Genomic DNA, 72,089 nt, shown 5'->3' with positions numbered 1-72,089 from the left:
CTAGAAATCTTGTTTAAAAGTTATTCGCTACCTTTCATCCTGACCCCGTAGGGGAAGACATCCTCAACGTGACGGTTTCGTTCGCCACGTTACCTCCTCCGTACATAGCCCTTACAGGCTTTACTAGAGGTCATCTTAAATACCTCGGAATTGACATCTTTCAGTCTAGTTTCAGCCAGGATTCAACCGATGCGAACGGCATAATTGACATTCCCGTCGGTGTACTACTAACTATCATGAATTCATAAACAAAACACATCATGCCAAGTGTTAAATAACACTGAATGGAGTACAGGGTAACGAAGTAACTGAACTATCTACCCGAAGTAGGCAAAAGTGAGTTCAGCACACAACATAAAACATAGAACAAGAAGAAATAAGAACACAAAACAAAAACAACAGCGAAACATAAATAATATAACACAACAACAACAAAACTTAAGGCAGGAAAACCCAAGCAGAACTCTAAACCCCCTCAGCATTCCTTACCTTTGCAAGATAAGTTATAAAATTTTCCACAATCGCTCATTCGACCTGGTTTATCCAATTAGCACGGAGATCTAACGCCGACCCGATAAATAGTCTCCGTGCGTATCAACTCGTATTTCGCCTATCGAATACATAGTAAGCGTCATCTAGTTGTCCACATTTCGGACACGTTCCAGAACCTACATGACCGAACTTCTGCAGCCTGTCCCGAAAACCGCCGTGGCTAGAAAGAAATTGCGTCGTTACTTGTTAGGGTATACCCAAGAGGCTTCCCGCAAACCATCAACATTTGGGAAGAGATCATGCGTATAACGCCAACCCTCTTCTTCATCCTATCTTTTCTTTCTTTCGTTTTCCTGTTTAGCCTCCGGTAACTACCGTTTAGATAATTCTTCAGAGGATGAATGAGGATGATATGTACGAGTGTAAAGGAAGTGTAAGTCTTGTACATTCTCAGTTCGACTATTCCTGAGATGTGTGGTTAATTTTGAAACCCGACCGCCAAAGAACACCGGTATCCACGATCTAGTATTCAAATCCGTGTAAAAATAACTGGCTTTACTAGGAATTGAACGCTGTAACTCTCGACTTTCAAATCAGCTGATTTGGGAAGACGCGTTAACCACTAGACCAACCCGGTGGGTATTTCTTCATCCTATCTGACCTGCCACAAAGCATCGCCAAGTTGTCCGATCTCTCGAATTTTCTCTGAAGTCTGCTCATCGGAATTCTTTGTAACATAATGTTGTTGCTTCTCTGTAAAAATATAATATTCTGTTTCTTTTTTTTTGGGCACTTAATTGTTTAATTTTTATTCTTAATACCCAGGAAGGTCAAGAGATTCTTGGCTAAATCTTTTTACATAACTCTTTACTCGGATACTAACTTTTCGTTGCTAAATTTCCTATTTAATATTGGTCTGTTGAGGTCTTTGCACTCGGTAACCTGAGTTGCATAGCTTACCCGGCGAAGCAGGCCGTTTGTGTGTACAAAAAAATAAAAATATATAAAATTTATTAAAATGAAAACGCGTTTAATTTTCTTATTTTTTTGAATTTAATATTTCAAGTAATTAATAGAAAAGATTATTAAGATTAAACATTTATAAATTTTTATGTCTAATTAAAAATAAATATAAATCCGGTTTAATCAGCCTAACAGATTATGTTAAAATTGTTCATGTTTTTTCGCATTCAATCCTGAATAAACAGCTATATGATTCAAGATAATAAACACTAATCGAAATGAAAAAGTATATGATGATCGTAGTAAAAATTATTTTTACTTAAATCTGTATAATGATCCACACAGTTCATGAGAAGGTTATAAAAAAGAAACGATTATTATTTTTAAATTGTACAGAGATTTATAGGTTGCATCATGTACTATTCCATATTAATAAGTTTTTGACAAAATATGGTTCAGTTGTTTTTCCTAAACTCTCCATTTCTCCAAAATTTATTTCTTTAATCTTTTTCCTTTTTAAAAAACTAAAATCACCTTTGAAATACTGTTATTTTAAAACGGGTAAAGAAGTCAAAAACGTTTGGTATAGGACATATATGCAACAAATAAAATTCTACAAAGTATAGTAGTAGTGAAAAATTGCTGGGAATTGGCCATTAAAATTGAAGGAAAGAACTTTTAAGAAGATGAAATCCAAAAAAAAAAATTTAAAAAAAATTGGTTCATTTATAAGGTAACCCTTATAGAGGACAATAACATAAGCCAAATCAAATATAAAATATTCTTAACATAGATAACTGAGGATTTTTATTTGGTGCAAATATTGAAATTAAACAATTTATTCAGACAGAGAGAATAGGGAATATAGCATTAAACCATGTAAAATAATAGACAACCTAAAAGGTATTACATACACCTTACACTATTAGTTCTCAAACTTTTTCGAGTCGTGGCGCCCTTTTTCAATTAAAAATTGCATAGTTCGTTACTCTAACTAAACGTATGACTACTCGTAACTAAGAGATAGAAATAAATAAAACGCTGTTTATTAACATTAAATTAATAATTATAAATGTCTTGGTTCAATTAATTATGAAGCTTTTACAATATTTCGAGCAACAGTAATAATTGAACGACATAAGAAAGAAGCCGTAATAAGAAAGGTAGTCCGACAAGGATGTTCCCTATCCCCGTTACTTTTTAATCTTTACATACAACTAGCAGTTAATGATGTTGAAGAACAATTTAGATCCGGAGTAACAGTACAAGGTGAAAAGATAAAGATGATACGATTTGCTGATGATATACTAATTCCAGCTGAGAGTAAAAAGGGATTTAGAAGAAACAATGAATGGCATAGAAGAAGTCCTACGCAAGAACTACCGCATGAAAATAAAAAAGAACAAAACGAAAGTAATGAAATGTAATATAAATAACAAAGATGGACCACTGAATGTGAAAATAGGAGGAGAAAAGATTATGGAGGTACAAGAATTTTGTTATTTGGGAAGTAGAATTACTAAAGATGGACGAAGCAGGAGCAATATAAAATGCCGAATAGCACAGGCGAAACGAGCCTTCACTCAGAAATATAATTTGTTTACATCAAAAATTAACATAAATGCGAGAAAAAGATTGTTGAAAGTATATGTTTGGAGCGTTGCTTTATATAGAAGTGAAACTTGGACGATCGGAGTACCTCAGAAGAAAATATTAGAAAGTTTTGAAATGCGGGGCTATAGGAGAATGTTAAAAATCAGATGGGTGGATAAAGTGACAAATGAAGAGGTGTTGCGGCAAATAGATGAAGAAAGAAGCATTTGGAAAAATATAGCTAAAAGAAGGGACAGATTTATAGGCCACATATTAAGGCATCCTGGAATAGTCGCTTTAATATTGGAGGGACAGGTAGAAGGGAAAAATTGTGTAGGCAGGCCACATTTGGAATATGTAAAACAAATTGTTAGGGATGTAGGATGTAGGGAGTATACCGAAATGAAACGACTCGCACTAAATAGGAAATCTTGGAGAACTGCATCAAACCAGTCAAATGGCTGAAGACAAAAAAAAACAATATTTCGCGATGCCCCTATGAAGAGGCTGCGGCTCTCCGGGGCGCCGTGTTGCACAGTTTCGGAATCACTGCCTTACACAGATTTTTCATTATTTATTTTTGGTTTCGCGATGAATAAGCTTACAGTTAAAAAATATTTCTGTATTTTGGTTCCGGATCTTTAATTTTTTAAAAATTGTAGATATTTCTTGATAGCTCTATATATTTATTTATATATATATATGAAGAATAAACTTTCAAAATTTTCCTCAAAATTATTTAAACCGAAGGAAGATAAAACGAAAGGAAAAAAACAACTTCACACTCTGCGCTAGTAGCAGCAGCTGGACCGGCGACTAACACAACTTCACACCAACCGACACAAAACTAAACGAAAAAGCCAACTCCCTGTTAACAATATGGCTAGCGTTAGCGGATGATATTCAATTTTAAATTTAAATTATACGATTGCGTTATATTTCTTTACTTTTAAGTAAGTTATTCGATTAAAAAAATTATTAATATAACATTCAAATCACCTATTTTAAAACGATTTATTAATTATTAATTTTTAAATTTTATATTAGGCATAGCTGCTTTTTGTATTTAAAGTTAATCTTTCTTCCTTTCTATTAAACTCTATATCTACTCACTCCTTAAGCCTATTTTAAATATAAAAACATCAAAATGTTCACAAAAATCTCTACGCGTTTATATTTATTTTCTTAAAATATTTTTGTAAAATACTTAATATTCTCAGAAACATAAAGATACGAACGCATCGAGATCCAGGGGAGAGCCTCCTGCCCAGACAAAATAAATGCTTCTTTAGCTTCACGGCTAAAGAAATTGTCTACACCGCTATTTCTTTATAGATCTAATATGAACTGATTTAAACGTTACGATTTTTGTTTTTCTCTATTTGTTACGGTATTAATGTATTTAATGCTAAAAGATATATGATGGGAGTATTATCGTTAATTAATTTTTCGTTAAACAAATATTACGGGAAACCTTTTTTTTCAGGAAAGGAATACGACTTAAAATCTATAATGAATATTCATTTTCACGTTTGATATTAATTAATTCTTATACATTGTGTATAAATAAAAGTAAAAACATACAATATACTCTGTATCATAATTAAGTTCTTGTCACGTACTGTAACAATACTGCTTACTGTTTTATAATTATTAAGTATTTTTCCATTGAAAATTTGTTCATATTTTTTTCTTTGTTTTGTTATTACTTTTTCTAATGATTTCTGTAAGAAATTTTATAATTTAATAATATAAAAATCTATTTAGAAGAGTAGTCTTCCGTTTGTTAGGTCTAAATACATAACCAGTCAGCTTTCAAGCTTTTATAATAGTGTTCTCTTTCTTATTTTCATATCGTCAATTAGTTGAAACTCTTTCTTTAGTTTACCTTCGTTTATACAGTTGATTAGTTCGCATTTTCTTTTAAGCCAATTTCTTTTTATTTTTTGTTATAATTAGCTTTCTTTTTTTACTTTATCTATTCTATCCGTTTTATTTTCTCCATTAGTTTTCATTTCCATACTTCTAATGTATTTCCCCCCCCCCCCCTAGAATGTATGTTCCTACATCATTTAATAAATACAATGTAGACCAGACAAATTAAAAGAAATTTTGTCACTAATATTAAAAATCGGATGGGGCAGTGTCTACGCTATACTGTCATTAAGGGTTGAGATACCAATTTTTTTTGTCGCACTTTCGTATTAATGGACATACGCTTCGTCCGACATCTATAAATTTTTAATGTAATCTGAGTAATTTTTTGCCTTTTCTATAAGTTTTTAACCGCTGAACCTATCAGACCGGATGATTCGTTGGTTCGGATGGAATTGTAACATCCGGTATAATATTCTTGGAACGGTTATTTAGCTGAGACGCAAAGCCGATATCACAGCTATTGAAAACTTTCAATATTCACTCGGGTTCGTCGAATACGTATGGAGTTTCTAACGATTTCTTTTTTAAAACTGAACCGGTCTTCCTCAAGATTCACAACCCGTGTTTTGACCGCTTGGCAAGATAGAAAACTATCTTTACATCCGGATCGGAACGCAAGGATATAGGGAGATGTTTTACCGCACTTCCTATTTACTGCTGAAAGTGGACATCGATCCGTTGCTGCTGGGTCTTTCTATTTATCTGTCGGGTAATACGTTTTAATATTTAAATATTTGTCTTGTACTTTGGCTTTAAGATAAGCCGGATTTAGAATTGCCGTTCCGATCCGTTGTAGATCGTGCGTGTGAAAAGTATTTACGTACAGGTTATTCCTCGGGAGTTCAGCAAGATATTTACATCCTTCTCCTGAAACGATTCCCCTTTAGTCCGACCGCTGAAGGCGTTTCGGTCTAGCAGGAATGCGACTGATGGAGCTCTAGTTTTTTGGAGAGTCCTATGCACTCTCTTCGGGGAAAGTTATCTGAAGGCGATTGTCTGACTGGTAATTTTAAGAACGCGGTAGGGAATCTACGCGGTGGAGATTCTTTTTATTCTTCTTCCGGCAATCTGGGCCGGGTTGAATATTGTGGGACGACCTCCTTTTTTCTTCTTGTTCTTCTCTAGTTTGTTAGATATCATGACCTCCTAATTTGGACGTATAATAACCGTCCGATAACAATCGTTTATTTTTTTTTTTAAATAAACCGAAATGTATTTTTTTTTGTGTAAATTATCCATAAAATTCTAAAACTAAATGAAGGTTTTGGATTTTATTCGAAGATCGTTCGATAATTAAAAATAGAAATGGAAATAGTGGAAAAATATTTAGTAGAATAAATAAGCCGACTTCCGTGGTGAGAGTGGTAGAGTCTCGGCCTTAATTACGTCTCCATTTCCATATCCCGCGCATAAGCTTCAAGCTTATGTGGCGATATCATCAAGCAAAATCGATTGAGACTGTATGACGTTGAAGTTGGCACCCTTGACGGTAAATATCAGCCGTTCGAAAAGAATTTCTTTTATTATAATCTCTTTTATTTAGTTCAAAATGTCGAGTCCTCTTGAAATACGTACCGAAGAAGAACAGCGTGCTGCGGTTAAGATTTTAATTCTTCTGTAAAACCGGACGAAATTCAACGGCGGATGTTAAACGGTATAAATTTTTATCGGTGGGTCGAACATTTTAAATCGAGAAGAATAATCATCGGCAATTTTTATCGTATCGAAAGACCGGTTGAAATTTGACTGACGACTAATGATTTTATTTGCGAGGATAGAATCGTAAAAATTTGGGAATTTATGAAATTTGTAGTTCGAATATAGGTGCCGCTTATTCCATTTTCTATGTTATCCTGAACTTACCTCAAATCACGATCGAGATGGGTACCGAGATAATCGTCTAAAACTCCCAAAGACGCCAAAATTCACATTTTTACAGAATTTAATCGAAAACTTTTAACAAAAAAATCGCATTATGAATCTGAGATGAAACTCAGATTCATTAGTTTGTGTTGAAATCAAAACATAATGTCTGGAATGGAAACACGCGAGTTCGCTTGCCTGGAAACAATTCATAACCTTAGCATCAGCCGGTAAAGTAATCCTATTAAGAGGCTTTTGGGACTATAAAAGTTGAATTTATTACGAATGTTTGAAAGAATAATGTACAGTCAACAGTGAATACTATCGTGTTATAAAACGTAGTGAAACCCGCTGAAAGGAAGAAAAGTCCTGGTTTCCTTTCAAAAGGCTTTATGATGCTTCTGCACGATAATGCTCGCCGTTCAAAAGACACGGGATGCTTTTCAAAACTCTGGTCAGAGGAATAAACCGTCACATAATCCCAAACCCGATCTCGCACCATCAATTTTTTTTTCTACGATCTTTCCGAAGAGTTTTTAATCTTTTCTTCTCAGATACTCCGATTGTCCAAGTTTCACTTCCATATAAAGGGACACTCCAAACATACACTTTCAAAAATCTTTTCCTGACATTTCAATTAATTTTTGATGTAAACAATTTATATTTCTTACTGAAGGCTCGTTTAGCTTGTGCTATTCGGCATTTTATATCGCTCCTGCTTCGTCCATCTTTAGTAATTTTACTTCCCAAATAACAAAATTTTTCTACCTCCATAATCTTTTCTCCTCCTATTTTCACATTCAGCGGTCCATCTTTGTTATTTCTACGACATTTCATTACTTTTGTTTTGTTCTTGTTTATTTCCATGCGATAGTTCTTGCGTAGGACTTCATCTATGCCGTTCATTGTTTCTTCTAAATCCTTTTTACTCTCGGCTAGAATTACTATATCATCGGCAAATCGTAGCATCTTTATCTTTTCACCTTGTACTGTTACTCCGAATCTAAATTGTTCTTTAACATCATTAACTGCTAGTTCCATGTAAAGATTAAAAAGTAACGGAGATAGGGAACATCCTTGTCGGACTCCCTTTCTTATGACGGCTTCTTTCTTACGTTCTTCAATTGTTGCTGTTGCTGTTTGGTTCTTGTACATGTTAGCAATTGTTCTTCTATCTCTGTATTTGAACCCTAATTTTTTTAAAATGCTGAACATTTTATTCCAGTCTACTTTATCGAATGCCTTTTCTAGGTCTATAAACGCCAAGTATGTCGGTTTGTTTTTCTTTAATCTTCCTTCTACTATTAATCTGAGGCCTAACATTGCTTCCCTTGTCCCTATACTTTTCCTGAAACCAAATCGGTCTTCTCCTAACACTTCCTCCAGTCTCCTCTCATTCTTCTGTATAGAATTCTAGTTAAGATTTTTGATGCACGACTAGTCAAACTAATTGATCTGTATTCTTCACATTTATCTGCCCCTGCTTTCTTTGGTATCATTACTATAACATTTTTTTTGAAGTCTAACGCAAATTCCCCTTTTTCATAAATATTACACACCAGCTTGTATAATCTATCAATCGCTTCCTCACCTGCACTGCGCAGTAATTCTACAGGTATTCCGTCTATTCCAGAAGCCTATCTGCCATTTAAATCTTTTAATGCTCTCTAAAATTCAGATCTCAGTATTGTTTCTCCCATTTCATCCTCCTCAACTTCCTCTTCTTTTAATATAACTCTTTAAATATATTTACCGGGAAAATAAAAATCAATGATATTCGAACCTGGTGTCTTGTAGGTTAAGGAATTAAAAAACAGAAACATTAACCACTCTGTTATAGAGATCGATAAAATATTAACAATATTTGTTTATTTTATGTTATGGAATGAAAATTATCTTTAATAAAATAAAGAAATGATAAAATCAATAAATATAAAGGGAATAATAGGAAGGTTTATAAAAAATAAATATAAGATTATGAAAGTGAGAATAAAATAAAAAGCAAGTGTTGTGGAAAACATTTAAAATAGAAAGAAAGGTAAAACAGTGTTGAGAGAAGTATTTAATAAATAAAAATAAAAAAATTACCTAGAAAGAGATAGAAATGAAACTGAAAAAGTTTTTTGCGTAACTCTTTATATATATGGAACGTGAAATGTAAAAAAAAGAAAGAAAAAGTAGAATAAAAGACATAAAAAATTAGATAATATTAAATGTGCAAAAAAATTGAATAATCATGTAATGAGGAGAGTTAAAGAGAGAAGTTAAATAAAAAAATAAAATCTGATGTGGACACCATATGACTTCGTTTACGCCGATTAAATTACATATACAAATTTTTTTTAAAAATGAAAAGTACATAAAATTTTATTTCATTAATAGCTTATGATTTTTATTCATATTTCTTTTTTTTTATTTTTGAATTATTTATTATTTATCGTAATAATTTTCTTTTATAATCACAAGTAAATAATTATTAATAAATCAATATATTTAAATTAAAAAAAAAAAAGGAAATGAAGTCGGATTCGAAACGATGTGCCTTCCCCTTGTAAGATCCAAATATTTCATTAATTAAAATTACATTGGGCTATAACTACGGAACCGATGAAAATAAGTACCGCTTATGATATATCGTTGAAAAGCTCTCGATGATGGTGATGATATTACTTTAGTTAGGAAACAGTCCAAAATCCAAAATTTTTGGATATCGGGCTTTTTTGGACGCTTCTGGTTCAGTCGATCGCAATCAAAAGTGAAGATGCACAATTAGTTGTTACAACAGTCCTAAATTCAATATTTCAACATAATACGAGTAATCATTTTTGAATTATGCAAGATATAAAAGCAGTACGTAAAAACGTACAATGCATTTTTTTTAACCTCTGGGACTATGATTACGTACTGCTTCAGAGGATGATACGAATTAAATTTTTGTCGCGTTTGAAAACGCCATGCCTGACCGGGATTCGAACCCGGGACCTCCGGATGAAAAGCCGAGACGCTACCACTCGCGCCACTGAGACCGGCTGACGTACAAACGTCACGCCGAAACTAGTCGAAATGGATTTACGGACGGTCAAAATGTATATTTTCGTCGAAATCTGGAAACCGAAATGTTTTGCGATCACAGTACTTCCTTGTACGAAGTAAAAAAAATTAAAAAATAGATTTGGAAAGCTAATCGTTTCAAACCGATATAAAAAATGGATTTGGAAAGCTAATCGTTTCAAACCGTTACCAAATTACAATTATTTTATTTTTTAATGCGGGAAATAGATATATAAAAAGATTCTTAAAATAACTGGAATATTAAGTCAGTAGTACCCGGAAGAGAGGTAAAAGCATACCAGTTTGTCTGTGTACTAACCACCGGGTCGGTGTAGAAATGAGCGCTCTTTGCAAATCAGCTGATTTCGATTTAGAGAGTTCTAAGGTTGAAATCCTAGTAAAGGCGGTTACTTTTATACGGATTTGAATACTAGATCGTGGATACCGGTATTCTTTAGCGGTCGGATTACAATTAACCGCACATTTCAGAAACGGTCGACCTCACATTGTACAAAACTACACTTCATTTACACGCATACTCTGAAGTAATCCTGACGATGTTACCGTAGACTAAACTGAAAAAAAATTTGTCTGTGTAATCGTAAATATTTTATCTTATATAATTTATAATTTCCTTTTAACTAAATTAAAAACAAAATTTGTTGCGGGTAATTTATTAAAAGAAATTAAGCCTTTTTTGTTTAATTTTTACTTTTTATCTAATTTTCAAAGAAATTTACGGTATTGCTTTCGGTTACACGGTAGGACTGGGAAAAGAAAATTAATTTTCTTTATATGTTGAGGTATGAAGAATACGAATGTATCGTTCATTTAAATTGTAGTTTCCTTTAATGTTTATTTATTTATAGGCGTATGTATACAACTTTGTGGCTCAAAAATCTCCAAAACTACTTGATCGATTTCACTGAAATTTAAATATTTTGTATTGTAGTAATATATTTAAAGTCGGGCATATGAAAATTTTATGAAGATTGCTTGAGTCGTTCTTAAATTACCCTCAATTTAAGGTTAATTACCAGCTTTTCGAAAAAAATACGACATTACTTTCCGTCGCAAGGTGGAATTACGGGTGAAAATTAATTTGCTTTACGTTTTAAGGTACGAGGAGTACAAAAATACGTTTCCTTATAGGCTTATGAATAAATTTTGTGGCTCGAAAAACTCCAAAACTACTAAATCAATTTCATTGAAATTTATACATACTATAGTAGTAAAAATTTAATGATGATTGGTTGAGTTACTCTCAATTAAGGTCGAAAATATTTGAGCAAGGCAAAGAAAATAAAATAACGAAAGGTCGGTCATCTTGCGTAGATCTACGCAAGAATTCTTTTTATTTATACGTTTTTTTAATTTTTTGTATAAAGCTATACGGTATACAATATTTAAAAAAATATGCTAAACCGTTGAAATTTTGCATGCGGTACTTTTTTTTCGGATCTGTATTTTGTATGATTCACGTTAACCAAAAAATTGAATTTTAGTATTGGAAAATTCCAGAAGGATTTTTTAGTTAGCACAAGCGGTCCGTTTTGCGAGTCAGATTAATGCTGTTTCGTTTTGTTTGTCTTGTTCTGTTTGGTTTAGTCGGGTTTTGAATTATTTTACGTTCGTTTTGTTGAAATTTAATTTACCGTTATTTTTTCCGCTTTTGGTAGTTTTTCCCTGCGTTCGCTTCTGTTTTGTGATATTATTTTCTGTTTTGTTGTTATTTATCGTTTTGTGTTAATTACGAGTTTTAAGTTCGATTTTGTTGAATTCAGCCTACGGTTGTTAAGACTTGTTTATTTACGGCCACAGCTGTTTCATTTAATTAAATTGTTGTTTACTTCGACATACGGAGACTTCTAAGTCGAATTTGTAATTAATTTGAATTAGTAATTAATTGTGATTTAATTTACATTAAATTTAACCGACTCGGTGTGGATTTAATTGATTAATCGATTTATTAATTCATTATCTATCCGCATAATTTAATTTACTGTTTTTTATTGTTAATTTTCTGCTGTTTGTAATCTAGACCGATTCTGGTCGGCCCGGGGATACGATGAAGCCTCTTGAAAGGGGTTTGACACTAAATGAGAGGCTACGGTCCGGCGGGTCGCGGGGTTTCTTGGAACAAGGTCTTAGAAGTCTAAGACCTTGCATGTGGAGCTAAGCGATTGGAGTCGATACGGTTGGGTTCGCCGACGATCTGGCGGTACAGGTGAGGGTTGTCGACGAGGACCGGATGGAGAGGAGAGGCGACGTGGCGTTTCGGATTTTTTACGAATAGTTGACTTTTCGGGGACTCGAAATCGTCCAGGAAAAGTCAGAGGTCCTAGTCGTTTCCGGTAGGAGGCTTCTACGGGACATTTGCCTTGTTATAAATGGTTCTGACCGATGAAGAAGAGGAGAGTTATCGGTGCGATAGTTACTTGAGTGAAGCTGCACGCGACTCCGGCATGGAGCGGAGTCATGAGGGTACAAAAATACCGCACCGTGATGCAGTCGATTCATAGCAGCTGGTCATACGGATTACGTGCGCGTACAGAACGGTATCCTTCGATGCGGTTTGTTTGGTTGCGGGTATCCCGTCGATAGACCTGCTGGTGGAGAAGAGGGCTGTTCGCTTCGATCGGATGCCGAAACCTGAGGCGAGAGAAACGATCACGGTCAGCCGGCAGAGGAGATGGGAGGCCGGTGAGAAGGGTCGTTGGACCGGACGTCTTATTGCCGTGGTGAAGGACTAGGTGAGGCGGTGACACAGGGAGGTCGACTTCCGTCTCACCCGGTTTATCACTGGCCATGGCGACTTTGGTTGTTACTTGATGAGAAGGAGGAAATATTCGGCGTGTCGGTACTGCGGACTAGATGATATTTTCCAGCGCCTGGTTCGATTATGATAGCTGAACAAACGTCAGATTAAGGCTGTCGGTAGCGATTACACCTGATATGGTTTTTGACCGTATGCTTCGTCATCAGGGGGGTTGGAATGAATCGGCCAACTCGGTCGATCCCATCTTAACTGTCAAGGGCGAGGAGGAACCTCCGGAAAAATAAGAAAAAAAGGGTGTTTTAAAGCGTGACACTTATAATGACGGGAGGTAGCCCTCTTGCCTAGAACGCCCCGGACTCGCCTGCAAGCAAGAGTGGGGGAATCGGGGCGTATCCGATGATGGCATGGGAAATCCTCGAGGGTGTACGAAGGGCGCGAGTCAAAGGGTATGCGCAAAGCATGCCTGGAGCCAGATAGGTTAAGACCGGGAAAGACAGCGCCCCCGCCGAGGAGTTCGTTGCCGTCCTGAACAGGTAGTCGAATTGCTCCTATATCGCGGGGGAGACCTCGATGGGTTAAGTCCAACGGGACAATTCATAGGGGGTCATTCAACTGCCACGGCACCTTGGGACGACTGATGTAATGTTTAACGGCGGTTCCAGTTGCCCCCGGGGGTGCTTAAAAAAAAAGGTAGGTTGATATTTCCACACTGAATGGACGACCGATTCAAATGAAGTTTGACACGACGATTTCGGGTAATTGATACGAATTCATTTTACTCATAGTTAATCAAAAGGGCAAAGAGATATTGATCGAAAATGGTTTCCTTATTCCAAACTTTTATTTGCGGTAAATAAATCTTTTCACATAATTTTATGTCTTTTATTTACCTGTAATAGTTTTTATGATATTTCATGAACCAGCCCCGATAAAAAGTTTGTGGAGGGCAAAAGACCCTTTTTTTGTCACTTTTGGGCAAAAACTTCAGATTCTTGAACAAATTAGATGATTCCATGACATTCTAATATCATTTTGGTTTCGTATTTCAGCGATTTTGTTAACGGTTAGGAAATAATAGCCTAATTTCTTTGATTTTTTATCCATTAGTTATCATTTTTCCTAATATTCTCAAACAGGCTTCTCCGGTTTATCTGAAATTTTGTATCGACTTAAATATAGTTCATACATTTAATTGCAATTATTCTACTACGACGTGGGGGGACAGACATTCATCATGGTTCCGTTAACACAAAATTTTAATCGAAGAAGAGAATAATTTTCTTAAATAAATAGTTTAGAAGGATTTTTACAGTTTTTGTTATGTCCCGTCACTCTAAATTAAATGGATAAAAGCAAAAAAAGAACATTTTCTTCATTCTTTTCATATATCGTAAAAAATTACTTTCGACTAGGGGCACTCAGATTTAGAAATATCACTTTCAAACTGTATACTGCAAGGCAGTTTTGTATAACGAACATCATTACTCTCAGAAAAAGCAACTATAATTGTACTTTAGTTGTTTTACAGCCGCACTTCAGATCGACTTGTGATGGAGTTGCGGTGTGGGAGAGTGTAGATATTGAACTCGCACCCGAGAGCGGACCAGAGGAGCGAGAGAGAGAGAGATAGGGTATGTTTTCATTAGAGGTTTATTAAATTCGTAAATCTGTTTCTTGATTTAAATCAAAAATTAAAAAGAAATTGATATTTTAAAACTTTGATCGGCTCCACCTTCCCCAATATTGCCCAAAGTATTTTTTTGGGTTACTTGCACAAATATTATGCCTAGGAAGATAAAACAAATTTTAATAAATAAAAATATATCTTTTTTCGATATCTGGGCAACAAAAAAGAATTCTGTGGTACTTTAAAAAAAAAAAAAATGGTAAAATAAGAATGCGCTTATGTACTAAGCTTAATATAAAGTGGGCTTATGTTTATTTCAAAATCTTGAAAAAATTATCCCAAAGAAATTGTCTATCCCACTCCCTGGAGATATTTCCCCAAAAATTTTACCGAGAAATTGACCCTATATACTGATAAACGAGTCTCTGCTCAAAATTTCGGTACTTACGTATTAACCTCACCGCAGCTGCAGCTTTATTTAAAAACAAAGTAGTCAATCGGATTTCGGTGGAAAATGAACAGTCTCTTTATTAATTATAATAAATGGTTATTTATATTTATTTATTTTATAAATATAATTTAACCAAATTTAACTTACGCTCGTTAGCTTGCTAACCTTGTTTAATTAACATCGTAATTTTTTGAGTATTTATTTTATAAATTCAGTAATTATTGCAATGCAAAAAATTCTATAAGAATTATGGACAAAATAAAAATAAAATTGGTTGTAGGGTGGAGCTGGGCATTTTTAAAAGGTTAGGCTTTTTTTTTATTTTCCTTTTTCTTTTTTTTCCACTTATAAAAATTTTTCATCGTAGATAACAATTGAAATATCGTTTAATATATTTTTTTAAACAAATAATTTCAAAAGTTTCCCCTTTGTTGAAACAAATTTTATAAATTTTTATTAGTTTATAAAAACGTTTTATTTATTTTCTTTTTGTAATAAAGTAAATTTACGAAGAAAAATAAACGTTACTAATTCTTTTGTGCAGAAGATGAAATATTTAGCCTATATACAAAGTCTGGGAAAGTTCAACAACGTATGTTTGTATTCGTTTTTAATAATCAAACCGATTCAATTTTTAAATTACGTTTTAATTAAATTTAAAAAAATCTAAATATAGATTTATATATATTAATAAAAATGGATTATTTTAATATTTAAGAATTTTTTTTTTAGTTGTTATTTATAGATTTATTAATTGACAGGAAAAGTCACGGTTTGAATATAAATTGGTATTAAATTTTTTGCGCAGGTTCGTCGTTTAATGTTTGGTGGTGGTAGTTGATGATTAAAACGTTTGGAGCAGCAGTATCGTCCCGTCTATAGTTGTTCGTTTTACTCGCTTATTCAGTCATGTTTGCTGTGCCTGGCGGCGGTCAAAGTATGTTGTGGTGGGGATATGTAAATACACAAACACACTCTACGTCGACCTTGAACCCACAGACACACTAATGTTAAGATTAAGATCAGTTCGCCGTTGATATTGGCTGTGAGCACGTCTCGACGTCGTATTTTCCGCTGAGATAAAGTTATTTCACCGTTTGTTTCTTTTTTTTTTTTAATATTTATTTAAAAATATATATTATTAAATAGTGTTAACTTACTAAATATTTCTTTATTATTATTATTATTATTAGTTTCTTTTTTTTAAATAAAAGTGATTATATTGTTGTGTGCGTAAAAAAAGTAAATATGAGTGCGTTTATATCATCGATAGAAAAACTAATAGTGGTGTAATTTTTTTTAATAATTTTTTATTAAATATAAATAAATTTTGTTAAAATAAAATGGAAGTCGGTGGCAAAGAAGATTTTAAAGAAAGAACGCTTCGAACTTTAAAACAAGGTCTGGGAAAATTTTGGAAACGTCGTTCAGTCACCATTACCGAATACGACCCTTGTTATAAAGTTGCGTATTTAGGAAACGTTATCACCGGCTGGGCAAAAGGTAAGTTTAAAAAATTTATTATTTAATTTTTATTCGTTTTATTATTAATCTTATATTTGTTTTATATATCTATTTAAAAAAAAGAGAACTTATTTATTTGATTAATTTTTTTTTAAATGTTAAAAATATTATTTTTTTAGAAAATTGACCAATTTCAATGGTTTTTTTTTTTTAATTTTACTTATTTTATAGAAAATCTTCTCTACTGCTCTCATTGTAAGATATATTATATAATTTGAATATTTTTTTTTTTTTTTGTCTTCAGTCATTTGACTGGTTTGATGCAGCTCTCCAAGATTCCCTATCTAGTGCTAGTCGTTTCATTTCAGTATACCCTCTACATCCTACATCCCCAACAATTTGTTTTACGTACTCCAAACGTGGCCTGCCTACACAATTTTTCCCTTCTACCTGTCCTTCCAATATTAAAGCGACTATTCCAGGATGCCTTAGTATGTGGCCTATAAGTCTGTTTCTTCTTTTAACTATATTTTTCCAAATGCTACTTTCTTCATCTATTTGCCGCAATACCTCTTCATTTGTCACTTTATCCACCCATCTGATTTTTAACATTCTCCTATAGCACCACATTTCAAAAGCTTCTAATCTTTTCTTCTCAGATACTCCGATTGTCCAAGTTTCACTTCCATATAAAGCGACACTCCAAACATACACTTTCAAAAATCTTTTCCTGACATTTAAATTCATTTTTGATGTAAACAAATTATATTTCTTACTGAAGGCTCGTTTAGCTTGTGCTATTCGGCATTTTATATCGCTCCTGCTTCGTCCATCTTTAGTAATTTTACTTCCCAAATAACAAAATTCTTCTACCTCCATAATCTTTTCTCCTCCTATTTTCACATTCAGTGGTCCATCATTGTTATTTCTACTACATTTCATTACTTTTGTTTTGTTCTTGTTTATTTTCATGCAATAGTTTTTGCGTAGGACTTCATCTATGCCGTTCATTGTTTCTTCTAAATCTTTTTTACTCTCGGCTAGAATTACTATATCATCAGCAAATCGTAGCATCTTTATCTTTTCACCTTGTACTGTTACTCCGAATCTAAATTGTTCTTTAACATCATTAACTGCTAGTTCCATGTAAAGATTAAAAAGTAACGGCGATAGGGAACATCCTTGTCGGACTCCCTTTCTTATTAGGGCTTCTTTCTTATGTTCTTCAATTGTTATTGTTGCTGTTTGGTTCCTGTACATGTTAGCAATTGTTCTTCTATCTCTGTATTTGAACCCTAATTTTTTTAAAATGCTGAACATTTTATTCCAGTCTACGTTATCGAAAGCCTTTTCTAGGTCTATAAACGCCAAGTATGTTGGTTTGTTTTTCTTTAATCTTCCTTCTACTATTAATCTGAGGCCTAAAATTGCTTCCCTTGTCCCTATACTTTTCCTGAAACCAAATTGGTCTTCTCCTAACACTTCTTCCACTCTCCTCTCAATTCTTCTGTATAAAATTCTAGTTAAGATTTTTGATGCATGACTAGTTAAACTAATTGTTCTGTATTCTTCACATTTATCTGCCCCTGCTTTCTTTGGTATCATAACTATAACACTTTTTTTGAAGTCTGATGGAAATTCCCCATTTTCATAAATATTACACACCAGTTTGTATAATCTATCAATCGCTTCCTCACCTGCACTGCGCAGTAATTCTACAGGTATTCCGTCTATTCCAGGAGCCTTTCTGCCATTTAAATCTTTTAATGCTCTCTTAAATTCAGATCTCAGTATTGTTTCTCCCATTTCATCCTCCTCAACTTCCTCTTCTTCCTCTATAACACCATTTTCTAATTCATTTCCTCCATATAACTCTTCAATATATTCCACCCATCTATCGACTTTACCTTTCGTATTATATATTGGTGTACCATCTTTGTTTAACACATTATTACATTTTAATTTATGTACCCCAAAATTTTCCTTAACTTTCCTGTATGCTCCGTCTATTTTACCAATGTTCATTTCTCTTTCCACTTCTGAACACTTTTCTTTAATCCACTCTTCTTTTGCCAGTTTGCACTTCCTGTTTATAGCATTTCTTAATTGCCGATAGTTCCTTTTACTTTCTTCATCACTAGCATTCTTATATTTTCTACGTTCATCCATCAGCTGCAATATATCGTCTGAAACCCAAGGTTTTCTACCAGTTCTCTTTATTCCGCCTAAGTTTGCTTCTGCTGATTTAAGAATTTCCTTTTTAACATTCTCCCATTCTTCTTCTACATTTTCTACCTTATCTTTTTTACTCAGACCTCTTGCGATGTCCTCCTCAAAAATCTTCTTTACCTCCTCTTCCTCAAGCTTCTCTAAATTCCACCGATTCATCTGACACCTTTTCTTCAGGTTTTTAAACCGCAATCTACATTTCATTATCACCAAATTATGGTCGCTATCAATGTCTGCTCCAGGGTAAGTTTTGCAGTCAACGAGTTGATTTCTAAATCTTTGCTTAACCATGATATAATCTATCTGATACCTTGCAGTATCGCCTGGCTTTTTCCAAGTGTATATTCTTCTATTATGATTTTTAAATTGGGTGTTGGCAATTACTAAATTATACTTTGTGCAAAACTCTATAAGTCGGTCCCCTCTTTCATTCCTTTTGCCCAGCCCGTATTCACCCACTATATTTCCTTCCTTGCCTTTTCCAATGCTTGCATTCCAATCTCCAACTATTATTAAATTTTCATCTCCTTTTACGTGTTTAATTGCTTCATCAATCTCTTCGTATACACACTCTACCTCATCATCATCATGGGCGCTTGTAGGCATATAAACGTTAACAATCGTTGTCGGTTTAGGTTTTGATTTTATCCTTATTACAATGATTCTATCGCTATGCGTTTTGAAATACTCCACTCTCCTCCCTATCTTCTTGTTCATCACGAAACCTACTCCTGCCTGCCCATTATTTGACGCTGAGTTAATTACTCTAAAATCACCTGACCAAAAGTCGCCTTCCTCTTCCCACCGAACCTCACTAATTCCTACTATATCCACATTTGTCCTACCCATTTCCCTTTTTAAATTTTCTAGCCTACCAACCTTTTTCAAGCTTCTAACATTCCACGCTCCGACTCGTAGAATGTTATTTTTTAATTTTCTGGTGACCCCTTCCTTAGTAGTCCCCACCCGGAGATCCGAACGGGGGACTATTTTACCTCCGGAATATTTTACCAAGGAAGGCGCCTCCATTATTGTTATGTGAAAATGCAGAGCCACATTTTCTTGGAAAAAAAAAAGCAGCTGTAGTTTTCCATTGCTTTCAGCTGCGCAGTACTCAGAGGACTGAGTGATGTTGATACGGCCGTTTAAGTCGTCCTGACTCACGCCCCTAACAACTACTGAAAGAGCTGCTGCCCTCTTTCAGGAATCATTCCTTAGTCTGGCTCTCAACAGATACCTCTCCGATATGGTTGCACCTTCGGTCCAGCTACTCTGTATCCCTGAGCACTCAAGCCCCCTCACCAACGGCAAGGTCTCATGATTCATAGAGGAGGAATTTGAATATATTTAAAGTGATTTTTTGCTTGAAAATTCAGGAAAATTTGTTGGAAACTACAGATTAAAGCAAGAAAAACCAAAAAATTGGACCGTTTGAGATATCTCTTATTTCATTAAATAAATTAATATACTTTTATCCTGATCAGCATGTATTTACCCGTCTAATCAAATCAGAAATTGCTAAATATTCTACTCCATGACTGAAATTAAAAAAAAATTCCTGGATGGATCAAGGGAAACAGTATTATTAAGGCAGCACCACAAAATACTATGCAATTAATTATAAAATTAAAAAAAAAAAAATAGGTATTAATTCATGTAATTTATTTTGAATATTAACACTAGATGTGTTTTTTTTAAATATTAACATTTATAGAGCTATTAAAATAATTTTTTTTTACTTTCCGACGAATATAACTAGAATAAATGTATTAAATTAAAAAGCACGGGGGTCGTATCAAAAATCATGTATTTGAGGTTTTTTTGAAAATCTTTACGTGTTAGGGCCCATCTATTTCACTTAGACAAAAAAAAAACATGTATGTGTGTCGCACTGCTTTTGACCTTTTATGTCTCAGTATTGACCGTACCAAATTTTTTTTTTTTAATTTAGCTCAAACATTTATATATACGGGGCTTTGATCATATTAATTTTTTTTTAAATACGGGGTTATCGCGAAAAAATCGATTTCTATTTTCTGTAGGGACATTCTAAAGAAAACTTTATTGAAGTTAATTTATTTGTTTTTTACAACGCATATATAAAGAATCAAAAAAATCAACCCCCACCTCTTAAAATTAATTTTTTTTTTGTTATTTCGTTTTATCTTCCTTCGGTATAAAAATTTATTGAAAGTTCATACTTCATATATATGTATATATATATATATATATATATATATATAGCTATGAAAAACGTATAAAATTTAAAAAAATTGTAGACCCCCAGTTTTTTGAATTTTTTTTTCTTATATTAACCTTTTTTGAAGGGTGGGGAAGATTTAGAGAAAATTTTATTTTAGGAAATTGTTTACCTATATATGAATATTTTTAGAAAACGCTTTCTTAAAATTTATTCCCATCTCTAAAATGGTGTTATAGAGGAAGAACAGGAAGTTGAAGAGGATAAAATGGAAGAAACAATACGAAGATCTGAATTTAAGAGAGCATTAAAAGATTTGAATGGCAGAAAGGCTCCTGGAATAGACGGAATACCTGTAGAATTACTGCGCAGTGCAGGTGAGGAAGCGATTGATATATTATACAAAGTGGTGTGTAATATTTATGAAAAAGGTGAAGTTCCGTCAGACTTCAAGAAAAGTGTTATAAACATTATACCAAAGAAAGCAGGATCAGATAAATGTGAAGAATACAGAACAATTAGTTTAAATAGCCATACATAAAAAATCTTAACTAGAATTCTATACAGAAGAATTGAGAGGAGAGTGGAAGAAGTGTTAGGAGAAGACCAATTTGGTTTCAGGAAAAGTATAGAGACAAGGGAAGCAATTTTAGGCCTCAGATTAATAGTAGAAGGAAGATTAAAGAAAAACAAACCGACATAGTTGGCGTTTATAGATCTAAAAAAGGCATTCGATAATGTAGACTAGAATAAAATGTTCATCATTTAGAAAAAATTAGGGTTCAAATAAAGAGATAGAAGAACAATTGCTAACATTTACACGAACCAAACAGCAACAGTAATAATTGAAGAACGTAAGAAAGAAGCCGTAATAAGAAAGGGAGTCCGACAAGGATGTTCCCTATCTCCGTTAGTTTTTAATCTTGGACAAAAGGACAATTTTAAAAATCAGAGGGGTGAAAATTTATGAAAAAGGGGAATTACCGTCAGACTTCAAAAAAAGTGTTATAGGAATGATAACAAAGCCTGCTTTCTTTGGTATCATTAAAGAAAAGATTAGAAGCTTTTGAAACGTGGTGCTATAGGAGAATGTTAAAAATCAGATGTGTGGATAAAGCGACAAATGAAGAGATATTGCGGCAAATAGATGAAGAAAGAAGCGTTTGGAAAAATATAGGTAAAAGAAGAGACAGACTTATAGGCCACATTCTAAGGCATCCTGGAATAGTCGCTTTAATATTGGAAGGACAGGTAGAAGGAAAATATTGTGTAGGCAGGCCACGTTTGGAATATGTAAAACAAATTGTTAGGGATGTAGGATGTATAGGGTATACTGAAATGAAACGACTAGCACTAGATAAGGAATCTTGGAGAGCTGCATCAAACCAGTCAAATGACTGAAGACAAAAAAAGTACCTGATTTACGAAGCATTTTATTTTGGTTTCTCCCATTAAATTATATAATTCCTAACCAAATTACATACGGTTTGATAAATTAATAAATTTGTTATAAAAAATATACTTCGAGAAAATATTTGATAAAGCTTATAAAATATAAAAACTAAAGTTTTAATTTATATAATTACCTTTATTATGTTAACAAAATTTGGTTTTATTTATAATTTATTATAGAAGTAGAATATTAGTTATTCAATTAATTAGTGTACGGTTCGATTCCCGACAGTAATTATAATTTGATTTTCTAACGCTTCATAAAAAGAATTCTTTTGAAATTTTATAAATAATTTCAGAGTTATTATTCTTTTTTAAATCGCTGATCTCCCTTTAATTTTCATCCGGAAGGTACTGGGTTCAAATTCCGATCGATCTTAGCGTTTTATTCTTGTACGCTACAAAATTCATATCTTATCATAAAAAAAGTAGAGTAAGGTAAATGTAATCAGGCGAAGGCCAGCGGAGTTACCGGAAAGAGATAGATAGTGAGTGGGAGAGGGAGAGAGAGGATAAATAATTAAGTAAATAAATAGAAATAACTTACATAATGATAAAATTATTTTACTTATATTTCCATACAAAGGATATTATACCACACACATATATATATATATATATATATATATATTTACTATGATACCGTGTAAAATAAACTAAATCTAGGATAAGGTCAGACTTATACAGAGTAATTCACGAATAATTACCCTGTAACATGAAGAATTAATATTTCATGAATTCAAGGGTTCATTACATGAACCTATTTTTCATGAAGAATTCATGACATGTTGAAATGGTGAAAATAAAGAAAAAAGTTCATATAAACATATATTCGGAAACGCAACTTTTGCAATTGTCGGCCGGTGAAAAATTTCGGTAAAATTAAACAAGACTGTAATTTTTGGTAGTCTGATTAAGGAGTAAATTTAGTGGTTTTAATTTCTATGAAATTGAATACTAGATCGTAAATACTGACTATCGAATACTGGTGTTATACTTCATCGCCTTACATTTACGTTTTGTTACGAGTTCGTCACACCGCCTTTTAATTAATTAAATATTAAAATACAAAACGAGTAAATTAATAAAATTTTATTTTTTTAAAACTACCAGTTGTGTTTTAATTATTAAAATTCACTTATTATTAAAGCGTCATACATTTAAAATTTAAAATCCGTGTCATATACAATATTATCAATTACTTTCTTTAGACTATCGTACACATACTAACCTAAATATATATGAATGTTAACCCACCGGGTCGGTCTAGTGGTGAACGCGTCTTCGGAAATCAGCTGATTTCGAAGTCGAGAGTTCCAACGTTCATATCCTAGTAAAGGCAGTTAATTTTATACGGATTTGAATACTAGATCGTGGATACCGGTGTTCTTTGGCGGTCTGGTTTCGATTAACCGCACATCTCAGGAACGGTCGACTTGAGATTGTACAAGACTTCACTTCATTTACACTCGTACATATCATCTCTGAAGTAATACCTAAACGGTGGTTCAAGAACCTAAACAGAAAAAGAGAGCGGTTTTAATTTACATAGATTCTCTTCGGAATACCTTTGACAGATTTTTGATTAAATATTTTTGTTTATGGAATCCTACTGCCCTCTGATTTTATTACAAAAAAATTTTAATCGATATCGGTGGTTTCAATAAAAAGTAGAAGCTTTTTAAAGAAAAACATAGTACTACTTTCGCTCGCATTGTGATAGTGGAGGAGAGTGAAACGAATTTTCTTTACTTTTTGAGGTATGAGGAGTATGAAAATACCGTTCACTTAAATTGGGTTTCCTATATATGTAGGCCTATGCATAAAAATCTCCAAAACTACTAGATCAATTTCATTGAAATTTAGATATGCTGTAATAATGTATCTGAAGTAGTAGATATGAAAATTTTATGAAGATTGGTAGTCGTTCTTGAGCGTTACTCTCAATTCAAGGTCGAAAAAATTTAAGCGGTAAAGTTAAAAGCGCCGGTTTCTTTATGATGCTGTAAGTTGGGACCTTGACGTTTCTTTATCTACAATATCTATTGATGAGTTTAACATGACATATTTTTCCACGTAATGAAATTTTTATTAATGTGCGTTTTTTTACGTGTAACTATTTTCAATGAATCAAAGGTTTTTTTTGTTGTAAAATTTAGTTTAGAATTTTGATACTTTTTCAAGAAGAAAAAAATTAAAATAACGAAACGTCGGCCTTCTTGTACGGAACTGCGCAAGAATATTTTTTAATAGGGGAAATAATTTTTTTGTGGGATTAATATAATATACGGCAATTTAAAATACTACATTTCTAATCACTGAGCCGATTCAAAACTGATTTCGCTGTGTGTTTTGGAATTCAACCCGATTGTCTCATCCGATGACGTTATTATTACTAATTGTGTGTACAGAGTGATTCACGTAGTATTATCGGCCCTTTCTGCGCTTATTCTAATATCGAAAATAATGATAAACGTTTATATAAACAAGATTACAGAATACCTACGTTAGCGAGTTACAGCTACTGAAAGATTTCGCCCTGATTCCTGGGCAGAGAATTTAATAAAACCATATTGAAATACTAGGAACCCGAATAAAAGAAGGTTAAAGCTGAACTTCTGAAATATTTGTTCGATTTTAATAGACGCTATTTACATCAATTTTCTCAGAATTAATTTCTCTATAAAGTTAACTAGAAATATTTGTTTAACGGCAAATTAACAAAGTTATTTTATTCCAAATCTAAGAAAGTCTACTTTCCGACAATTTTCTTTCTTAAAATCTAAGCGGGATAGAAGTCTCGGACCACTTTTATTCAATCTCTTAAATCAAAATTTATATAGAAGCACCAAATTTATCCCTCGATTTGTACCCCAAGAATTTTAGTAAGGTTTAATTTCGTAGAGGAAGCATAAAGCAGGAATAAATGTTTCGCTAGCCGAAACTTGCTAACGAACCGTTTACTGATCTACTTTTAAATGAACATTTTTTTCTTATTTTTAGCTATAAAATTATTTCCATGGAATTTGGAATCATCTGCGATTACAATATATATATATATTCTTTTTGTTAAATTTGCTCCTTTTTAAGATAATAAATATAAAAAAATATACGATTTGTGAAAAAGCCTTCTTTTGCCCTTACCCTTTAATATACGGTCCGACAGGGACATAACAGAAATCAAAAAATCCCTTTCTGCATTCCCCGAAGGCGAAGGCATATTTCACCGGTGCTAAGAAGGGAATAAAAAAGATTTTTCCACATTAAAGTTAAGAAAAACTTCAAATTTACTCAATACGGCAACGGTTGCATGTGAAAAAAGTTTCATATGTTTAGCGTCTTAAAATTCTAGCGACATTTTGGTCATCCCTTGCCGTAAGGGTTGGTCGTATCAAAAATTGTTTCAGATAAAAGTTTTAGATGATGTTTAGAGGACTAACGACACTTTAAACCGATTCGATATTGTGACTATAAAAGGAGGTATGATTTCTTTTTATATCTTCGAAATCCCATTTTTTCTAACCCCTGGTCCAATGGTTTTTGATATCAAAAAACTTTACTTAGATAAGTTTTAGCCCTTTCCAAAGAATAGTAGGAACTTTAAACGAGCTCGATATTTTACTTAATAAGAAAGTTACTTAATAAGAATTGAGAGGAGAGTGGAAGAAGTGTTAGGAGAAGACCGATTTGGTTTCAGGAAAAGTATAGGGACAAGGGAAGCAATTTTAGGCCTCAGATTAATAGTAGAAGGAAGATTAAAGAAAAACAAACCGACATTCTTGGCTTTTATAGACCTAGAAAAGGCATTCGATAACGTAGACTGGAATAAAATGTTCAGCATTTTAAAAAAGTTAGGGTTCAAATACAGAGATAGAAGAACAATTGCTAACATGTACAGGAACCAAACAGCAACAGTAATAATTGAAGAACATAAGAAAGAAGCCGTAATAAGAAAGGGAGTCTTTTAACTATAGAAGAGACAGACTTATAGGGCACATACTAAGGCATCCTGGAATAGTCGCTTTAATATTGGGAGGACAGGTAGAAGGGAAAAATTGTGTAGGCAGACCACATTTGGAATATGTATAACAAATTGTTAGGGATGTAGGATGTAGGGGGTATACTGAAATGAAACGACTAGCACTAGATAAGGAATCTTGGAGAGCTGCATCAAACCAGTCAAATGACTGAAGACAAAAAAAAGAAAGTTATAGCGATATTTTATTTTTTCGAAAAAGCCCTCCCTCATTTCCACCCCTATGATCCGATTTTGCCCATTAATGAACTTGACCGAGATTTTGGATCGTTATATTTTATGTATCAATTTAAAAGTAATTGGCGCAAAATTACGGCAGTTATCGAATTCATAAAAAAGTGAAATATATATACACATATATTTATATATAAACTTTTGAGGTGACGCTGGTTTTGGGTTTTGGGGGAATGTGAAACGCGAAGATATGTCGAAATTTTCAGGAAGTCGAATCACGGTACCCTTTACAATAGGTAGTTTTCTTATGGAATCTACCTACAATATATAAGCCTCCTATGAGATTTATGACAGAAAATTATCTATTCTCTTCTTTGACGAAAATTTTGAGTTATTGGAACCGTGATAGACTTTTCTCCACGTCCTAGATTAATTACGATCAAAATGAAACGGCAAAAATAACCCTTAATCAGATGTCATAGAACAAAATTTCATAAAAATAGTTTCATAAAATCTGAAAATATTAAGGTAAACGATAATTCCCGTAAAAAAGGAAACATGAATTATGTAGTTCAGCTAGAAAGTTTATAAAATAAAAATAATTTGATAATTATTAAAATTAAAATATTTACAAATAATCATTCTTAACATAAAGAAAAAAAAATAGATTTTGTCATTTACTAGCTAAGGGTGCATTAAAAAAAAAAATAAAAAATAAAAAATAATGGATAAAAGAGATAAAAATAAATAGTCGCGTAATTTTAGAAAATGTTCAACTAAACGACAATATTATATAAAGAGAAATATTTGGCGGGGATACAATTCTATAGAAGAAAAAGCGTTTAGATTTTTAAACAAGTCGGCTCCGCCCCCTGGACTCCCACTGTATTCATTATTCTAATGCTTATGAAAATAACACTAATAAACAGAAATTAAAGCCTGTTCAATTTATAAAACCTATTCGTTTTTTAAACAATTTGTGTCAACACACCACTCAAAAGTTGAGCGATCTGAAGTATGTTGATTTAAAAATAGTCGGCCCCATCTTAAAAAGAGTAGTTGTGCCGGATACTCGTGCTAGTACGGGGAAGAAGTATTTCGCCCGGTTCTAAGCGTTTCTGGACAAACATCACTAGGAGATGACCGTACTTAGATTCTTTTTTGATTTACATTTTTAATTTTTTTTTTGTGTTGGAACAGCTAATAAACAGCATATTTAATCTAAAGAATGAAACTTATATATTATATTCACAGCTTTCCTCTCTGTTATATATTTATAAGTTCCTTCAGGAGACTCTGGAACAAACCCTAAATACAGTTGTATATGCGAGAAGCACTGACAATACAAATGGAGACCAGCCACTTGAAACGTCTGCACTTATGATTTATTTATTGTCGTAAAAAAAAATAACAACTTAATTACAAACCGGAAACACTTGAAAGTGAAGGACCAATCTAAAGTAATCTAAACCGTACACTGTCGCACCTTTAAAAATATTTTTATCGATAATTGAAAAAGAGAAAGAGACATTTGTTGTAAAAAAATTTAATTTTAAACTGCAAATTGTCTCCGATACAATTTAATCAAGGTTTTGGTCATAATAAAGTTGGTTATTGGTTAGAACCGTAATCCGATTGTTACCGCCAGCCATTAAAACGGCCACCATCTTGAAATTGTGAAAAATTTTGTAATAGGAATAATCAGATATATTTTCCAGGTATAAAAATTAAAATCATGAAAAATTTCAGTCGATCAGTTAAGTAGTTTTCGAGTGAAAAATTAAGGTAGTCAGAGAAACCACTTATATATATATATATATATATATATATATATATATATAGGTCATGGGCTCGCTTCGATTGCTAGACCAGCCTTGGACTCCTGACGGGTTCGTTAACCTCATGGTTGTGAGAATTTTAAATATTTCACCGATATTCATTAAAGAAAAAATAATTAGTTATTTTACTTCATTATATTTCTGTTGTCACGGCGACAAAAATATAACAATGAAGTAAAAGGATTAATTTTTGTTTTTTTAATATGTTAATACCCAAGGCGGTTTGGGCCTTGATTTATGGCTTAAAATCTTTCCTGGTATAACAGGAATGTATCCTGAAAATTTGACAGCAGTCGGTCGGTTGGTTCTTGCGTGATGCTTTTGCAACCAACAGACAGATCCACAAACTTTTTACCTTATATACGTTATTTTTGAAGTTTTGTGATGAAACAAGCAAGCGCTATATTGTCACGACTTGAAAATAACCTAAAACCTAAAACTTGATAATTCAAGTGGAGTGGAGGATGACTTTTTTCGAACGGAAAGGGTTCATCAACGCGTCAAAAATTTTGTTTTTGAGAGTACTTTTAAATCAGGGGGTGCACGTTTTTCGACAAAAATTTTGCCCTATTTGGACCACTCTAAGTCATATATTCATATGTTTTTTTTCTAGATGAATTAAAAGATGTTTCATAAAGGACTCAACCCTTTTGTTTGACAACGTGAATTTATTACAAAAATATTGTCAATAAAATATTTGAACAATATTTAGATTGCTTTTAATAACTTTACAATAGATGTTCAAAATGATTTCCTGTAATCCCGAGGCAGGTTCGTACACGTTTAATACCATTTGCACCCCTTCCTGTAATGTTTGAAATCTCACTTTCAATGTTAGCCTTCAATTTGTCAAGCGTATGAGGATTGTTTTTAAAAAATACATTTTTTAAATATTCCCGAAGGAAAAACTCTACCGGTGTAAGTTCTGGGAATCTTGAAAGCCACAACACTTTTGATATCAAACGACGACCAAATAATTCCCGTAATATATCCAGCGTTTCATTAGCAGTACGACACGTTGCGTTACCCTGCTGGAACCGACGTTCGTATAAATCTAACGCGGCAATAAACTGTTCGATTAATTTGCGATAAAACACATCAACCAAACTACAGATTCGTTAAAAAATAAAGGTCCTATTACACAACGGAGATCGCACATCAAACACCAGTTTTAAGTGCTTGTAATCGTTTGTGAAACGCGTGAGGATTTTCAGCGCTCCATATCGGCAGTTAATGTAACAATCCGAGTGAAACTGTGCCTCGTCGTCGAAATAAACACGATCCAAAACTTCAATACCGTTGTCAGAAACAAGAGTTTGAAACCGACGACAATACTGTAAACGTTTCCCTCGGTCTACTTCTTTCAGTTATTGAACGAAACCGCCGCGATAAGCATTCGATTGTGATGTTTTATTAGCCCTGAAAGCTGTAGATAGTAAAATACTGGCCTGTGAAGATAACTTTCTGAGTGATTTTCTGGGCGAGAATGTCAAATTTTCTTTCAGAAAGAACTTCTACTGTTAATAATAACGGTCGAGCTGTGATTTTCCGATCGTGTACACTACCGGTTTCGCAAAATTTTTTAATTAAACGCGATAATGTCCACTTATTAGGAACTGAAGAATCGGACAATTTTATACGAAATTCATCTTTCACTCGTTCAAGAGATTTATTCGCGCAATAATTCTCAATAATAAATACACGTTCCTGCTTGGACAACAATATAATTAACACAATAGAGAGACGAATTTATACTGGTGTAGCACTAGTGCATAAGAAGTATATTTCAATTGTTACGAATTAATCTTGAGTACAGTTTTGCCAACTGACATGCAGGGAGAAATAAAATTTACCTATTCATGACTTCTACCATCTTAATCTTTGTGTTGTCTCCTTTTTGAAACGTTCGTTAGTCGGACCGTAAAACCGTAGAGATTTGTAAAAAAAACACCCGATACTCCGATTTTGACATGATCACTATACTTTCCCCTTTAATATAGGTATTCTACCTATATTCGCCGGGAATGTATAAAATTTTAAGAAGGAAATGCGTAGAAACTATTTAAATATCGTTACATGTTCGCGGTTCGACAAGGATATTGAGAAATGCCCGTATAAATATTGTTAAAAATACAATTTATTTCTTCTTAAATAAATCTATACGAGTAAAGTAAGTCGGTTATAATTTGTAAAATATAATTTTGATTTTACTATAAATTTTTTAGCAGGTAATACAAAATTAAAATTAAAAGTAAGATACGATTATAAATTAATAATTAGCTTTATAGAAGAGAAATTAGTTCAACCTTCAATCAATTATGTAACCTTATCCGCTGTTCACAACGAACTCGCCGAATAGCTTCCCTTACTTTTTTTAAACACCCCAGAAGCGACCGAGACCACCGTTAGACATTACGTCGTAGCAGCAGCCTGCCCCCCCCCCTTCCTTCCTTCTCTACTGAGACCACCCGTCGGGATCCCCCCTGGATCACACGAACAGACCGACTTCCCCTTCTGGACAGCCGGAATGTCCCTCCCCAGGGGAACTACCCTTCCCGGCTCTACTCTACCGGGATCCGGGCATGCGCTGCACATATCCTACCCCTACGCGCGCCCTCTCATACCTCAAGGCTCCTCTGTGCCATCATAAGAAGCACCCCAGCTCCCCCGCTCTTGCTTGCAAGCAAGCCAAAGGAGGCTGCCTTCCTGGCCCCAGACGTCACCGCGTTTCGAAATCTTTTTTTTTATATGAATAAAGCGTATACATAACCCCAAAAGTCACACAGGGTACGCACCGAAGAATAAGTTAAACAGTAGCCGTAAATGATACGTACACAAAAATCTCAAAGGTTATGAACGATACTCGTCAAAAAATAAGTTACAAGAAAACATAGCAAATAAAACATTACAAAGAATCAAGAACATAATAGCAGTACGTACAACACAGGAAAAATCAAATACACAAGTTACAAAACACATACGTTGGCACCTCCGAAAGGAAATCAATTATTAAGAAATTACAGGAGGTCGGACAATAAGAAACAATAAATGAAGCGGTAGACTAATACTACACCCGTATTGGTTCCTCTGCACCCTTGAGTATGAATATGCAGTTAGCTAGATTTGTCACTTCGGATCAGCCCTAGCAAGTGCGAAGTACGTGATAAACAACCCTTTCAAATATCAAAGGTAATCTCCACTGAGAGCCGAGATCTGATATTGAACCACCTGTCGCAGTCGAACCGGGTTTGTACTACCGTGTCCTCAGACTCGCAAAATCTGTACTCCGCCGAAACGTCGCTAAGTAGCTGCCGAAGTCCCCATGTCCGGTCAGAAACTGGTCGAGACTGAAGTCAATCTTCCCGTGTCGCCTCCCTACCCAGTCCTTCAACTCAGGGATAAGGCGTCTGGTCAAGCTTCCCTTCTTGCTAGCTATTCGCTCGTACGATCGACTATTACCGCAACACTCGTTTCTAATCGCTCTCGTATTTATCGCAAATGAAATGAAGTTCGGAATGGAACGCTAGGATATCGGGGGAGGGGGAGATAATTTATCTTCCTAGTCATTGCAGAGGCCTGGACATCAGACATTTGCTGTTGGGTCTTTATATTTTACCAGGCGAGTACTTAATTTGTAATGCCGGTTTTAGTTTAACGTGAACGGAGTTTGGGATCGGGTTCCGATCCTGTTTTACGTCGGTATTTCTTGGGAAATCAGGAGAATTTTTGTAAATTTCTCCTTATGCAATTACCTTTCAGCCCGTCCAGTAAAGTCCTTTTGGTCTAATAGGAATACACCTGATAGGGCCCCTAGTTTTTTTGGAAAGGGTAATGCACTTCATTCGTGGAGGGTGTTGTTTGTGTGTCTGTTAATAAATATAAAATAGACAATGTATATAACACCATGATTTGATAGTAATGTATGGGCATGCGTGTAAATTTTAATAATCATTTTACGGTTTTCATTGTGTTGTGGTTTTTTTTTTAATAACATGCTTTGATTGTTTTAATATACAGTATATATATATATATATATTTATGTGTGTATGCGCGCATACGTTTTTCTTTTTTTATTAAAATATATAATAGTATATTAGTCACATTTATTTACTTGCGCATGATAACATTTTTATTAGTTTTGTATATTACCACATATTCTTTCTCTACTTCCGTTGATGACTATATTTTTTGGTTTTATTCGTTCTTATTTATTTAATTTTTATTATTAATTGCTAAGCGGAGATAACAATAAAAATGTTTATTAATAATAGTTTTAATCTTATTTGCTTTTATAAATAGCCATTGGTATTTCTATCTCATTAATGTATAAATGAGATATTAAAATAACAATTTACGTTAATTTACTCGTACGTACGTGTGTAAAATACGATTACCCATAAATTGGTTTACAGTTCTTTATTTAATGAAGATATCTTATTTACCAACAGATTTGGTTGAAATTTTTCCATAAATACCAAGACAATAAATCGTATATATATATATATATATATATATATATATATATATATATATATAATAAACCGTTACTGATTCATAATCAACGTCTTGCAAAAACTATTGAAGATTAATTGATGAAAATTTGTATACACGTTCTTTTTACGGTGTAACTGCAAATAAAATAGATTATTTTGAAACTCCAAGTGTAAAGGGTTAAAATGAAATTTCTTGTTTTTTAAATTTAATTTAAGAAATGAAAATAACGATTTTTGGTGAGTACAATCTTCACGTCAATATCTAAAAACTAATTTCTAGATTTTTTTTTAAATTCCAAAGGGTTAAAATGAATTTTTAATTCTATTTGAAACCCGGCTATTATTTTAAATTTCTTTGTAACAAGTGAAGATATCAATTTTTGGCACAGAATATAGAATATTATTATTTTTTTTTGTTTTTTACTTTCCATGGCATATATAGTTAGATTAAATAATTATACAGTACACTAGATAAAGAAAATTATGCTAATCGGAACAAAATTTTTTCGTGTCGGATTTTTTTTCCAGATGTTCACTTTTCATGACTATCCCCTCCAAGAAAAACATAATTTTAGCATTGAAAAATTGCAGAAGAATGTATGTGTGTCAATCTGATTTTTTTCCGGTTGATATCTCCAAATTGGATATACCGATTTAGATGAAATTTGGTACGATGATTTCTATGTATTGGGTATGTTCCTTATGTTGCAAAGATACTTTTTTTTAGTCTTCAGTCATTTGACTGGTTTGATGCAGCTCTCCAAGATTCCCTATCTAGTGCTAGTCGTTTCATTTCAGTATACCCTCTACATCCTACATCCCTAACAATTTGTTTTACATATTCCAAACGCGGCCTGCCTACACAATTTTTCCCTTCTACCTGTCCTTCCAATATTAAAGCGACTATTCCAGGATGCCTTAGTATGTGGCCTATAAGTTAGAGATAAAGATACTATCTGATTGATATTTAGTCTTTGAGGTGGAGGGGAAAAAATAATTTTCTCCTTTTTGTTATTTCTCTACTCATGGTAGATTTGATGACTATATTACATTACTAGATAGGGAATCTTGTGGAGGTGCATCAAACCAGTCTAATGACTGAAGACAAAAAAAATTACATTATTATTTCATTTTAGTTATATATTTTGTGTATTTTCATTCAATATTGGAAGGTAATAAGCCAGCTACAGATATGACTGGAAAGCATATAAATCGTAAAAAAAATTCTAAAAAAATTGATCGTTTTTCAAATTTTGTTCCTTAAGGAGACATTTTAAAAATTGTTTAACAAAAAAGTATATTTAAATAAATTGTAAATAACCTGCGAAAAAAATTTATTCCAACGCTTCAAAGTCGAAAACATCTATCTTTGCCAGACGGAAGTTTATGCATATTTACGTACTAAGTTAATTGGCCTATTCTTTGAAGTTTTAATTCTGGACCTCCTGTTGACCGATTTTCTTCAAACTGCAGACAGGTACTACCTTCGGGGAGGAAATATTGGGGAGGTATTAAGAATGTTTTGCAAATATTGGTAGGGGTATGTTGGCCGAAATAAAATTTTAAGCGTTTTAGAAAAAATCTTACAAAATATTACTAACCCGTCTAGCGTGCTATAGTAGAAGGTAAAGTATTGTAATCGGTCCAATTTGGGCATATATAGTTTGCATCAAATCATTACGTTTTGATACTACGGAACCCAAAAAACCGGGTGTAAATTTTCAGGTTATTCATATGTACGTGTGTGCTCGGTCTTCTACTTTTTATATTTTCAGAACTGTTAAATCGATTTTGACTAAATTTTGTCTGATTACTTTTATAAATACCGCATTGAATTTTCAATTTAAAAGGTCAAAGGGATGAGGCTGTAGAACAAGGTCACCTTCGTATCTCGAGATTTCGTCTAATTAAGGTCTTATTTTACTTAGGCACATTTGTTAACAATTAAAAAATAATAATATTTGGAATAAATAATTTTTGTAAAATCGCACCTCCACCCAAAAAAAAATGCTTTAAATAAATTAGCGGCTAAGTGGGTATATTGTGTCATTAGTACACCTTCTCACCACAAGGAGAGTTAATGTAACACTGACGTACAGCTGTTGTAATCGACTGCTATGTTGTGACGTCACAGGTGAACGGAAGAATTGAAAAATAAATCTATATATATAAAAATGAATGTTTGTCTGTCTGTATGTTTCTTATGCCTTCCTAAACCGTCCATCCGATAGCGATGAAACTTTAGGGAACGGTTGGACGCATGTCAGGGAACGTTTCTGTATTAGTTTAGACCCGCTAGGTGGCGCTGTCGTCGAGATATTTCGAAAAATTGTATTTACGGTCCGATTTGCCTCATATTCAGAATACGTGTTACTTACATGGAAAGAATTATTTCTGAAAAAAAAATGAACCCGCTAGATGGCGCTGGGGTTGAGATATTTAGAAAAATTATATTAATGGGCCGGTGAAAAGAAATATTTTTGCAAAAACTATACCCGCCTGTGTCGAGATATTTACGAAACAAACAAATATACAGACTTTTTTATTATATATATATATATATATATATATAAAAGGCATGTTCATATGTGTGTCCGCTAAAGACCAAAAAACTAATGGACCGATTTACGCGCGGGGAAAATGGAAAACGGGGAAAACGGGAAAGGGTAAAAAGGAAACTGGGAGAGGCCTGAGGGTGAAGGGTGAAAGGGAGAATAAGTTGGAAGTTGAAAAGGGGAAGGAGAATAAGTGAAAGGTAAAATTTGTGAGGTTCAGTTTTTTAATTTTAATTTTTTTATCAAATTTTCAATTGTGTTCATTTAAACTCTCTCTATCTCTCTCTCTCTCTCTCTCTCTCTCTCTATATATATATATATATATATATATATGTAGCAGTAGCGAAGCATTGCCGGGTCTGCTAGTGCATAATATTTAAAGAGAAAAAAATATTTAAAGTGACCGCTATACCCGCGCGAATAAAATGCGGTATGCCTGCACGCTTTAGTTAGAATTATTGAATTAATTAAAAGATTTTATAGTTAAATAAAATAATAAATATTTTAAATTAAGTTGTGTGTATAAGCAGTGCATCAGAAAAAAAGCAGCGTGTCGGGAAAGTCCTACAACTGCGTTATCAAAAAATGCTTAAGGTTCTAAAATGCTGAATAGTTTTTTGAAATGTTTCTTTTCCTTATTTTAGCCTTTATCGAAGGGGATGTTAGTTTTAGAGAAAATTTTACTTAGCAAATTTGTTAAGTTTATAGAATTTTATTAAAACAAATATTCTTGAGATTTATTTCTCAACATTAAATTATATTCTTTTAATTTTTATTATTAAAATTTTTTTTCATATTTATCTTCATCGCTTAAACGACCATTAAAATTAATATAGCTTTGGAAATTATATTATATTCCGGACCCGAAATGGAAAACAATTTTTCTAATTACTTTTAGAAAAGTTGTACTTTATTTTACAATAATTTTCTTTTAAATTATTATTTTTTTTGTTAAAATTTACCTCTTTATAAATAAAATTTTTCATAAATTTCCTAACAGAATAAGTATGCTCCTAAAATCAAAAAATCTTTATTTAAAATTTGGAAATTTTGATGCTTAAATATTACATTGATGCAATGATGCACGACTGGGAAAGTCATGCAATGATTTTCCAGTTATTTTTTTTACTTACTTTTCATCCATTCGGTTTGTTTAAAATATAATATTTTATCATATTTTAATTTATTAATCGTTTTAAAATTGTTGATAATAACATAATGGAAAAAAATGTTGGGAAAATGTATGATTTTTTTTTGGAAAAAGTTTTTTAACGATCAGGAATACGGTTTTTCGTGGTTTGATAACCAGTAAGCGGTATACTTTAAGTAACTGATTGTATTACGAACCATCTGTGGTATGAACTGGACAGATCTCTTTTATTTTATTTTACTTCGGATGGACCTAAATTCAACATTATTCTTTGAATTAAAAATACCATTTACTACTGTTCAGTAATTTTTGTTTTCATCAAACGGTTATAGATAGTTAAAATAGATCTTTTTTAAAATTTTATCTCAAAAAAAAAAATCGTATAGAATTTCTAAAATTAATGTTACAATATTATTAATTTTCTGGTGACCCCCTTCGTTAGTAGTCCCCACCCGGAAATCCGAACGGGGGAGTAGTTTACCTCCGGAATATTTTACCAAGGAAGGCGCCTCCATTTTTATTTCATGAAAATGCAGAGAGGTAGATTTTCTTGGGGGAAAAAACAGTCGTAATTTTCAATCGCTTTCAGTTGCGCCGTACTCAGAAGCTTGGGTAATGTTGATATGGCCGTTTAAGTCCTCCTGACCTATCCCCTTAATAACTACTGAAAGAGGTGGAATCATTCCTTAGTCTCGCTTTCGACAGATAGCTCTCCGATACGGTTACACCTTCGGTCAAACTGCTCTGTATCGCTAAGCACTCAAGCCCCCGCACCATCGGCAAGGGAGGGATGTAGGTTGTAGGGAGAATACCGAAATGAAACGACTGGCACTAGATATGGAATCTTGGAGAGTTATATCACACCATCCCAACCCTGTAGGGGAAGACACCTGTTTCCGGTCGTCACCCCCCCCCCCCCCCGTTACTAGCCCTTATGGGCTTTAACGGGAGACTTTTTCGCCCTCTAAATTTTACATTTCATAGTAATAAGCTAGGTCTCGTTGGGATGCTACTGATGTAAATGCCTCGGTAGACATTTACATCCACGGTTTATAAAATCGGCTTTTGCCTTCGGCCTCATCCGGACATCTTGAATGTCCTACTTCGTTTCCCACTGAACTAGCTAACCGAGTTCGCGGAAGCACGAACCCTGCGCCTAGTTCTACATTTTATAGAGCCGATTCGTGAGTAAATGTTTCGTAAATTCGAGGCAAATGAATAATAACATACCACCAAAAATGATATGCCCAACAACGAAATTTATTTCTAGTTTCCTTAGCGAACTGAAATTCAATTCATACCTCTGACTTGGTTTCATTATGGACTCCGGTCTGGTCTACCAGGGAGAGGTGGACAGACCTTCTACTCTTACTCTATTTATTTTTTTTCCCTCAGCTCCCCTGGGCCGGACCGACTTGTTGGTATTACGCCGCCTAGGGGAGTGTCTTTAAACTCAAATAGGCCTCCCCACCTAGCGGGTATATACCGGCATGGCAGGTCGGCCTACCGGTTAGCTCTTTTTGAGAGTTCTTTATTAATATTGTCCTTTTGGACACCACGCCAGACCCAGTTCGCCGCGACGCGGCGCCGGGTCCCTTCAGTATCCAGTGTGCTGTTACCTGACTGTTACCCGTGGAGTCCTTGGTGGCTCATCAGTGCCGACGCACCGCAGCATGCTGGACCTCACCGGCAAGGCTGTCCACCCGGTCCTATTCTAGCCAACACCTTGTCTTCTCTCATCGGAGTATTTCTGTAGAACAACTTGTCTAACAAAACTAGCAAAATTATTCCGGTTTGACTCGCTTCTTAGCATGTAGTCTATTGTTGTCTCTGGAGTTATACCTGTGAGTGCCTTACTATGTATAAGTGTATCCCACCTATTGCACTCAAAAAAGGTGCGCTCAGCATCATCTATCTCGTTGCAGTAGTTGCAAATCGGCTCTTCTCTCTTTCCTGTTTTGTGCAGGTAGTTATTGAAGGAACCGTGTCCTGTAAAAAACTGCGATTGGTGATGATCAACCTCACCAAATCTTCTCGACAACCACGGCTTGATGTCGGGGATGAGGGTTCTCGTCCATCGACCCGCAGCTTCCTGCGACCATCTTTCCTGCCAGATATTATAAACGGCATCCTTGACCTCTTGTTCTGGCTTGCCTTGTGCCCTCTCCACCCTCTTTTTTGCGATTAGGTCAATAGGAGGTGTACCCGATAACACGCACAGGGCGGCATACGACACTGTCCTGTTTGCGGACACAACACCTAGGAGCACACACCTGTGCGTCCTCGCCATTCTCTCTTTGTTGCGCCTGATGGCGATAGGCGATAGAGCGCCACCAGGCCGCAACGGCATACATAAGCGAAGACACGACGGTGGTCGCCAGAAAACGGCGCTTTGAGGCCCGAGGGGCATTCTGCGATGACATAATGATGTTTAGACTTTTTATCATCCTTTCTGCCTTGTTGCATACATCGACTATGTGCTAGGTGTATCTACCGTTTTTCTGGAGGATAACTCCTAAGTACTTGATGTTATTCGCTTCTTCTATAGCATGACCGTTGATGGAAATATTGAACGGTTCTAGCACTCTTCTACCCGTAAAGGCAATACACCGGCATTTTTCCGTAGACAGTTTCTACTCTTACTCTGCGACACGCTATCCCAACCCCGTAGGGGAAGACACCCGCTTTGTGACGCTTCCGGTTGCCACACCATTCCCACGTTCCTAGCCCTGATGGGCTTTAACGGGAGGTGAATCACACCAGTCAAATGACTAAAGATAATAAAAATTGTTATTAAAGAACAAAGAACGGAATAAACAAACAAATTAGATCTCTTCTTTACCCCGCAGAGTCGGTCTAGTGGTTAAACTCGTTATCGTAAATCAGTTGATTTCGAAGTCGAGAGTTCTAAGGTTCCAATAAAGGCGGTTACTTTTATACGGGTTTGAATACTAAATTGTCGATATCGATATTCTTTAGTGGTGGTTGCGTTTCAATTAACCGTACTTCTTAGGAGTGGTCGACCTGAGACTGTACAAGATTACACTTCATTCATTTATATCATTCTCTGAAGTAATACCTTACGATGGTTCCGGAGGATAAACAGAAAACGAGAGATCTCTTCCTTGAAAATTTAGGGAAAAATGAATAAATAAATTAGAAAATAAATCTATACTATACTGATATCCGTGGTCCTAGGTTCGAATTCCGACTGGACATGGCATTTTTAATTCGCTAAAAATTTCCATTCACATAGGGCAAAATGACCAAAGCAGTCGATGCGATGTCTTGTCATCTCAGAAAAAAAATTATATCTTTTACAATGTTTTATTAGGCGATTTCTTTAAATTATTTATGCTTTTTTACTTTCCATTACCTCTTTAATTGTCTCCTTTTTTTTAATAAAATTTGTAAACTCAATAAAGTTAAATTCTAAATCTTCTTGTTTTTCTATATCTGTCAATTTTAAAGGCAGTTTATTTGGTGCACATGTTTTTACTTATGTAACACACAAGTTTGCTTCTTTTATAATAATCCTGTTCCACTATTTCTAAAGACTTTAAAAATAACTTTCGTAAGCTAATTTATAGAATTACATAACCTTATTATGCGTACATTCTCCTTTGTTATTAAACTGAAAAATACAATAAAACCAGTTATTAATAAAAATTCTAGTAGGAGTTTCCCGAAGGAATATTCTAATCGATATTACTTTTCTCTCAATCATTAATTCATTTCTAACACAGTTATTATCGCTGACTTCTACTTAACACAAATTATTACATGTTTGTATAATATGTTTATTTTCACGTTTTATTTATAATTATTATTTATATGATTCCTTTTCGGTATCTGGTTCGATTAAAAATTTACACATTTTTATAATTTAAAATTAAAATTATAATGATGTCGCAAAATTTTAATTATTTTATTTTTTATTATATTTTATTTTAATTATAATATGATGACGCAAAAGAGTTTGTTGTGGTTTTAATAAATCTCTATTGGGCTCCTACATATGCCAATTTAATATAATTTATTTATCTCGTGTTTTATGCTTATCTTTTCCTTTTATTAAAAAGTTACTTTTTCCGCCATTTTGGGAGCTCACAATATTTTTTGTCGTCAGTCATTTGACTGGTTTGATGCAGCTGTTCAAGATTCCCTATCTAATGCCATTCGTTTCGTTTCGGTATACCCCCTACATCCTACATCCCTAACAATTTGTTTTACAAATTCCACACGTTACCTGCCTGCATAATTTTTTCCTTCTACCTGTCCCTCCAATATTAAAGCGACTATTCTAGGATGCCTTAATATATGGCCTATCTCTTATTTTAACTATCCCTGTACAAGTTTATACGGGCTCAGGGGGAATGGTATGCTTCGAGATCGTTTTTAATGGCCAGCGGGTGCCCAGTTGCTCACCAACCATATTAATTTGAACCATTATCTGTTTCTGTTCCGCCTGGCAGCTGATGAGCTGTGCGTCTACGGGGAAGTCCAGTAAAATGAACACCTGATGTTTCACTGCCCTGCTCTTGGGTGCGCCAGAGACCGGGCCATCCTGGAATTTAAATGCAAAGAGGAAAATCGGCCGCTCACAAGCGGCGAGTAAATGTGGCGAGAGCCGCATTGTCGGATCGTGTGGAGTTCCCTGATGCGGTTGCTATGTTCAACCGACATAGTTTACTTAAGGAAAAGACTCCTAACGCACTGCTGTGGGAAACTAACCTTAAGATATACGACTGACCAGCAGCCAATTAGGGTTCCAAGCGCTTAAATATGGTGGACAGGTACTTGCTGGCGTTCAGCGACCTAGGCGTGGCAGCGAATTGCTATCTTGACAAAATAAATTTTAATTTATGGATGTCATATATATTTTTAGTAGTTGACGGGGTGCGCATACCCATTTTAGTAAATACAAGACAAATGAGCAGTTGGGACACGTAAGCCGGTGGTGTATGGCACCGCTTTTAGTCCGTTTACGCTGTTAGGTAAGCGTTTTTTGTGTTAGTAAGAAATTTTTCGGGATGTAGGATGTAGGGAGTATACTGAAATGAAACGTTTGGCGCTATATAGGGAATATTGGAAAGCTGCATTAAACCGGTCAAATGATTGAAAAAAAAAACTTGTGAGAATTTGTTTTGAGATAGCACCCCATGCGGCTTTGTTTAAGCTATATAGCTACTTTCGTTCCTCTCACGGTCAATTTTTATTTTTTATTTTTTGTTTTTATTCAAGTAACCGAAAACAAGTGCTGCCAGTCACGTCGCACATACAAACAATGGTAGTGACTGTTGAGTCGCCCCGCCATACACTGTCGCACCTCTTAAAATATCGAAATTCAAAATAACCTGACAATGGTTTTTAATTATTTATATGAAGAGTACATGTCCAGATCAAGTGAATATCTCGTTTACTAAGTCGGAAATGGTGGTCAGTACCGTCGCACCCCTTAAAAAATCGAAATTCGAAAAAAACCAAAAGTGATTTTTACATATTTATCTGAATAGTATTTGCTAACCCAAATCGAGCGAATATCTTGTTTAATATATTCGGAAATGGGGCAGATTTGCAATCATTGTTCGAAATTTCTTTACCTTTCTTCACCATTTCTAAGGTCGAATTTAAAAAAAGAAAAAATCAGAAATTGGTTTTTAGATATTCACATGAAACCCACCGGGTTGGTCTAGTGATTAACGCGTCTTCCCAAATCAGCTGATTTGAAGGTCGAGAGTTCCAACGTTCAAGTCCTAGTAAAGCCAGTTATTTTTACACGGATTTGTATACTAGATCGTGGATACCGATGTTCTTTGGTGGTTGGGTTTCAGTTAACCACACATCTCAGGAACGGTCGAACTGAGAATGTACAAGACTACACTTCATTTACACTCATACATATCATCCTCATTCATCCTCTGAAGTATTATCTAAACCAGGGCTTCTTAAACTTTTTTATATAGCGACCCCCTTCAAGCTTAGGAAATTTTAAACGACCCCCTCCTCCATATAATGAAATATATATTAACCGTAGATGTAGATGTAATATCGCACTATTTTACAATGTAAATAAAATAAGGATTAAAGAATACGTACCCATTCATTTCACATATATATAATTGGAAACGTTGACGGGATATCGGTCGTAATAAAACACAATAAATAGAATGACATAAAACTATATATATATTTATTCAACAGAAAAAATAAACTTTTGTAACAATTTTTTTATAAGAAAACATAAAACTATATCTATATATTCAATAGAAAAAATAAACTTTTGTAACAATTTTTTTAATAAAAACATATTATTAACATCAAACAATATTAATGTGACGGATGTGATTGTTTATTTTTACACAAATAATTAAATCTAGGCTCAATTTGAGTTAGTGCAGATCGTAATAAATTTTCAACGTTTATTAAAGTTGAACGGTATTTTGATTTTATGTAAGTTAATGTGGAAAAGGCTGATTCACATAAATATGTTGTACAAAATGGCAGTAATTTGTTCATTGCCATTTCCGATAGTAGGGGATATTCTGATTTGATTTCTATCCAAAATTCATGCACAGGCACTTGAGAAAATCTAAGTCGCAAGGTAGTATCACTTGTTAATTCGGCAAATTCTTCTTGTGCTTTTAAGTTTAAAAAATTAATTTCTTCCATTTCAATTGAAAATGGATTGCAAATCCATTGTTGTGTATCGATATCATTGGGAAAATACCTATGCATGTAAACTTCCATATCCTTCAAATGATTAACTATAATTTTTGTTATAGGAGTATCTTTTTTTGAAATATTGTTACTAATTATATACTCGTCAGTAAATGGAAACATTTCGAGCGATCCACTTTCCACTCTGTTCTTCCATATAAGAATTTTTTTAACAAAGGCCTCAAGTTTATTTTTTAACATAAACATATTAACGCAGACTCCCTGCATTGATAAATTCATATCATTGATTTTATCAAAAATATCTGCCAAATAGCATAGCTTGAGAAGCCATAAATTATCTTAAAAATAATCGGCCAAATAGAATTTTGCTCTGTTAGAAATATAAGAACTTCATCTTTTAAAGTTAATAATCGTTTCAAACTTCGACCTTCTGATAGCCACCTAACTTCAGCATGTAACAATAAACTTGTATAATCCGAATCCATATCGATGCACAAATTTTTAAACAATCGACTATTAAGTGCTCGACTTTTAATAAAGTTAATGATTTTGACTGCATCAAAAAACACAGTGTTTAATTCTGGTGCAATTTTTTTAACAACAAGTGCCTCTCGGTGAATCATACAATGTGTAAATGTAATATGATCATTTCCAGCTTTAACAAATGCTGTAAAACCAAGATCTTGTCCGGTCATTGCTGCAGCACCGTCCGTGCACACACCAACACAATTTTTCCAATTTAATCCTTCTTTTTCAAAAAACTCATTTACTTTTTTATATATATCTTTTCCACCAGTATGACCTTCCAGAGGACGACAAAACAGTATATCTTCATGAATGCTTCCCTCATAAATATATCTTACAAAAAGTAACAACTGTGCCATTTTTGAAATGTCTGTCGACTCGTCCAGTTGTATTGCAAACTTTGAGCTGTCTTTAAGCCTCATAAGAAGCTGTTGAAATTGATCATTGCTAATGTCTGAAATTCTTTTGGACACAGTGTCATTTGATAATGGAATTTTACTAATTTCAGCAGCATACTGTTTTCCATGAACAATTTCAGACATTCTTATAGCTGCAGGTAGTAAAAGTTGCTCTCCAATAGTAAAAGGCTTTTTCGTTTTTGCTATCAAATACGAAACTTCATACGATGCCAATAGATATCTATCATTCAAAGTAACATACTTCTCCAAAGTGTTCTTTTCTTTATTTGATGTTTGCAAAAGACGCTCAAAATATTCTATTGACTTTTTTGATAACGTTGCATGTTTAGTATTCAAATGTCGTTGCAGTTTTGACGGTTTCATGCTTTCTGCAGCCAAAACTTCTTTGCAAATTAAGCACACTGGTTGTTCTTCATTGTTGTGAGAAGAGCATGTGAAGCCATACTGCAAATATGATTCGTCATATTTTCTTTTTTTTGTTTTGCTAGAAGTCGGATTTGAAGCACTGCAACTTGGTTGTGACGGCGTGGCAGACTTATTAGTTGGAATTTTAATTAGCCATTTATCCATGATGGTTAAATAATAATAAATAATTAAACAAAATGTAGTTGAACTTTAACGTAATAATTAAAAATACCAACTGAAAATTACACAGTAAATACACACATGTCACTACGAAGACAAAGCTGAGTCCAAACTGAAGTACAAACAGAAAAATAACTACACTCGAATCTTTACCAGTGCAATGACAACAAATTACGATCAGATCAACCCCGACGCATGGCGTGTTCAAAGTGTGCAGCGCACAAAGGCACCGTATCACAAAGACGCCGAAAAAGAAGCTTTCATTTAATTTTTTTTATTATTCTTTTATAAAAATAATATGCCGATTCGCCTAGCCTAGCTTGATTATGCTTCCGTATTGTATGTGTAAGCTGTAAGGCGACGCGGCGTCTGGGTACTTATAATCACTAAGTTATCTTGCAAACACTGACGCCGGCGGCCAGACATCAATGTCGAACGTTCAGTTGAAAATCGAGGAGCGCGTTGTATTTATTATTTTAAATGCTACTTCCATATTTTCATTTATAGGCCCTACATAACAGTTTTGCATTGCCACTTTTTTCAAAAAATAGTTATAATAAAACTACAATAGTATTTTGTATGATTTTTATTTGTATTTATATTTGTACGTAGTGTGTATACTAATTTTAAAATTTTATTTATAATGATTGAAAAGTATCAGATCTTTGCGACCCCCTTTCAGTAGTCTCGCGACCCCCCTGGGGGTCGCGACCCACAGTTTAAGAAGCCCTGATCTAAACGGTAGTTACCGGAGGCTAAACAGGAAAAAAAAGAAAAGATATTCACATGAAGATTACATCCAAAAAAAAATCAAGTTGATATCTTTATTTGTTACCGAGAAATTAACAAAATAGTATATTTCATTATTACTTAATTTTATCCCTATAAACACGGAATTTCAATAAATCCTTTCTTATTGTGCACTTACACCGTAAGAAGAACGTGCATTTCAATTTTCATCAATTTATCTTTAGTAGCTTTTACTGGACGTTGATTATCAATCACCCACGACATGTTTTTTGAATAAAAATAATTTTTTTAAAAAGTTTTCTATTTATTCTACAGTATACTATTTTTCTCTTGTTTATATATAAACCGGAAGAATTACAGATGATTCAAATGGTTAACGATAATAATAATAATAAAATGATAGGTTCTATTTTCTTACATACATACGCGCACGCGCACACACACGCGCCCAAACTCACACACACACCCGCACGAACGCACTCGTGTGGGTGAGAGAGAGTAAGAGAGAGAGAGAGAGAGAATGAGTGAGAGATTTTATGTGTGCGAGAGAGAGTGTATGTGTTTGGCTTTGTGCATGTTTCCTTTGTGTGTACAAATATATTAATATACATATAGATATTAGTTACCAATATTATTGTACTACGCAGTTAGTGAATTATAAATAAAGTTGATTGTACACACACAATTTAATATGAACTACATTTAAGTTAGATGCAGTAGGCAATCCGATTTAATTACGTTACTGTTTGTCTCTTGTTATCTTTTTAAAATTCTATGTCTTTGCCAAAACAATAAATCTTTTTTTACTGTTCAAAATTTTTATTGTTACATAATATATTAATACAATAAAAATATATATTTCCTTTTACGTGAAAAAATCTCATCCTACAACAAATAAACCTTACAAAATTTATTTATTTATTTTTTTTTTAAACTACTGGTTAAAGTTTTCGTATTACTTTTTTTTAATTTTTGGATGATAAAAAATAAATTTTTTGTGTAAAAAAAAAGTACCGATTGACCGGGACTCGAACTCAGAACTTTTTTAATTCAAGGAAAAGACACTATCACTCTGCAAGGAGATCGGCAATATTAAAAATAGATTTTAAAAAATTTGGCAATGTATTGGATGACTTTTCTGGCTCTGACGGTCATCTCATGATTTAAGAGTAAAAAATTCCAAATTTCGGCTAAAAATATTTTGGATTTAAGGGGACTTCCTTTCTCTCTGAGGAAAATTTATGAAACATTTATTTATAAAATGTCAAATAACTTATTTAAAAGGAAACTGATAAAGTATAATTTTTATGAAAGCAATGGAAAAAAAAATTATTTTTCGTTTCGGGTCCGGAATAAAATATATGTGCCTAAGCTATTTTAATTTTAATATCCCGTTAAGGGATGAACAAAAAAATAAATTTTAATAATAAAAAAGTAAAGAGTATGATCCAAAAAAAACAACAATATATATATATATATATATATATATATATATATATACACACAGTGTCCCATATAAAACGCAACCCATCAATCACTCATCCACGAAATTTCAAAAGTCAAGCTTACTCCCTTACTCGTTACTGAAATGGATTCGTCCAACATCTGAACATTGCGGCGACGCAGTAGAACACTGCCGATAGTAACAGCAATGCAATCATAACGTTCAGCGTAATGCTACAGACAAGATGGTGTTTTCGCTAGATGAACGTGTTTTCATCGTTGAGTCGTACATCAATACGAAATCAGTGGTTGCAGTGCAAGATTTGTTTCGCAATAAGTACCTAGATAAACCGGCTCCTAACAAAACATCAGTATTAAGGTCAGTTGCAAAATTTAGAGAGACCGGTTCTGTTAATAACAAGGAACACAAAAGATCTGCGTCAGGGTTGAATACAGATCAGTCGCTGAAATCAAAGACCGATTACTCGCCTCGCCAAATAAATCGATCAGACGTTTGTCTGCTGAAATTAATTTGTCTAAATCGACTGTTCATCGGGCGACCAAACGATTACAATTACGACCTTATCGCATTCGAACGGTTCATCGACTTCTTGAGTCCGACAAAGAAAAACGGCTACAATATTGTCAACGGTTTCATCGATTTCTGCGTGAGGGAATTAACGTTACGGATTCGTTATTTTTCACAGATGAAGCACGGTTTCATTTGGATGGCTACGTAAACAGCTAAAACAGTAGAAATTGGAGCGCTGAAAATCCCCACGTTTATCGCGAAAAACAATTACACCCGCAGAAGTTGGGCGTGTGTTGCGCGATATCGCGGAAGAAAATAATCGGTCCTATTTTTTTCGAGGACACCATTAATGCAGAACGATATCAGGATATTTTATTTCGGTTCATCGCAGTTTTGGAAGAGGAAGACAGACACTGCCGGCTACAACATGACGGTGCGACATCGCACTACGCGGGTTCAACTACTGATTTCGTCGAGGAATTCTTCGGTAATCGTGTTATCGGTCGAGGCTTGTGGACACCAAGATCTCCAGATTTGACTGCGGCGGATTTTTTTCTACGCGGTTACCTCAAAGAAAAAGTCTATAGCGACAAACCACGAACACTTGAACGATTGAAAGTCAATATTGAACAAGCTGTATTAAATATCCAGCCACAAAGTTTGAAAAAAGTTGCAAGAAACGCTGTAAAAAGAATTGAAGCTTGTATTCAAGAAGATGGCGGCCACATCCAACATTTACTGTAAATGTAAGGTAATGGATGGTAATAATAAAAATTACATTTACATTTACAAATGCCTTTTTATTATTTCAATACCTACCAATATAAGGTTGGGTTGCGTTTAAATGGGACACTCTGTATATTTTGTAGGCAGGGAAAAAATTAAAAGAAATTTTTTCCTAAAATATTCATATAAGATTTTAAAGATTAGCATAAGCAAGGTTTTCTGTAAATCTAACACCTCTTTTAAAAAACTAGACATTTTTTGATATATGAAGTATCAAATTTCAAAAAATGTTTTGAAAAATATTTAATTCAAAGAAAGACGGGGGAAAATAAAAAAAAAACAACATAAATTTCAATATTAAAATTTGGGGAGTTGATTAAAAAAACGTTTTTTTTTTATTATTATATATATGAAATATGGGCAAAAATTTTGTTGTAATAAACATTATTCTAAAATGCCTTTGAAAACAGTGGAAAAAAAAAATTTTCGCTATATCTCCCCCACCCATAACGAATTTTGAAAAAGAATTTGATACGATCAATGCTCCATATATAGAAATGTTTTGAGTCAAATCTGAAGAAAATCCATTCAGTCAAATCCTGAGATATAAGGGCAAAAGCAATGGGATGCACGCAAATACATATGTTTTTTTTGGTCTATATGAAATAGTTGGATCCTAAAACGTAAAAGATTTGCAAAAAATTCGATTTTTCCATTTTTTTTACGTGATTACCATACTTTCTTCTTTAAATAATTATTGTAGCTGTATGCGCCGGAAAAATATTCCAGATATTGTTACATAATTACTATTTGATGCAATCTTTCACAAATAAAATTACTTTTATGTGTTACCAATAATTCTATCATGACCGGAAGATGTTTAATAACAAAATGAAATGGTTGTTACTAACTATAATGAATTCAGGGTCATTCACGGGAACCGCATGTTTTTGAAGTGGGTTGTACTCGGGCGTTCGCGGTGGGAGGGGCACGTGGCTGGTGTCTGACGTTTCCTTTGTTCATAGCACTTACATTTTAGTCGTTGAGATGGAGCCGTGGACGCTAGACCAACGCCTGTACGCGTATGACAGTTTTGTGCGAAATGAAGAATCCGTAACTGCTGACAGCGAGATTTCCGCTGTCGGTTTAATATCCATCGTAACGCAAGTGTCCCTTCTCGTAACACATTATTGCGATGGGTAAACAACCTTCGAACAAGCGGTTCAATACTGAAGAAAAAACTCCGACAAACTGCTAGCACTCCGGAGAACATCGAACGAGGAAGGAAGCCATTGTCAGAAGCCCAAGCCGCTCTATTCAGAGGCATTCTGCAGCGCTTCAAATGAGCACAAGTATGGTAAGACGAATTCTGCATACAGACCTGCATTTCCATCCTTACAAGATAGCCGTCGTGCAGCAGTTAATCGAACAAGGTTTCACGCAGCGATTACAATTTTGTCGACAAACGCTTACCGTTTTTGAAGAAAATGAAAATTTGTTATCGTTAATGAGTGACGAAGTCCGTTTTCATCCGAATGGCTTCGTCAACAAACAGAATTGCCGGTATCGGGCAGAAAGAAACCCGCATCGGCTTTACGAGAGACCACTTCATAGCCCAAAGGTGACTGTCTGGTGTGCAATAGGAAAGGTCGGTGTTATCGGACCGTATTTTTTTTTTAAGAAAATGACGCTGCCGTAACTGTAACAGCCGATCGTTACATTGCGATGTTGAATACGTTTTTCATCCCTGAGTTACGAAACCGGGGAATCTATTTTCAAAATGCGTTATTCCAGCAGGACGGAGCTACAGCGCACACAGCGAGGGCAACGATGGCTGTTCTTCGTAACTTGTTTCCGGGACGGATCGTTTCCAGATTCGGCGACATTCCTTGGCCCCCTCGGTCCCCCGAGTTGAGTAGTTGTGATTTTTTTCTGCGGGGGTTTCTGAAATCGCGTGTGTACGGCGATAAACCGCGTACATTGGAGGACCTAAAGATCGCAATTCGTCATCACGTCACCCAGACATGCTGCAAAGAATTGAGGCCGGTTACCGTGAAAGGCTACAACAATGTATTGCTCAAAATGGACATCGCTTGCCGGACATAATTTTTCGTTCATGAGTAAGTTACAAATGCTTTGATTTAACAAGTGTTTCAGTACCAATAAAATTTTTTTGATTATTTTAAAAACATCCGGTTCCCGTGAATGATCCTGTATATTCAATTTTAAAGGTCAACGGGGTGAGGCTGTAGAGCAAAGTCACCCTCAGTATTTCGAGATTTCACATAATTAAGTTCTTATTTTTCTTAGGCTTTAAATAAATGAATAATATTTATTACGAATAAAAAAAAAGTAACTTGGTCTGGCCGGATTTTGAACTAGATCGCTCGGTCGGACTCGGTATGTGGTGCGTTAAGTCTCGTGGCTACACCAGCTGCCGACCGTACAAGCGATCCATGTAAGTTGTAAAATTACATTAGCTTAGTGAGTGCCGATCGTCGCCGTTAGTACCGCCACACTCGCGCGAATGAAATACGGAATGCCAGCTAACTAATCAAGGCGTGCATCAGAAAATACTCATAGTTGCAGAATTTTACCGGAACGCGGGTAGCCGCGTGACGGGAAAGTCCTACAACTGTGTTGTCAACTGTTTTTTTTTTTAAGGTTAACAAATTCTTTATTTTTTAATAATGACCTGGGAAATACTACCTGTAGAAAACTTCAATATGTATTTAGTCAATCTTATAACCTTTTGTGTGTACTTATCTATTTCCATTTTCTTCTGTTTGATTTTTTTTTTTTGCGTACTGCAGTTTTGTATCGTCCACATTTTTGTCAATCGTATTATCTGCGTACTAATAATGGAATCAAGAAGATTTTACTACGAAACCAGAATAAAAAGGAAGAATAACATATGCGGGAGAAAACAGGAATAGATGATTACCTGCCAGAAATATTGAAGTTGAAGAAATAAATTCCAGTCGATGGAGTAAACAATGTTTTGATTTTTACTTGAGAATTTACAAAAAAAGAGTTTCAAAAGATCAAAAACAGGAAGAAATCTCCAAGTAGATTTATAAAGACTCCTCATTTTAATTTAACGCCGGACATAATTTTTCGTTCATGAGTAAGTAACAAATGCTTTGATTTAACAAGCGTTTCAGTACCGATAAAACTTTTTTAAAGTAAATATTCAATTTTTTATGATTATTTAAAAAACATCCGGTTCCCGTGAATGACCCTGTATGATCGATATATGAATTAATGTCACTTATTACTTTAATCACATTTATTCTGAGTATAAACGTTTTTAACGCACTTTTTTTTTTACAATACTAAGTAAAATTTGTGATTTATTTTGTTGTTAATTTTTACACTATATCACAATTAAAATTTTTTATTAAAATAAAAAAAAAAATAACGTAAAATTGTGAAACATAATTATTTTCTAAATTTTAACATAATTTTACGTGATTTTATTTTTGGTTACTTAGAAAACCGGGAGGAACATTAGATTAGATTGATGATTGCGGTTGCGTTTTTCTTGCTCCGAGTATTCGTGGTTATTATTGCGGTTTTCGTTAATAATTCTGTTACTTTTTCGTTTTTAACTGTTTAACGATGTTTTCAGTTGTTTTTATTTTTTGAGTTTTGGTTTTTTTTTTGTTGCGACACCTTCAGTAGTAGAATTTTGTAGTACATTTATTTAGTTGAACGTTTTGTTCTGTTATTTTACTTACTTTATGTATTTTTGAAGTTAATTTTCAGTTTTCGTCGTGTTATTTTATAATATTACGCGTTTAGAAATTTATTTTTAATAGATTATCCTACGGTAACTAGGTAAATAAGCCCTATTTGATTTGTTTACTAGTTTACATCGACGTGTGTTGAATTAATTATTTTTCCGATTAATTAGTAAAACACGTTGTAAACGACTAGACCGGTTTCGAACACGTGCCCGATTCACAACATTTTCACAATTTCACAAGCTGCAGCTCCAAAACGGTAAGTCGTACAAGAAAATTGTTTGAATAAAAGTCGTCTGTTTTTTGAGATTAACTACTTTTCCAAATGCAATACAGACGAAAAACAATTTTTTTCGGTGAAAAAACCGAAAAAAACACGTTTTTTTGCAACTTCAGCGCCACCTTGTATTTCAATTTCAAATTATACGGCATAACTTCAAATACATAAATTGTAGAAGAAAATGTCCTCTACATTTTTTGTTTGTAAAATTTTTCTCTAAAATGTATAGATTCAGAGAAAAACGCATTTCAAAAACTTTTTGAGTTTTTCAAAAATCAATGGAAGGGGGGTGTTAAAAATCTGGAGTTAAGATTCCTTCATCGCCCCTTAACATATGGAAAAAACAATCAATCGGTAGGAAGGATTTTCAAATAAAAAATACAAATTGACTACAATTTATCTAATCAGATTGTGAAGCGTAAACTTATGTTAAAAGATATACGAGTAATAACAGCAATATATAATATAATTACAAAAATAATAATTATAAAAATAACAAAAATGTATAAATAAATAAATAAAATATTTTAGTTTAATAATTAATCGCGTTAAAAATGAAATAAACAGAAAAATAATTTTTTTTTTGTACTGGAAATCGTAATATTTACATTTTTCAATAAATTAAGTAAACAAACTATGTAAACTTTTGTAATGAAAAAATAATAAAAATATTAAAAGGCTAAAGAGATTATAACTGATAAATATCTAAAGAATTTATAAATATGTAGATTAAATTAAAAAAATATTATTATTACTTACGGATGTGTTTATTAAGCTTATATAACATTTAAACACTTCGCATGTTATACGCTTTTCTGTTTGTGTGCGTGCGTGTGCGCGCGCGATTAGACAGTAGGTCAACTAGTAGCGTACGTTTTATTGTAAAATTAATTAAACAAAATAGATAGTCAATAAATAATAAAATTATGATAAGGGAAAAATAAAATTGATTGATAAAAGCCTTGAAATTATAGTATGTTAAATTCATAATTAACATACAGCCTGTTGTATACATTAATTGTATAATACAGAGTGTCCCAGTAGTTAATGGACAAATTACGACGACTAATAATTTAATACATAACAATTATAAAAACTTTACCGGTTACGCCAGTCAAGTTTTATAATAATTTGAATAACTTGCACAAATATTTAATTTTAAAAGCTTTACTGCTTTGTAGGAAAGTCATTATAATTCAATCATTAAACGTTTCATTTTTATTTTCATAATAAACATTTGGTTAACTCATCGTTGTAAATCTCTTATTTAACAGCTGATTTTCGAAAGTTCTTTGGTTCAAATCTTAGTAAAAGTTAGTTCTTGCATACGGATTTGAATACTAGACAGTGGATACTGGTGTAAATATGTATTTGAGGTTCAACTGACCAAACGACTCAGGAACTGTTTCCGAATCTATGTTTATATAACTTTCTTCTTTTCACCAGTAGAACATGTCCTGTAAGACATGATTCAATCTCTCTCTCTCTCTCTCTCTCTCTCTCTCTCTCTCTCTCTCTCTCGCTCGCTCTCTCTCTCTCTCTCTCTCTCTCTCTCTCTCTATATATATATATATATATATATTTTTTTTGTCTTTAGTCATTTGACTGGATTGATGCAGCTCTCCAAGATTCCCTATCTAGTGCTAGTCGTTTCATTTCGGTATACCCCCTACAACCTACATCCCTAACAATTTGTTTTACATATTCCAAACTTGGCCTGCCTACACAGTTTTTTCCTTCTACCTGTCCCTCCAGTATTTAAGCGACTATTCCAGGATGCCTTAGTATGTGGCCTATAAGTCTGTCTCTTCTTTAAGCTATATCTTTCCAAATGCTTCTTTCTTCATCTATTTGCCGCAATACCTCTTCATTTGTCACTTTATCCACCCATCTGATTTTTAACATTCTCCTATAGCACCGCATTTCAAAAGCTTCTAATCTTTTCTTCTCAGATACTCCGATCGTCCAAGTTTCATTTCCATATAAATCGACGCTCCAAACATAAACTTTCAAAAATCTTTTCCCGACATTTAAATTAATTTTTTATGTAAATAAATTATATTTCTTACTGAAGGCTCGTTTAGCTTGTGTTATTCGGCATTTTATATCGCTCCTGCTTCGTCCATCTTTAGTAATTCTATTTCCCAAATAACAAAATTCTTCTACCTCCATAATCTTTTCTCCTCCAATTTTCACATTCAGTGGTCCATCATTGTTATTTCTACTGCATTTCATTACTTTCGTTTTGTTCTTGTTTATTTTCACGCGGTAGTTCTTGCGTAGGACTTCATCCGTGCCATTCATTGTTTCTTCTAAATCCTTTTTACTCTCGGCTAGAATTACTATATCATCAGCAAATCGTAGCATCTTTATATTTTCACCTTGTACTGTTACTCCGAATCTAAATTGCTCATTAACATCGTTAACTGCTAGTTCTATGTAAAAATTGAAAAGTAACGGTGATTGGGAACATCCTTGTCGGACTTCCTTTCTTATTACGGCTTCTTTCTTATGTTCTTCAATAATTAATTTTTTATATAAAAATAACAAAATGGGTTCAGGAGAACGAAGGAGAATTGCCATTTTTCCTAAGGATATTTTTTGTTTAGTTTTACAAGTAGAATCCGAAAACATATAGCCCGCCCACGATTTTAGAAATATCTGTTTATATATATATATATATATATATATATATATATATATTTATTTATATATATTTTGACTTGACAACGTCTTATAAATCAATGAACGCCGGCAGCACGCACGAAAATTGTCCCGTTCCGCCTGAGCCGAGCCGAACCGTCGTGCAATGGAATATACTATCATGTCAAGCAGGTTTTGGCGGGCTTTCTCAAAAACATCAATTTCATGAATTTGATTTATGATTTCAATTTCATCGTTTTAAATTGACACTTTATCAACATTGATATGATTAAAGTTTATTTCTATAACAAATTGTTCATAATTATTTTTGAACAAATCATTCAATTTAAACCTGCAAAAATTAATAATATTAATTATTATTATTATTAAATGAAATGAAAAATGGAATATTAACGTGTTTCGATTCAATTTGTTTGTTTAAACAAGTAATTTTTTAAAACATCCAAATCATGGGTGAATTTAATTAATTGGTACTTTCATCTAGCCCAACACCAGTTTCTCAATAAACATGTGTTTACTTCATAAGGATAACAAGCTTTTTTAAACAATAAGTAAGAAGAAGCAACACCAGCAAATATGAGAAAAGAAAGAACATATTTACATGGTTGAACATACTGCCTGCCAAAAAATCATAAATAACAATAGTAATAATAATTGCAAATTAAATTAATAAATTTTACTATCGTAATTCATTCATTCAATATCGTAGCAGATCTTAAAACAACTATTATCGATACAAATAAATCGATACTGAAAGTACTATGGATTCACTAATACCCTAATAATAATAATAATAAATAAAACACAATAGGAAATAACAAAAGTATAAATAATGAGGGTTTAAAATCCTTTTTTTATACTTTTCATTATTCGATTACTTTACTTTTATATTTTTTCATTATTTATTCTTTTGAAAGATAAAAATAATGAGGGCTTGCTTTCATTTAGAATCGTAAACATGATTTTTTTCGACCTTGTAATTACAACTAAACATACATACAGGCAAAACACACGAGTTAAATCAAACGGTAAACAATAATGGTCAAAATTAGAAGAATTTTGAATCCTATATTTCTCCTCCTTAGCGATTTATTGATTTTGAAGCTAACTTCTCTTTTGTTATTGTGTCAAGGAAGATTAGTTTCATATTACGATAATTTGTTTCGTAAACCGGGTATAATATATAACTAATAAATAAATTAATATAATTTATATTTAAGCTTCCAGCTCTTTACATATGGACATATAGATCTTAATGAAAATGTTGAGAGTGTGCAATCTTTAAAAGATGCCTAAACCGATCTAAACCAAATTTAGTTGGTAAGATTTGCCGCTATTTTTTCGCTTTTCCTTAATCAATTTTTATCATTCAAAAAAAAAAAGTTTTACTGAAAATCCCATTCCTAGACGACGCCCGCCAGGGCAACCCGCTCAGAGGACCTAGCTGCGGAACCGTGCCATAGGCACGCCCTGCAGCTAGTAAGTAGTTCAATAACGCTCAAATCTTGTACGAAACGTAGTTCCACACACAAACCGATGTTTATTTTCCAGAATTTTACCTTTTTTGCCAACCGGTTATCGTGATATGAGGAAAATACTGTTTAGAGATAATATCCCCATTTTTATATCTGATTGATTCAAGATTTTCGTATTTTAAATAATTTTATCAGAATTCTCATCGATTTAAATTCAGTTTTCTATGACTCACTATACAATATATATTTCCTTAAAATTTATATATATTTTATATTTCCTTAATATATATTTTATATTTCCTTAAAATTTAATTAAAATAAATGCCACGAGTATAAATTTTTTTTTAAACTTTCTTCGAATAATTTTTGTTGCCAGTCAATTCACGTACGTAATATAATTTTTTTTTTTTTTTTTTTTTTTTGTTTTTTGAACTAAAAAGATTCTGAAACGTCAACATTTATAAAAATGGGGATACCGAAAATTTTGGCTGATCATTGCACTTTCCCTTTATATCTTTTTGCTACTGCAGTAACAATAGAGCTACACCCGGGAAAGTAGAAAGAAAGAAAAGGGTTGAGTAGAGTACAAAAGTATTGTTGTGAGGTGGTAAGGAGGAATTGTAACCATGGATCTCTCTCAAACTCTCTCTCTTTCTCTCTCTCTCTCTCTCTCTCTCTCTCTATATATATATATATATATATATATATATATATATATATATATATATATATATTATTTACACACAGTTTTTAGTAAATCTTATTTCTAAATTGACCTTTTAACAATAACTTTTACTCACATGATACAGTTAATTTATATATATAAATATACACGTTTTTATTATCTATATGTTATCATTATTATTACAAAACAATAAAAACAGTTCCTGGATCATTAAATTTTAATTATTGTTAAAAAGAAAAAATTGTTAAAATAGATTCAACATTTATTTTATCAATAAAACTAATTGTTATGATTATTTTGTATAATATTATTTAATTTTTGCAAAAAAAAAATAAAAATATATATATATATTAAAATGTATGTTATAAAATAAAACTTTGTAATCATAAGTAATAAAATTATTATTTTTTAATTTAACAAGTAAATGGAATAGTTTGTAATCACAAATCTGATGGAAAATTCCATTCGTTAAATCTATATGAGAATGGGTGAACTCGTGTTAGAATTGAATTAAAAAAAATAATCTTTGTTTTAGATTATTTAAATTAAAATAGTTCATGTGATAATAATAATAATAATATAAAAAGTAATCTTTATCATACCGCGTATTATAATGTTTGAATTACGCGGCTGGAACCTATTTCGTAATGACGATCATTATGAAACAGATTTTCATTATAGTACAGATGTTCAACTAATCAAAAGCTTTCTTTCTTTTTCTCTCTCTCTCTTTTTCTGTTTAGTACCACCGTAATGTATTACTTCAGAGGATGAATGAGGATATTATATATGAATGTAAATGAAGTGTGCATTCTCAGGCGACCACCCCTAAGAAGTGGGGTTAATTGAAACCCAACCACCAAAGAACACCGGTATCCACGATCTGGTATTCAAATCCGTATAAAAGTTTACCTTCGCTAGGATTTCAACCTTAGAACCCTCGACTTCGAAATCAGCTTATTTGCGATGACGAGTTCATCACTAGACCAACCCGGTGGGCTAATCAAAAGCCTAATATTTTCAACCATTAACCGATCAGAAGCGGGGTATTGTTTAATTCATTAGCCGTTTTTTATTTTTTTATTTTTACTAGATATATATATAGATATATTCATAGAAGGGAAGGTATAATAATCGGTCCAGTTTGGGAATACACGGTTTTCACCGGATCTTGACGTTTTGACGACACCTGAGGAATCCAAAAAACCGGATGGAAAAATTCCGGATGTGAATTTTCGTATGTACGTGTGTGTGTTCGGTGTTGGCCTCTAAATCATTTTATATCTCCAGAACCATTCGACCGATTTTAACCGAATTTGGTCAAATGATTTGGGGTGAGGCTGTAGAGCTAGGTCACCCTCAATATCTTGAGATATCGCCTAATTGCGACCGTATTTTTCTTAGGTATATTTTTTAACAATTAAAAAATAACAATATTTGCAAAAAAACCTTTTGCAAAAATCGTAACTCCCACCCCAAAAAATGCTTTTGTAGTCGTCTGCTACATTGTGACGTCAGAGGTGAGCGGCAGAATTAAATAAATAAATAATAATATACAAGTGTATAATGTTCAGCATTTTAAAAAAATTAGGGTTCAAATACAGAGATCGAAGAACGATTTCTAACATTTAAGGAACCAAACAGCAACAGTAATAATTGAGGAACATAAGAAAGAAGCCGTAATAAGAAAGGGAGTCCGACAAGGATGTTCCCTATCTCCATTACTTTTTAATCTTTACATGGGACTAGCAGTTAATGATGTTAAAGAACAATTAAGATTCGGAGTAACAGTACAAGGTGAAAAGATAAAGATGCTACGATTTGCTGATAATATAGTAATTCTAGCCGAGAGTAAAAAGGATTTAGAAGAAACAATGAACGACGTAGATAAAGAACAAAACAAAAGCAATGAAATGTAGTAGAAATAACAAGGATGGACCACTGAATGCGAAAATTGGAGGAGAAAAGATTATGGAGGTAGAAGAATTTTGTTATTTGGGAAATAGAATTACTAAAGATGGACGAATCAGGAGCGATATAAAATGCCGAATAGCACAAACGAAACGAGGCTTCAGTCAGAAATATATAATTTGTTTACCATCAGAAATTAATTTAAATGTCAGGAAAAGATTTTTTGAAAGTATACGTTTGGAGTGTCGTTTTATATGGAAGTGAAACTTGGACGATCAGAGTATCTGAGAAGAAAAGATTAGAAGCTTTTGAAATGCGGTACTACTTATAGAAGAATGTTAAAGATCAAACGGGTGGATAAAGTGACAAATGAAGAGGTGTTGCGGCAAATAGATGCAGAAAGAAACGTTTGGAAAAATATAGCTAAACCAAGAGACAGACTTACAGGCCACGTTTGGAATATGTAAAACAAATTGTTAGGGATGTAGGATGTAGAGGGTATACTGAAATGAAACGACTAGTACTAGATACGGAATCTTGGAGAGCTGCATCAAACCAGTCAAGTGACTGAAGACAAAAAAAAAGACAAAAAACTCGATCGCCCGTTCGACTCGGTACCTGGTGCAATAAGCCTCGCGGTAACATCGGTCTGCCAACCGCGCAAGCGAAATTTGTTCTATGTAAGTTGTGAAATTATAATACTTTAGTTAGTGCCGACCGTCGCCGCTAGAACCGCCACACCCACGCGAATTAAATACGATATGCACACGCGCTTCAGTTAGAATAATCGATTGAAATAAACGAAAAAATATTATATTTAAATAAAATGATAAATATTTTAATTTATGTTGTGTATATTAGCCGTGCATCAGAAACAACCCGACGTTGTACGCGTGACGGGAATGTCCTACAACTGTGTTTTCACTTTTTACTTTGATTTTAATCCAAAATCACAGTTAACAAGAAAACATTTAACAGTTAGCAAGCAAAGATTAATTTGAATGTACAGAGATAAAATTTCCTTATTTTACTGTATTTATTCTTTGGTTAATTATGCCGGATTGTGACGAATAAACGTCTTTAACACCTATCGATTTTAAAGAAAAGGCTAAACTTAGGACTAATAGCAATTTATTGCCAAAAAAATGTATTGTTTAATGTATTTTTTTTTAAATTATAAAAAGAATATTCCGTAAACAATGTATCGTATTATTAATTTAAATCAATGATTCCAATATTTTTTCAGCTGTAGAAAAGATACGTTATGTAACTCTCTATAACGGCCATTAATGCAATTTTGCGAAGTTTATGATACTCGCCAACGCTCGTGTCGTAACTTACTTTGCAGTTGTAGATTAACGGCTATCATTATAGGTTAGTTGTATAATGTATTATTTTTTACGGCTTCTATATCTTCTCTTAAATCCATCTACAACCATCCAATGAAAATTAAATTTTAGTGAGCTTGTATGACGTAAATAAGGAATAAAAATCACAATAAAACAGTTTTACTTTAATATGTTAAGACAAAATTGTAATAATAATAATAATAATAATAATAATAAATAAATATTGGTCAGTAAAATATAAACTGCCTTTCTTTTTAACATATATTATTACAGAATAAAGAAGTGATCCCTAACAAACAAAAAAAAATTAAAAGAGAATTTTTTAAAAATATTGAAAAAATAGAGTACAACTCTTATGAAAGTATGAAAAAAATTTCTTCTCGTTCTCATTTCCGGAATATAATATACGTACCAGAATTACATTAATTTTAATAACCCTTTAAGTGATGAAGAATATTAAAAAAAAATTTAATCATAAAATTAAGAGTTAGAGCAAAAAAAGATTATATACGAGGTGCGAAAATAAAGTAATGAGACTGATGTGAAAAAAAAAGTTGCTTACCTTTTTAGTCATGTTTAGTATTGTTTCCTTCAAAGTAGTTCCCCTCTGATTGCACACACTTATTCCAGCGCTTCTGCCATTGACGGTAACATTTCTGGAACTCATCTTCTGTAATATCCTCCAAGACCCTCGTCACAGCTTTTTGGACATCTTGCGTTGTTTGAAAATGGTGTCCCTTGACCGCCATTTTGACTCTTGGAAATAGAAAAATGTTGCACGGAGCGATATCTGGTGAATAAGGTGGCTGTGGTAGTACTGAAATTTGTTTTGAGGTTAAAAATTGCTGTACTGACAGAGCAGTATGGAATGGCGCATTATCGAGATGCAGAATACAATTATCAGCGATGTCGGCACGAACACGAAGAACTCGTTTACGAAGTCTTTCTAAAATTTCTTTGTAGAAATATCGGTTAACTGTTTGTCCAGGAGGCACCCGCTCTTTATGAACGATTCCCTTGGAATCGAAGGAGCATACAAGCATGCGTATCGCTTTTGACTTTGACATGCGAGCTTTTTTTGGTCCGGGTGATCCCTTTGAGCACCGTTGCCAACTTTGGCGTTTTGTCTCTGGATCGTATTGAAAGAACAGACTTTCATCAGCAGTGATAACACGGCTCAACAAATCTGGATTGATTTCCGTTTGCTCTAACAGATCGGCTGCCACATTTTTCCGTGTTTCTCGCTGTTGTGTGAGATTTTTGGGGACCATTTTTGCACAAATCTTTCTCGTACCAAGATCTTCAGTTAATATTAGACGAACCGTTTCTCAATCGATGCTGAGTTCTTCTGCGATCATTTTCACGGGTAATCTTCGATCAGATCGTACGATTTCACGCACCCTGGTCAAGTTGACATCTGTCCGTGAGGTTGATGGTCGTCCACTGCGGTCTTCATCTTCAACATTCGTTCTGCCTTCATTAAAAATTTTATGCCGCCGAAAAACTTGAGCTCTTGACATAACCTCCTCTCCAAAAGCCTTCTGAAGCTTACCGTAAGTTGTCGTCGCGTTTTCATCCGATTTAAGGCAAAAAGAAACGGCATACCGTCGCGCAATATTTTCCGGTTTCATTTCTGTGACGAGAGACACAAACACGTGTTCACTTATTACAGCACAACTCACGACTGAGCAGTTGTATCAATGTGCCGCTTGGACTAGAAGTAGCTTTTAGACCAAGGTCAAAGATGGTGTGCCTACGCAAGCTGCAGGGTTGCCACATCTTGCCAAAAAAAATCAGTCTCATTACTTTATTGTCGCACCTCGTATATATATTTAAAGGCGGAGAATAAATTTTTTTTCGAAAATATTCGTATAAAGAATAAGCATAACAAATTTGCTTAAGTAATGGTTTTTTCTAAATGTAACACCCTCTTCAACAGACGCTAAAATAAGAAGAAAATTTTCAAAAAATTCTTTCGCATTTTAGATCCGGGATCTATAATTTAAAAAAAAAATCTGATGTGGACGCCACATGACTTCCTTGTACATCTATTAAATTACATATACACATTTTTGCTTCACTTGATTTAAACTTATTTTATTTGAAAGTGAGATACGATCCTCCAATTCTTTAATAAAGTGGACAGTTACACGATTGCTGAAGTATTAATTTTTATGAACATTATACGATTATTAATTCAACAATTTTCCTGAAATATTACGATAGAGGAAAAGTCCCTTGATTACTCTTTAAATAAATTGTTTACCAAATAATCCGATAATAGAAACTGATTATTCTGTACCGTAAGCTAAAAATTAATATTTGTAACCGGTATACAGGAGTTCACTAAACGGAATACTTTAATTATTATTAACTTTTATCCAAACGACACGCCAGAAATCTTGTGTATATTACGCAGAAGTGAAAATAAATTTTGAATAAATTTTTTTTTAATACAATTCTAAAATGTATTTTATTTTTCAGTCAAATAATTAAATTAAATTATTTAAAAAAAATAAATATACAATTTTTTATAAGAATTTGCTAAGAAAATCCAAAAATAATACGATTCTAAATCGTAATTTTCAATTAATATTAAATAATCAGATGTTTCACCAAATCTATCACATACACACGTATGTAATACCTGTTAGATTACATTTACACATTTTTAAAAGACCATAAAATTTTATTTCGCTAATAATTTTTTTCAGTTTTGTTTTTATAAGCATTGAATTATTATTTATTGTAAAACTTTTTTATAATCACTGGTTAATAATTATTAAATCAATATGTTTAAATTAAATTTTTTTTTTTAAATAACTAAAAAAAAGTTAAAAAAACCAAAAGGAGGTAAAGTCAGATTCGAACCGATGTGTCTTCCCTTTAAGATTAAATTTCATTAATTAAAATTTTAAATTTAATTACGAACGCAATCGAAAAGGGAGGTGCACAACTAGATGTTACAACAGTCCTAAATCCAAAACTTCAACATCCTATGGCTAATCGTTTTTAATTATGTACATACGTACCGACAGACGTCACGTCGAAACTAGTCAAAATGGTTTCAGGGATGGTCAAGATGGATATTTCCGTTGAAACATGAAAACTAAAATGTTTCGCGATTACAATACTTCCTTTATTTCGTACAAGAAAGTAAAAATTGTAAATATTTCTTAATAGCTCTATATATATATATATATATATATATATATATATATATATATAGTATAAACTTTCAAAAAAAAAAAAAATAGAAGGGAGATATAACAAAAGGAGAAAAAACATATGTTTCATTTTTAAGAGGGGGGATTAGATTTTTGAAAAATAATTTTTCGGGTTATTATGTACCCGTTGTAGGTAACAAATTTGCTTTAATAAAGTTTCCTCTAAATTTTGTCTGAAGAAAATCGAAATAATTTTTTTCGCGATATAATAATATAATAATACGATCAATCGACTATGTATATAGAAATATCTGACCGAAATTTGAAGAAAATCGATTGGGTCATTCCTGAGATATAAGGCCAAAAGCAGTACGACACATTTACATATACTCCTAATTCTTATCATTATCAAGCACAAAATTCCAACCAATCGTATTCCTTCTTTTTAACCAATCATAAGGTGAGAGTAATTCTTATCATTATCGGGCACAAAATTCCAACCAATCGTATTCTTTGTTTTTTAACCAATCATAAGGTGAGAGTAAATCTTATCATTATCGGACACAAAATTCCAACCAATCGTATTCGTTGTTTTTAACCAATCATAAGGTGAGAGTAATTCTTATCATTATCGGGCACAAAGTTCCAACCAATCGTATTCGTTGTTTTTAACCAATCAGAAGGTGAGAGTAATTCTTATCATTATCGGGCTCAAAATTCCAACCAATCGTATTCTTTCTTTTTAACCAATCATAAGGTGAGAATAATTGTTCTCATTATCGGGCACAAAATTCCAACCAATCGTATTCTTTGTTTTTTAACCAATCATAAGGTGAGAGTAATTGTTATCATTATCGGACACAAAATTCCAACCAATCGTATTCTTTGCTTTTTAACCAATCATAAGGCGAGAGTACGAGGGTTATTTTTTTTTCAAGGTCCGATCGGTCACGAAATTAATACCACAGTGAAAATAATTTTTTTTAAATTTGTAACAAGTACTTACATAGTTACGATATTTCTCTATATAGTCGCCACTCCGATTTAGACATTTGTCGTAGCGTGGTACTAACTTTCCAATATCCTCGTCATAGAACGGAGCCCCCTGTGTTTTCAGCCATGTTTTTTCGCTGGTCTGCAGCTCGATGTCTGTGGCTAAATGGTGTCTTCCTAGCCAGCGTTTCATTTGAGCAAAGAGGTGAAAATCGGATGGACCGAATTCCGGGTTGTGTGGTTGGTGAATAAGAATAAGCGGAGAGGAATGCTGTCATCAGGCGTTGTCTTTCTACATGACAATGCTCGGCCGCACACTGAAGCTGTAACAACGGAGCTCCTGCAGCGTTTTAGTTGGGAAGTGTTTGATCACCCACCTTACAGCCCGGATTTGGCTATCCGATACCCCATTTTTCATATGATCACACCATACTTTTCCCTTTAATGTGGCTATTCTCGTTACATTAAAAATCGTAAAGTAAAAATTAAAAATTATTTTTATTACTTTTTTACATAACGTCCCTAAAGTTCTACCAGTTATACCCATTTTCCCCTGTGTTTGGGGAGCTTTTGGATCCCTTTTTCACAAAAACTTTGCGGAATGTCACGAAGCAATTACGCGCGAACTCTTCTTCTTTATTGTTTTGGATTCGATATCCTGCAAGCACTTTTTTCAGCGGCTCGAAGAAAAATATCTCTAGAGGTTAAATCTAAACTGTATGGGGATTTTCTAAGATTTCCCATTAAATTTCGTCCGTTTTAGCTTGATTGCTAACGGCTGTATGATGCCTGGTGTTGTTGTAAAGAAGAATCCCATCTCATCGGTCGACGGCATCTTTTGTTCCTTTAGGTGGCTTTCGCTTTGACCGAGCGATGCGCAGGGTTCATGCTTCCGCGAACTCCGTTAGCTAGTTCAGAGGGAAACGATGTAGGAGATTCAAGATGTCCGGACGAGGCCTACAGCGAAGGCAAAAGATAAGTTAATATATCACCGATGTAAATATCTACCGAGGGATTTACATCAGCGGCATCCAAACGAGGCGAGGCTTATTAATATGAGATGTAAAAAGTCAGAGGGCAAAAGACGATTCCCGTTAAAGCCCATCAAGGCTAGTAACGGTTGGGATGGGATGTGGCGACCGAAAGCGTCACAAGGCGAGTGTGTCTTCCCTTAAGGGGTTGGAATGCCCGTGCGATGGCAGCGGTACGCTACATTTATAATTCGTGGAGAAAATCGACGAGCAGTACTTCTTTTCGGTCTCAGTAGACGGTCGCTTGGACTCTTCCGGCTGACGGATACGTCTTTACCTTTCTGAATAATTATTGGCTCGACCTAGCATAATGAAAACATTGTTTCTGTAATTTACTTACCGTCTAATAATCATAGATTGCAAAAGTTAATAAATATCTGTTCCGTTTATATTAAATTGCCTTTTGCGTATAGTGATATTTTATTTTTATTATTTCACCGAATTATCCTTGCATTGTATATGATGTATTTTTCAACTAATTTTTATTAAAAAATGAAATTTAATAAGTAAAAATAGGAATTGACTATTTTTATACAATATCTGATCGCTATCTATGCAATCATTTTTATTTATTTATTTATTTTTTGTTTAATCAAACGAGAATAATTTCACAGTTTTACCTAAAATAAAATCTTTCCGCATATTTATATATATATATATATATATATATGGTTTTTTTTAGTATTGATTACACTGAAGGATAAAAGGATGTTGCTTTTTCCTTTATAATTAATACGTTATTTTTAGTTTTACCACAAATTAAAATTTTTTTTAGATTTCTATAATTATTATTGTACTGTTCCAGAGGTAAATGTTATTTTTTTCCTGTAAGCTACGTTACGAATCTATTACATAAAAACTAGTATCAAATGAATTAACCTGGTTGTTAGCCGAGATAAAATATTACATTTTTTAAACTGTCACCATCACATTATTTATTTTAACTCCTTTTTTTATGCGAATATATTTTAAGGGATTTTAAAGAAAATTACAAAAATAAATGTTTTTTTATCGATCTCCTTGGCGAAGTGAATGGTCGTCTCAGCCTTTCATCCGAACGTCCCAGTTCGAATCCCGGTAAGGCATGGCATTTTTCATACGCTACAAATTTCCATTTTCATATGACAAAATTACCAAATTAGCTGACGTCTATTTCAAAAAAAGACTCTCGCGCAGTTCTGTGCAAGAAAACCAACTTTTCTTTTCCTACGTCCTCACTATTTCGCAGTCAGAAATGCACTGATTTTCAGAGTGCAACGTACTAAATACGTTCGATTTACCAGTAGATACAACACACAAGCGACAAGTTTGAACTCAGAGTTCAGTCTGAGTGAGTTTGAACTCACTCAAAAAAAAAAATACACCACTACTCAGTCAACATGACCTCAAATTTAGATTATGTTGCCTGCTTTCAATCTTTAATTAAGCGTAACTCAAGAACGACTCAACCAATTTTGATAAAATTTTCACATGTACAATATCGGATACACTGCTGCAACATATCTAACTTTCAATGAAATTGATGTAGTAGTTTTGGAGATTTTTGAGCCACAAAGTTTATACATAGGCCCCTATATATATATATATATATATATATATATATATATATATATATATATATATATATATATAATAAGCAAATTATAATTTGAGTGAATGGCATTTTCGAACTCCTCATACCTCAAAATGTAAAGAAAATTCAATTTCAACCCGTCCCCAAACACACCGTGCAACCGAAAGTAACTTTTCTTCGAAAAGTCGGTAAAAAGTGTTTTCTCAAATCATGCTTATACGTTTTACTTCATTGTACAAAGTAAAGGAAATATTGTGATGGTGAAAAATTTCAGTTTTCAGATTTTAACAGAAATATCCATTATTAACATCCCTGAATTCATTGTGCTAGTTTCGGCGTGACATCTGTTCGTACGTATGTATCTCGCGTAACTCAAATACGATTTGCCGTAGGATGTAAAAATTTTGATTTAGGACTGTTGTAACAGTCTAGTTGTGCACCTCCCCTTTTGATTGCAATCGATTGAACCAAAAGTGTCCAAAAAAGTCCAAAATGTAAAACAAAATTTGGATTTTGGACTTTTTCTTGACTGCAGTAATAAGCCCTGTTTTGAGAGAGCTTTTTAACGATATATCATAAGTGGTACTTATTTTCATCGGTTCCAGAGTTATAGCCAAATGAAATTTTAATTAAAGAAATATTTATATCTTACAAGAGGAAGGCACATCGGTTCAAATCCGACTTCATCTCCCTTTTTTTTAATTTAAATATATTGATTTATTAATAATTATTAACCTCTGATTATAAAGAATAATTACGATAAATAATAATTCAATTATAACAATAAAAAAAATAGAAAAAATTTCAAAAGTTATAAATGAAATAAAATTTAATGTTCTTTGCATTTAAAAAAAAAAGTATATTTGTAATTTAATAGGTGTACAAGGAAGTCTTAACTACCAACGATGGTATACGCTTTGGCGTATAGCATCGCACCTTTAAAGATATTTTTATCGATAACCGAAAAACGTATCGAAAAATACCTTTTTTTTTTTTTTGTAGAAAATCTAATTTTAAATACTAAAAGTGGTTTTTAAATTCGATTTGATCAACGATTTAGCCATAGTAAAACTGAATATCGCAAGGATTATAATCCGGTTCTTAGCGACAGATATTAAAACAGCCAACATCATACTGTGAATTATTTCGTAACAGCTTTTAGTCATATGTTCTTTCCAGGTGTAAAAAGTATATTCATGCAAAATTTCACCTCAATCGGTTGAGTAGTTTTTGCGTGAAAGAATATAACATACTCACAAAAATCACTAAGTTTATATATATATATATATAGGTGAGGGAGATGTCTTTATCACAAAAAAAAAAATATTTAGATTTTCTACAGAGGCATGTTAGAGAAAATTTGTTTTTCTACAATGCTTATATAATTAATCCAATTTTTTTAAAAATTAAACCGCATATCTTAAAATTGAAATATTTTTACTTCTTGTAAAGGAAGTACTGTGATGATGAAAAATGACGGTTTTCAGATTTCAACGGATATATCCATTTTGACCATCCCTGAATCCAGTTTGACTATTTTCGGAGTGACGGTACGTACATACGTACATATGTATCTCGCATAACTAAAAAATTATTAGCCGTAGAATGTAAAAATTTTGAATTTAGAACTATTGTAACATTTAATTGTGCACCTCCCCTTTTGATTGCAAATCGACTGAACCAAAAGTGTCTAAAAAAGCCCAAATTCCAAACCAATTTGGATTTTGGATTTTTTCTTAACTGGAGTAATAAGCCCTCATTGAGAGCTTATCAACGATTTATCATAAGTGGTACTTATTATCACTGGTTCCTGAGTTACAGCCAAATTAAATTTTAATTAATGAAATATTTGAATCAAGGGGAAGGCACATCGGTTCGAATCAGACTTCATCTCCTTTTTCTTTTTTTTTTTGTTAACTTTTTTTTAATTTAAATATATTGATTTAATAATAGTTATTAACCTGTGATTGTAAAAAAAAATTACGATAAATAATAAATTCAACAACAATAAAAAAAAATGAAAAAAAAAATCAGAAGTTAATGAAATAAAATTTTACGTAGTTTTCATTTTAAAATAATGTGTATATGAAATTTAATAGGGGCAGAAGGAAGTAATGTGGTGCCCACATCCAGATTTTTTCTTTTGCTCTATTTCCTTTTGATTTAAATATTTTTCAAACATTTCGTGAAGTTTATACTTTATATATAGAGCCATCACGAAATATCTACAATTATTTCAAAGATTTTATACATATTTACATAATAATACATATATTTATTAATTTACATTATATTTACATTTTATACATATATTTATTAATAATAATTTTAACAACTGTAAGTATATTTCCACAGAGAAAAGCTGTAGATATTGTATAAGAATCCATTCTTTAGTTTATATTGTTTACAAAATGTTCCACAAAAAAAAAAAAAAAAAAAAAAATGAGAAACGAAGTACGGATCACCTCCTTCTGTGTTTGTCGGCTAACGCAAAATACTTTTTTAATCGTATTAAGGACCAACTTTAACTACTATTTTTAAGATTGGGGACGACTATTCTGAAATCCGCATACTTCAAATCATTCAGACTTTCAAGTCCTGTGCTGACCAAACTGTTGCTCTGAAGAAATTACAATATAATGATATTTTTTATAAATTGAACAGGCTTAAGTTTTTATTATATATAATTTTAAATTTCAGTTTAATTTCCTCGAGCGCTTTCGGATATTCAGCCATCTTCAAGAGCAATATAATTATAATTAAAATGATAAAACTACCGTAATTGAATTATATATATATATATATATATATATATATATATACACACAACATATATACATGTATTTTAATTACCTAATTATTTTTCCATATTATATAATAATTTTTAACGTATTTATTTTTCAGGTATGATGACGCTGTACTTTTGAAATAAAATTATCTTATTAGTGGTAAGTTTAATTTAAAAATACGATATTCTTATAAATTTCAAAAATATTTATAATAAATTTTAATAATAATTACCTTTAAGAAGATATTATATGTTATTTTAATGTATACAGAGTGTCTGATGAAGAAAGGAAAGCATTTTAGAATATGTTGAAATCAAGTAGAAATAAAGGAAAAAATTAACATACATAAACGAGGTCTGTTCAGAAAACAACCGAAGTTATTTTTTTTAATCTTTATTATTAATTTTAAATTATTGATCTTTATCCCCTTCCCTTGGAAGGAGAAGTACACTCCTTCCCTATTGGAAAATTTTTCCCAGCGGTGTTTCCACTCGCGAAGCAGTCCTGGATAGCTTCTTTTGAAATGACTTTTAAGGTCCGTGATGAATTTGAAATAATATTATTATTATAATCGAGAACTTCCCGATGGAAAACGTTAAGCAATCGTGATTCATATTTATATCGCTTTGTATTCTTCTTTCGTTCTTCAGACCATTTCGGACGATGTTTAGCCTTCGGCCCTTCTGGTTTTTCATTATTATAAGTTGTATTCTTTTTTTTTTGTTCACCTAATAACATAATGACGAATGCGCTACCTTTACAATTTATTGAATAATCTTATATATTAGCTTCCTTGTTGCGGCTTCGCCCGCGTTATATGCTCATAGAAATTCAAAAATTGGAAATAATTTTTTTTTTTAGTAATTATGTGTGCCAGTCTCCGTGACGCGAGCGGTAGTGTCTCGGCCTTTCATTCGGAGGTTCCGGGTTCAAATCCCGGTCAGGGATGGCATTTTCACACGTTACTAATCATTCATCTCATCCTCTGAAGCAATACCTAACAGTGGTCCCGGAGGTATAAAAAAAAATTAAAAAGAGTTGTTATGTGTGGGGGGCTGTTGCTCTCAAAACGTTATCCTTATTCACAACTTAACGGATAAAATAAAATGTTATTGCCCGGGCACAGCCAAGTCTAGAAGTTTCATCGTTTCATTTTTCTTCTTCTTTTTTGGAAACGGAACGATTACAAACGATTTTCATCCTGTTACCTGTTTTTGAATATCTTTTAAATTCAGATAATCAATTTCTGATAACGAATGATAATCGAAAGCGAATTTGAGACCTGACATATTTCTCGACGTTTAGACGAGCGTATACATTGCTCTTCTAGATTTTTTGAATGTTCTGGCATAGATGTAAATCATCTACGATCGTAAATTCTAGAAGCCGTAAAGATAGTGTTCTTCATATCTCTGATTTCGCTGACCTAGATGTTATGAAAACATTAATACTCGTAATAAATTGAAAGTCGAATCTTATGCGAACGGTTTAGCCTGTTAAAATTTTTAATTATCTTCTCTATTTTTAATTATATTAATTTAAATTATTTTAATATAATTTTTAAAAATCTACAGGGACCTAAATTAATCGAGTAAGGATGAGTTCTCTAAGATCGCTGCCAGATTAGATGACATTAAATGTTTTAAAACACATAAATTTCGCAAGAAGCCGATATCCGTATCGAAATTCAATATCTCTCAAACTATCACAACTTTGTCATATATGTAATTAGTCGTTTTCCCCTTTAATCTTATTATCAAAATGATCAATTTTACGATAATTGAACTTTCGTAGACTATTTTCGAACCTCGGACATCCGGGTGTACCAGGTTCGAATCCCGGACAGGTATTTTTAATACGCTATAGAAAATTACATTTCTTATTCATACGCACAAGCTTTGAGTTTTTATAGTGAATTTCATCATGCGAAAAATAAATCTGGTGTAGACAACACGTAAATTTCTTGTACGCCTATAAAATTATATTTACACATTTTTTAAAGATGAAAAGTACATAAAATTTTATTCCGTTAAAAACGTCTGATATTTTTTCAAATTGTTTTTTTTTTTGTTATTGAATTATTATTCCTCGTAAATTTTTTTTACAATGAGAGTTTAATATTTATTAATAAATCTATTAATATAAATTTATTATTAAAGAAATAAATTTATTTAAAATAAAAAAAAAAGTAGATGAAGTCGGATTTCACCGATGTGCCTTCCCTTAAGATCCAAATATTTCTATAATTAAAATTTTATTTGGTTATAATTCTGGAACCGATGAAAATAAGTACCGCTTATGATAAATCGTAGAAAAGCTCTCGATGGATGGCTTATTACTGCAATTAAGAAAAAGTTGGCTTTTTTGGACACTTTTGGTTCAGTCGATTGCAATCAAAAGAGAAGGTGCACAAAAAG

This window comes from Lycorma delicatula, chromosome 5, assembly GCF_047948215.1.
Source record: "Lycorma delicatula isolate Av1 chromosome 5, ASM4794821v1, whole genome shotgun sequence".
Lineage (NCBI taxonomy): Eukaryota > Metazoa > Arthropoda > Insecta > Hemiptera > Fulgoridae > Lycorma > Lycorma delicatula.
Note: the sequence above shows the minus strand (reverse complement) of the source record.